Source organism: Coffea arabica, chromosome 9e, assembly GCF_036785885.1.
Source record: "Coffea arabica cultivar ET-39 chromosome 9e, Coffea Arabica ET-39 HiFi, whole genome shotgun sequence".
NCBI classification, from domain to species: domain Eukaryota; kingdom Viridiplantae; phylum Streptophyta; class Magnoliopsida; order Gentianales; family Rubiaceae; genus Coffea; species Coffea arabica.
In genome coordinates, this window is record NC_092327.1 from 38441034 (window position 1) to 38510985 (window position 69952).

Sequence of the window (69952 nt, forward strand, 5' to 3'; positions counted from 1 at the left end):
ATTGCATATTTTACTCTTTGCTAGAGATTTGTTCTAAGTTTGTTGAAAAAGATTGCATAGCTTACTCTTTTGAGATTGCATCTTTTGCACTGATAATGTCCATTTTTTCCCTAAGCTTAAAAATAAGAAAGAATTAAGATTCTTTTTCATTTGAAAAAGATTATTCATATGTAGTGTTGAATAGGGGGTATGAAATATGCTTAGAATTGCTATCTTTATTAATGGATGGTATTTATGCTGCCACTGAATGAAGTCTTATCTATCAAAAAATTTAGCAGTTTTTCATTTATTTTTGAGATTATTATTAGCATAGATGAACAAGCCCACTCAGTATTCCTATTAAGTTTCATATTATTGCAGACAAATTAGATTTTAATATTTAAAGAAGGTAAAGGTGTCTGTTTTGTGATTTAATAATTACTAACTCTTGCCTTATGAACTATGTATAGATTCATGTTCTTAGATTTATTCTCTATAATGAAAAGGCAATATTTTTTCGTTGATTCTTTCATGGATGTATGGCTACTATTGTTTTGAGTTAGTGGTTGTATTTTAATCCCTGCTTGTTATAGCCTGTCTTAAGCCATAGATATACCTATGGAGTATACATCAAATATTAGAGAAAAAATAAATAAACAGAAAAGATTGAGGGAAACGATAAAGAAAATAAACAATTGATACAGAAAAAAGACATAAGAAATGCATAAAACAAAAAAAAAAAGTCAAAAAGCTTACAATTTATATAATCGATGGAAAAAAGAGAACAAGCATACCTTGCACAAATTTCCAACCACTACAAGGAACACACAGAAAGCTGGAAGACAGAAAAAACTACATGTCAAATAGCAGTAGAAAAGAATAACTCTTATAGGAAAAAATATTTTGGCAAATTAGTTGACTAGTAAAGTCAGCATGGATAAAAATTGATCTTTTCTAGAAGAATGATTTTGAAGAAAAAAGAAGCTCACTCAATCGGAAGGTAAAATAACATTTAAATTTTGTAAAGGATAAATAGACTAAATCTAAGTAAAGAAAGGGCAACGAGTTGGCAAAAGTCCGAAGCTAATAAACAAAAACCAGATACTATTTCACTTATTAGTAACATTAACTATTAATATTCTTTCTTGCTTTTTTTTTTTTTGTTTTTATTCTTGGATTAGTATCAGGCTTTGACAAATGTGAAATGACAACTATATCAATAAAAACAATCATCAAAAAAGCGTCTAATCTCTCTAGTTCTCAAGGCCCAACTCCAACCTCTGAGGATTCAATACTAGTCTTGATTTAAAACATGTAAGACATATATTGGTAATTTTAGAGAGGATAACTTGACCAATGCACAGCGATGAAGAGCATTCCTAAAGTAAACAAATATATTATATATGGAGCAAGAATATCTAATTTGAATGATGGCCAATCAAAAAGTGATTAGAAGACATTTTTGTAGTATGGTGCAATGTTTTGTTTAATTAATGCAATAGTATTCTGAAAATACGATTTTACAAGAACCTATTCATATATAGCGTAAGATTTACAAGCTGGAAAAAAACTGACAAGGTTTAGACTTCGCTAAATAGCAAAAGACCAAAATGTTAGAAAGAGCAGGTTGTGCAAGATATCATATATAGATCTATGTTTTGAAACTCGGACCGGCCATCGACTCAATCGAGGTTAGGGGTCAACGGGATGATGTCATAAATATATTTAATTTTAAAAATTAATATATTATATAAATTTTCTAAAAACATATTAATACTAAGAAATGCAGGTTCAATGTATATTTGATATTTCTAAGATACTTTACAAGAAAATACAAATAAGGTAGTATAATTCAATAGCAATTTATGCAATTTACAATTTAGTGCATATTCAACAAGTTTAGAACCAAATTGGAGGGTTATCTGAAAAGCAATACAAGAATTTAGGGCTATAGCTATAATTACTAAAAAATTTTAGGTGTAATAATAGTTTTCTAGTACTCTAAGGGTCAAATCATAAAATTGATAAAATATTTCTAGGTGAATTTTTTATTTTCTTTTATTTTATTTTTTTAATGTTTTATCCTTTTTTTTTAACTTTGATCTTCCATTGGAGTTGTTTGAGAGAGATTTATGGTAAGATATGTAAAGAGATTTGAGAGTAATTAAAAAAAAGAATAAAAAAGGAAAACAAAAAGGGTAAAACAGGAAAAGATGAAAAAAATTAAAAAAGCTCAGAATATAACAACAGTCAACGGTCAGAAACGGCACACAAGATAGAGATGTTAATTCTTGGTGGCAATTATGTACAGCACATGCCCCATGACTTTAGTTTTTAAGTGGTCCCCACACCATCCGTCTTTACTCTTCTTTAGACCTTAGAGTCCGGTTGAAGCGGTTCTTCCGATTTTTCGGTCAAACCCGGGTTTGACTGAGTTTTTGTTTCCCGGTTTTTTAAAGCAACTCGAACCGAATGCCTACCCGGTTCTCGGTTCAATCGGTTGAACCGCTCAATCCAGTCCGAGTTTCAAAACACAGATATAGATTAAGGAACTCAGCGTGAAAAGATTAAATAAGTGACAATGATAGATTGATAACAGTGGGGCTATTCTTATCCCATATGTGTACTGCCTAATAGCTTGTGCCAAAGACAAGAAGCAAAAAGAATACAAAAACTCAATATATTTGTAGTCTTGAATATAATCGTAATCATACATGGTTTCTGCTCCATAATCAGAAAGGACAATTAAGCCAAAATAATACAGATGCAAATATATTTAAATTATTCACAGTAGATTGCAAATGCAAAACAAGCTATTATAAAAAATCTTGACTTTTCAAGTTGTCCACATCTTTGCTTTTGAATAGCACTACAGGCATAGTACGTAGTATATAAATATATAAATGTATTGTATAATATATAGCATATGCGTGTATAGATTAAATTGTCTATGTAACATAGCTTTTATTTAGAGTTACCTCAAGAGATATAGAGTTAGATGATATTATCTCCAAAGGCAGTGATTAACAAGTCAAAATACTCAAGTTTTCCATAGAAGCAGAGCAATTTTAATGTTTGTCTTACTAAGAATTGGGTCCACACAACAAAAATTACCTAAAGAGTATCTAGGATTTACTGGAAATCTGGAATGAGAAACACTTAATTTTCACTAAAAACAGAAAGGAAAAATATCAGAGCTCTGATTATAAAACATCATCAAATGGCTGATATTTCCCATTTTGTTTGCAGTGATACCTGCAGACAAAAGAGATTCTGAAGGAATGGAGTCGAGAATGTAATCTGTTTTTTTCGTAGGATCAGTTCAATTGTGTTTATAATTTTGTAAAATATGTGTATCGTTCTTTCTCAAGAGGGATTATTATGTTGTCATTTTCACCACTAGATTAGGAGTTTCCTAGTTTGAAATGCCAGACATGACTGCTAGTTTCCTAGCTTCATGTACTCAGTGTTTCTTCCCCGATTTTCATTCTGCTCTAGTCATTTGATTTTCACAGCATAACAAACTAGATGTTGACAATAAAAATGCATATACTTATGATGGTTTTCAATGTCCATGTTTTACTTTATTGTGGTTGCACTTGCCATTAAACTTCTCCCTATTTACATCACGTTTATGATACACCAGGGCCAAAGCAATTGATTCAGACGCAATTGTGCAAGAATATTGTACTTCCTACATGTTTTAGTATTTATTTACACCAAATGTTGTATGTCATTGTACAACAAAAATTTATAAAGAATACAACAACCGGACACAATTGCACCAACCCAATAAGCTACTACTCAAGAATATATTAGTGGAGAATAAGATCTCAAGCACGCATGGATCAATCATTCCTCTATGGCTAGTATGTTTTTAACATTTTGTATGTATATCCACTAGTTTTAAGAGCAGTAGGAGACCACACTCGCTGTTCAAATATGACCTATTCCTCAAATCCAATTGGTAAACCAAATGAGTACAAATATGTCTATATACACTTGCATAAGAGTAATCATCAATGGGTTTGTTAGGCTTGGATTTTATTCCACCAACTGTTATTTTGTTGGATTTGGATTTTATCTCATCAAGCCCAACAAAATAATGGTTAGTGGGATAAAACCCAAACCCAACAGGGTTGAATATAGAAACAAACACAACAACCTCAATAACAGAAATAGAACTCCATTATTTCTTAATCACTGGCACTAAAACTAAGTTGATTATGCTTCACATTTGGTCCAAAATTTTTCTGTTCTCAATCTTTCAATTTTTTCAAGTTGACTGTAAAACAGAGCACTAACATATCTTGTACACACTTTGCAGTGGCCACTGAACAAAGGCATATGAGAAATAGCAGCAGAAATAAAAACATCAATACAAGCGGAAAAACAAATACTGACTGAGACAAAACCAATAAAAACAAAGACTGAACATAATATGAAAAATGTTGTATTAACACTAGCAAATAAGAAGTAAAGGTATTATTAACGAAGAGCTCTGAAATAAATAGCAAAAGCATAGCCTTTAAAAAATTCAAAGACTATTGAAAGGCATAAAAAGAGGGCGGAAAACAAAATAGCATCTACAAAGAACTTATATTCTCTTATTTTTAAGAACACATACAAACAAATGGCATGCTTGCAAAGACAAAACAATATATATATATATATATATATATATATATATATATATATATATATATATATATATATATATATATATTGGTGGGGGTGAATTGTGGTCAAGCAATAACTAACAGAGACCATTTAGCATAACATAAAAAAACACTTTAAAGACTTTCAGAGTGAGAATGAAAGAACCTTTTGTTAGGAGGGGGCAAGGAAAGGAAAATTAAATGGCGGAAAACATACTTTAGCAGGCTAAATAGAGGCAAAGAAAGAATCATGTATAAAAGGGCATTACCGAAACAAACATACATTAAATATAAAAGCAGTGAAGGGGGTAAATTCCTATAATATCCTTGTAAAATTTTGATATAATTTCAAGTGTGCCCTCAGAGTTTTAAGGAAGTGAAAGAAGTATATGGTCCTTTAAAGTGGTTCATGAACTAATATTCTAAAAGGATATATGGGCCATAAAGTTCCATTTGAAGTAAGCTAAAAAAGGCTTTTCATTTTAACTTGTTGGTGAATATTTTTTTTGCTTAAAAAACTATAAAAAGAGTCGGTAAAAAATTTTAGTGATGCTTTTGCCCACACTAAAAATTTTTTCTGGCTCCGCCACTGTATAAAAGGGCATCACCGAAACAAACATACATTAAATATAAATCAATAAAGGGTGGTAAAATCATAGACATAATAGTAATAAAAAGCCAATCAAAAGCAGAACAAGAAACAATATGCAATATAAAAAGGAGGAAAGGAAAAATCCAATAAATTACCAGCAATATAAATAGAAAATAGAGGAATCTGATGTAGGCAAGCCACTAGAAGGACTAATAATAAAAACAAGCGAAACAGCAATAGCAAAAGGAGGAGGAAGGCTGAAGAATAATGATACCAAGAGCAACAACAAAGCTAGAGGAAGCATAAAGAAAGGACGACCAAAAAAGCACTTCAATGATTAACATATAGTCAAAAGAGAGCTTGAATTACCAATAGCTACCTCTGACACAAAAACATTTACTTCAACTAAACCAGCCATCAGCAATCAACCCAGATAGTAGGCACACAAGTAGGGAAATAGCTTGTTCTGTAAACCTGCTCTAAGTTTTATCATTACATTCGGATCAAATTACCTATATAACCCCACCCAAGGATGAATGTTGAAAAGATAACAAACAAATGAGGAAAAATTCACCATCTAGGGGTAATTGAAGGAAACCCCAATAGCCTGGATTTTGTCGTACAACCAGAACGAGAGGGACAAGGTTTGACATTGGAAAGTTGGTGGGAAAAAGATATGTACAAGAAAACTATTACCTAATAATCTGGGTGTGGTTGTCACAAAAGGAAAACTATGGGCCTGTTTGGAAGGTGAGTTTTTTGGGTGTTTATCTAAAACTTTACTGTAAATTACTGTAGAAGTTGTAAGAAAAATTTTTAGAATGAAAAACTTTTTTCTTTCTTTCTTTCTTCTTTTCTTTCCTCTCCCTTTCCCCTCCCCTGGCACCTCTGCCTCTGACCGGTAAAAACCAGCAGCCATGGAATTTTTTCCCTCTTTTTCTCTCCCCCTCTTCTCCCTCTCCCTCTCTCCCTCTCCTCCCCCATCCTCGTCGCCGTCAGCAGCCATGAGAACTTGCAGCCATGGATTTTTTCTTTTGCTTTTTCTCTCCCCACTCTTCTCCCCCTTTCCTGCCACCCTGCCCCTCCCCCCAGCCATGGATCTGGTTGCCCGACTCATGCCATGGGAAAATTTTCTAGCCCTTTCTCTTCCCCTCCTCCCTCTCCCTCTTTCCCTCTCCTCTCCCCTCCCCCTCGCACTCCGACGCCAGAGGAAGATGATCGCAATGGATTTTTATTATTTTTTTAGCTTTTTCTCTCCCCCTCCCCTCCCCTCCCCTCTTCCCTTCTCCCTTCCCCGCCACCCTCCCCCTCCCTTAGCTTCGATCTGCGACCAGGCCATAAAGGGGGAGGGGGAGGGGGAGGGGGAGGGTGGCGGGCGAGGGAGAAGGGAAGAGGGGAGGGGAGGAGAGGGGGTGAGGGAGAGGGTCAGAAAAAATTTTTTTTGAGGTGACCGGCGGCGCTGGGAGAGGTGGTGGGTTGGAACAAATTTTTTTGTGTATTAGATTTTTTGTTCAAAAAATTTTTGAGGTATTAGATTTTTAAGGTATGTAGGTTAAAAACTTTGATAAGTTTTTTGGAGTTCCTGTAGCAAAAGTTGTTAAAAAACTAGTATTATACAAACTTTCTAAAAACTTGGGGTTCCAAACAGGTCCTATGTTTTGTTTGCAATGCATCAGTTGCAAGGGCCTGAATCTGAGGATGTTTGTAGGCTAAAATAAAGCGGCGTTGCCTGTCAACGCGGCAATCTTTTAAAGCAAGAGCTAAACCATATAGTCAAAGTGCAACCAGCAAACGTCTTTATAGAATAATTGTGCTTCCTGAGTAAAGATTCAATCACGTGAGATACGCATGCAAGGGACAACGAAACTCCAAGAGGCCCAAGGCTCTTTTGTCTATATGTTAATAATAATACTAATAAAATAGTAGAAAACCCAGTTGCTGGGTGGTACTGGATGTAACATGTGGGTACACATTATTGATTGAATGCAGGTAGCTACTAACCACTGCATTATCTCACATCTGCAATTGCAAAGTTTATGTATGTCTAAAAATTGAGGCTATTTAGTGTTTGGATTTTGACAAGGGGATTGCGGGGTTGAGTGACGATGTGGGCAATGTGCAGTTGTAGGTAACGACCCAGCCAATATGGCCCTTAATTTGAATTTGGACATTAGCAAGGGTTCGTGAAAGGTTCGTGGTCTTGATTGACGAAAAAAGGGTAAAATACAGTAAATCTTCCTATGATTTGTGAAATGGTCAAGAAACCTCCCTATTATTTGAAAACACCCAAAAAACCATCTTATAGGTTGGACTAATTTGGAAAATCGACGAAAAACATCCAAATTGATGGAAAGATGTATAGTTACTATGTGAACCCTATTTCTAAACTATATTAAAAATTAGTTGAGGACAAAATTAAAATTTTAAAATTTTTCTTCAATTGTTTAAGGAAAAAATTGAGGGGCCAAACTAAAATTTCAAAACATTCTTCATCTGCTCTGGCAATAAAGCAGTTTTCATTATTTTTCTACTGCTGTCCTCACATCCATCATTGTATTTGTGGATTTACAAACAGACTTTATGAGTGAAGGTGAAAATTTTCAAAGTTGCTCTTCTTCTCTGCCTATTATTATCGTTTGCAGAGCTTGCGCCAGCGACGGTAGGGAGCAGCGCCACCAATAGCTACCATCAGTGGTGGAATTTAACAAAAATTACATCCTGAAATCCAATTTCAACGTAGATCATGATTATGATATCATATATGACCAAAATCAAGTAAAGAGTAAACAAATATAGGCATGAACAATGATAGACAAAACTATTAATTTCAATCCAAAAACAAAGCAAAACCAACAAATTACTATATAAAAACAATTCTTTGAACCAATAAAATGGTTATATGACACCAATTATACACAAAAAGCCAGATATTTGCATGGATCAAAAGAAAATTTGTGAGGTTGCTTTGGTTTGTATCTCAAATCCATCTGGGTTTCTGCCCACCTTTCATATCAGTTGGTGACCGCGATGGCAATAATGATGGCGTTAAATCTGGTTACCAAAGAATGGGTTAAGGGCAATTACTTGAGAGATTAAAAGTGTTGCTGTAAGGAGAGTTCTATTGGAGAAGAAGCCAAAGTTTGACATGAATTTTCTTAAGAATCCTCTGGTGCTGCAACAGAAGATAAATACAAGAAGAAGAAAGAGTGGTCACGGTGGTCTTGGTGGTGAGGGGCATTGGCATTTTGATGCATCTGCAATCTCTGTTTTGATTGCGGAAGGAGGAAAGAGACGAAACGAAAGAAAAGAAAAAAGGATATAAGGCAACCTTTCTGATTTTGGGAGAAAGAAAGCAAAAGAAAGTAAAAAAAGAAAGAAAAGGAAGAGGGTATAATTGGAAGAAAAAATCAGTTTTTATACAACGTGATCAATCTTACTCATGTATTAGGCGAGTGTCACTCACTCTCCGTTAATTTGGATGTTTTTCATCCAAATTCTAGATTAGTCCATAGTATAAGGAGGTTCAATAGGTGTTTTTAAATGATAAGGAGGTTTCTTAACCATTTCACAAACCACATGGAGGTTTATTATATTTTACCCAAAAAAAAAAAGTATGATTTAGTTTACGAGATACAAGTTGATTTTAATATATGCCATGTATATTAAAAAAATGTGCTACTAATTTGTATTGTTTTCGAGGTGATTTACATGTTGCTGAACCATCCCAGCCTCGAATTCCATTAATCTGGGCCATTAATGACACTAATTCAACTTTCATACTAAAACTGTTTGTATTATTATGTAACAAGAGTTGATAATTAAAGAATATTTTATAGGCAAAGTATTAAAAAAAATTTAATTCTATTTCCTTAAAAGCTTGTTGTTTTACTAAATAAAATAATTTTTTGGAATACATGATTTGTGTTTGTAAAGGATGATATAAGAAAATTGAGTCCTTTATTAATGTTTATATATTTCTAATATATCTTTCTAGATGTAATAATTAGTAATATTTAAAAGTACTTTATTTATAAGTTCTACATATATTAAGCTAACTGATATATAGTACATGTATTTATATAAATATTGTTTTAATGGCTCGCTAGTTTAACCACCAACTCGCCCATTGAACCAATGACTCAGCTGCTCAGTCCTTTTGCAATATTTCTTGCCATGCAAAGTTTAATAAATATGCTCAGTACGTCAGAAAAGCATTGGAAAGATCTTATTTTCTTCACCCGAAAAGAAAAATGGGGAAGAAAAAGGAAAAGTTGAGCTGAAGCGAAACCATAATAACCCATTGGCAGCCATTGATTCTAATGGACTAAGAAAGAAAAGATGGTTTTCCTACAAACTTTAATGGTAATAGGCTGCTAGTATGCATTGAAGTTATTTTTACTAGTATTAGAGATTTATCTCATCAGCTTTTGAAAACCGTAACAAGTGAATGTGCATGCCAAATCGTGCGGAGTAGTACATGCCATCCTTATATTCTTGTCCAAGCGACAAAAAATTGTGGAGTGGCTCAGTCCCTTGGCCCTTGTAACACGCAAGAACAGGTCCTTCTCAAATCTCTATCTTTTTTTTGGAGACTAACCAAGTTAAAACACTCTTCTCTTCCTCATTCTAAGTTTCTTAGCCCACAAAGTGATACTACAAGATTTGTTTCTCCTTTTGGAGACCCATTTAATTGCCCTTGTACAGTTCAATTTTAACATATACTATGTGTTATATACCGTGCTAATGAAATAATTAATGTAGCTGCGAACTTGCTCAAGAATTATTCCGGTCTCTTTTTCTAATTTTAAGAATGGATGACCTCTTTGAAGAAATCAATTGCAGGTCGAAGTCAGACTCAATAGTGATGAGGCTTTTGAGATCTGCTATGGATGAAGCGCATGAAAAAGTTCAGTCTCAAAATGGACCTATTGAATTTCTTCACGAGAGATCAAAATTTTATGAATTGGCAGCAATTCTAGTGGATGGTAGTCTCAACATTGTTGAAGAAGAGGAAGATATTCAAGAAACAAACCGCGAGAAAATGCTTTCTGACTTGACAGAAATCAAACACTGGCTCCAGAGACGCATTGCAGAAATGAGGATTTTGATAATTGAGAAAGACAAGGAACTAATGGAGAGGGTAGAGAATGAGTTGAAGCTTCGGCGTGCAGCGGAGTTAAATGCCAGAGAGTTGGCTTACTTACGGGAGAAACTAGAGACTGAGAGAACAAAGGGTGCAGACCTCCCGGATTATATTCCAAGCAGTGAAGAAATTGAGGATGATCGAGCCCAAGGTGGTGATATTCGTGAATTGAAGAGTTCAGTGGATCAGCAAGTTTTGAATATCAAGCAGAAATTGGAGGATGAGCGAAAAACTTTGACAAGAAGGATTAGAGGTAGAAGTTCCAGGTCTTTCGACACTGAACTTTATTCCAAACTCTTCGACGAGGATATACATACAGGTTCTGGATGGATGGAAGACAAGGTTTTCGGGCACGACCATGTTTCAGGATTCAAGTCACTGAAAAATTCAATAAACCCTGGAAAGAACAACGTGATGATTCAGCAGATGAGTTCTGACATAGATATTCTGAAAGGAACTTTGGATCTCGCCTTTGGGAGGATGCGAAACGCTGAGGTGTTTCCATTAGAGAAGCAGTGGACGTGGAGCATTGAGAAAGATGTAATTGTGATTTCAGTTAAGGGCTTCATAAATGACATTCAACAAAATTTTAAAACAGGATTTGAGAAGAGAGGCTGGTCTCTTCCTGTTGGCTTCAGCAGGGAGAAATGGACAGAATTGATCAATAATGCAAGAGCCTTGCACGATGAACTAAGTGCCTTGTGCAGTCAGGGTAGGATAGAGGAGAAAGGACTCGAAATGCATGAGCTTTCGGGTTTCCCATCATCAATCAAGCGAACAACCAGTGAGCCTTTACCTGAAGTTTTGCGTAAGGTTCCTGAGAAGGATTCAGATCCAGGAGGAAGCCGCTATGTTGCAAAGATGGTAAAGAATCATGAGTCCTTTATTCAGAAACAGCGTAAATGTGAAGAGTGGAATTGGCTAGCAAGAGAATTTCTACGAAGGAAGGGGCCCTCATCTATTAAGAGAGACAAGGATCCTGATGAACTGGAAAGCAGAATACGGAAAGTTATTGAAAGACTGGACAATCTTATGATGTGGGATGGTAATCCAGGATATAATAAAGGATTTTGTGATAAGACAGCTGTTTTGGAGACAAGTTTGACAAAGATTGATAGAACAGCTAATGAGAACATAAATGCAGGAAGTGGTGTAGACTTGAGTAATGAAATAAGGAAACTCGAGAAAGAAAGGGACGATCTGAAATTGCAGAGCTTCATCATTGACGAAATCTACTTATTAATTCTTGTAGGTTTTGCAAAAAGCTTATACCTTGAGTTGTTGAATGAAAACAGCGAGAGCCTCATTAGAGGTGATAGTCATAACCTGTCAGTGAATGATTCCGAAGATCATCATGGAGTCAAAATAGACGATCTTCGAATTCAGAAGGCAGGCGAATCTGAAGAAGAAACTGCATGTGAAATTCTGCAGCATTACCTGGAAAGCTCTATAAGGGAGAGTGTATATGCAGTCTACTTTCAGCAAACAGTTTTTGAATTGGATACGAACATTAAACAAAATGCTGATGATTACCTTGTGAAGCAAGAGCTGATGGAAGTCGTCTTTGGGGAGACATTGCAATGTATTGAGAAGAGCGGCAATTTGGTTACAAGGCAACTTCAAATAGAAATTGAAGGTTTTGAAACCTTGATTGATAACCTCCACAGCAGTGACACGGTACCAGAGACTGTAGGCAGCCTATTAAAAGAGGACATTTATATCGTGTACTTTAGAGAGCTTTTCAATAGGTTGAGGACAGAAATAGATGCTTATAACATTGAGATACTTGTTAAAGACGAGATATATCAGTTTGTCTTGGTTGAATTGGTGAAAGAATTCTTTGTTACCATTGGACAATCTGAAACATGGGACCAGGTGCAAATTTCTAAAGATTTTCCTCCTACAAAATTGGACATGCATCCAGAGCAAACCCTGATTGAAAAGCCTGACTCCTATTCTAGGGATTGCAACAAAGAGGAAATTGTGAACACGAGTAATCAGACAAAGGAACTCAGAGATCACCGTGTTGAGGTGGCTGAGGATGACAGTATGGAATTAGTATCATATGATGTTGAGAGAACTTTCGGTACAGAGAGCGAATTATTAGAAATATCATCAGATAAATTGCTTGAAAGCAAGGCATCGGTACTACATATGGAGAATAGTTCAGGCTCCATAGCTAAAGACCAAAAAGAAGATGATCATCAAGCCCTGATACATCCTACAGAGGGGGTTGACTCCGAAGGACAGTACGCCTATGAAGAAGAAAATCAACAAAATCGATCTGTTTTCTCGCCTGTCGTGGGATTTCAGCGACTAGTAGTGGATTTTGAGCAAATGGTGCACAAAAAGTTAGAATCGTATTGTTTAAGGTATCCAACTCTTATCTTCAAAATTTTCAACCAGTATCATGGTACTCTACTATTTAGAGTTATTGCAAATATTTTTGTCTTGAGGTAAATTGATTCTTCTGCTGGAAAGCATTTGTATCTTAGGATCATGAGAAAGCTTATGAGACTTTAAAAATCTGTTTCCAGGGTGGAGACGCTGAAGCGTCAAACAAATGGATTAGCTCACCTTGCGGCCTCGATAAGAAAAAAGAAGTCGCTTTACAAGAAGGCTTTCATAACTAGATCCCACAATTTGCAATTAGCTGAAACTGAGGTAGCTGAGAGCACAAGTGAATTTTTCAAAAACTAGCTGCTACTTGACTTGAAACAGAACTTCCTTCTTGTTCACTATATTGTGCTATAATCGAATATATCATTAGAATTTTAAGACAAAAACCTCAAGATTACCAGCGAATTCTTCATTTGTACAGGTTGATTTACTTGGGAATCAAGTGGACAAACTTCTATGCCTACTGGAGAACATATACCTGATACTACGCCAAAATTCAACAGTTCTGTCTCCATATTTTGGGGTGAGCAGAGTTATGTTTTACATAAATGCCGGGCTTTGCAAGATACTGAAACACTACATAAGGCTTACTTCACTCCTGCACTGCTTTCTTTTGCCTCTTTTTCGTCTCCATCAAGTTTTACTTAGCGTCTGTCGTCTAAATGACTGCACCATGCAGGTTTTGGACATGTTAAAACTGATCAAGAAAGAGTTAGCTGAAGGAGCTGCCTGATTGTCAACTGCAGTTTCATAGCTGGTGATTTTTGAAACTTACTCTGGAGCCTGTGCCCTGTTGCAAAGCGTGCAGCCCTTGCTAAAGCTGAGACATAACAGTTGATCTCTTTTTCTTTCTTTCCCTCAGAATTCTGGGGAAAGTATGGGTCTAATTGATGTCCGGACCCAAAGTTGTACCCAAAAACTATTCCGTGAATTCTTTGAAGATGAGGGTTCCAATGAATCTAATATGTCAGCTGTGATTCTGATAACCTGATTCTTGCCATGAATTCAACAATCTTTTTTGCCCTTCTCTCCACCATGGAATTCTTCAACTATTTAATCTTGTCATTATGTCAAAATGCAGACGATGGGATGGTTCCTTTCAACCAATGTGGATTAAATATTTTTATTGATTTTGAAAGAAATTGTTGCACATCAAAAATTCATGGACTAAACTTCTAGGAGATGTGTTAAAGAAATATTTTCAAAAAATCCAAAAATAAAATCACAAAAGGATAACAGTTTTTGTCATGATTTTGTGAAAAATATGTCCACATTTGATTTTTTACTATGCCTGATTATTAGTTTTTATTTGATAAGCAGGAAGTCTTTAACTCAGTTTGCAGTTTTTCACAAAAGAAATTTTTCTTATCTTCTTTATGAACACATTTGTCAATAACTTTTTTTTTATTTTATATACATTGAATAATATTACGAGTGCTTTGATAAAGATTAATATTACTTTGATAAGTAGGAAGTCTTTAATTTTTGTAGTTTTTCACAAAAGAAATCATTTTATCTTTTTTTTTACGATAATTTTTTATCTTTTTTATGAACACAATTTTTAATAACTTTTTTTTACTAACCTTACTAGCGCTTAAGTGAGTTTTTTGGCAAGCGAGTTTAGCAAGTGAGTTTTTTGAATGTTTGTTTAAAATTTTACCGTAACTTACTGTAGAAGTTATAAAAAAAATTTTTGAAACATATAAATTTTTAAATATTTTAAAATATATAATTAAAAAAATTTAAAAGTTTTTTTGGCCAAAAATTTGCTTCCCAAACAAGGCCTACATCTACTAAAATTCCAATCCTGCTAGAGTAAAAAGTCAACCCAACAATACAACAACAATGGCAAAACGCCAGTGACTCATCTTGCCTACTTGTCATGTCCCCATTCCTCTTCTGCTGGTCCCCAACCAGTTATCTTTAGCCACGTCACTCCAACGGCCCCACGTCCCACAAAATCCGCCAGCTCCACCGTTTAATCTCTTGCTGTAATAATTATAATAAATACACACACTGACACACTACCTCTGTCTCCGTTTACTTTGCACAAATGAGAAATCTCTTGTAGAGTTGTAGTACTACAATATAATTCACTGCTCCCACCCTCACAGTCACAGTCTCTCAGTCTCCGTCCCCATCAAAATTTTCAAAATTCTCCCCAACAATGGCTGTCAAATCAGCTCTGGTTTTCTCAATTCTCCTTCTTCTCTTCGTTAGCGTTCTAACAACGTCGTTTGCTTCAGAAACGGTGGAGAAAGGAAAAGGCTCTGAAGTAGAAGAAGATGAGGATCTCAGTTTTCTGGAAGAAGACGACGCCGCTTCGTCGTCCCATCACGATCCCTATGCTCAGTACCACAACTACGAGAACTACGACGATCTCGAAGACAACGATTCAGGTGCTGCCGAGGACGGCGGTTACGACGCGTACACGCCGCCTGCGGTTGACGAGGCGGACGTCGTGGTGTTAAAGGAGTCCAATTTCAGTGATTTTATAGCGAAGAATAAGTACGTCATGGTGGAGTTTTACGCGCCTTGGTGCGGTCATTGCCAGGCTCTGGCGCCGGAGTACGCAGCCGCGGCAACGGAGCTGAAGAAGGAGGAGGAGAAGGTGGTGCTGGCTAAGGTGGATGCTACGGAGGAGAGCGATTTAGGGCAGAAGTATGATATTCAGGGCTTTCCTACAGTTTACTTCTTCGTCGACGGCATTCACACACTTTACCCCGGTCAACGTACCAAGTAAGCGTCTTTCTTTGTTGAATTTCTGGAGTTTCTTAGTTAGCATTTATTCTTTGATATCCTGATGGTGAAATTATTGGAAAAGTGTCCTGTTATTAGGTTAGCAATTCTGTCGATTAAAGTGTAGCTGATAATTTGATCAATGGAAGTAGTTGGAGACTTTTGAGTTCTTGAATTATCATTTGGTTTGATGATTACCTATAGTAACAAGCATGCAGATTTAGTCAATGTAATAGCAGTCCTCATCAACCCGGCTAATGCTCTGATGGGTCCTGCTTGGGGAAGTACCTGGCTTATAGCTTCGATACTCTCCTAACGTTGATTCGGTTTTGCCTGGTCCATTCCTGGTCCCTGATGATTCTAATTGTACATGAAAATCATTGGTTTTTATCAATAATGTAGTGAAGACTAGAAAATGCAGTGTGGTGGTGTTCTTTAATTCGTTGGAATGTCTTGGTCAAGAGTGCAGAAGAACGCAAATCATTTGTAATCCCATTGTTCTTTTTGTTTATGTGAATATCCAGATGGTCTCTTACCTGAAATTTGTGATCCAGAGAAGCTATTGTGACTTGGGTGAAGAAGAAGATTGGCCCTGGTTTAAACAACATTACAACAGTCGAGGAAGCAGAACAAATCTTGGCTACTGAGTCAAAGTTGGTTTTGGGATTTTTGGATGCCTTTGTGGTAATTTCACTAGTTAGCCTTGCAAATCCTCAGTTTTTGTTTTCTAGTTTGCTTTTTTATTCACCAATTTTATTGCGTGAGTTTGCTTTTTGGAATTTGACAAGCTTTTAGTAATTTTGAGAACTTTCTTTTTCCTTTTTACGGAATATGCTACCTATCTCAATCCCTTTCTTTATGTTGGAATTTTCAAGTTGACATTTAGAATTTGAAATTTGAAGGGTTAATTTGGAAAGTCACATATTACCCATAATTAGCAAGTGAGCTTCCAACTTTACTTGTTAGTTTCAGGTTATTCATAAGCTTCTATGCTCTGATTCCTCATTTTAATTTGCAATTTTGCTTGATTTCTTAAGGTTTTGAATTTTTTAAAATTAAGGATATCAATGGCTAATTCTGGTCAATTATTCGTTATCTTATTGACAATGCCTTTGATGTAATTTTCAGGGTGCAGCCAGTGAAGAATTAGCTGCAGCTTCAAAACTTGAAGAGGATGTCAATTTCTACCAGACTACCAGCTCTGACGTAGCAAAACTTTTCCAAATTGATCCCCAAGTCAAGCGCCCAGCTTTGGTGATCATCAAGAAAGAGGATGAAAAAATAAATCACTTCAGTCAGTTTCTAGACTTTTCTTTTTTTGAAAATTAAGAGTGAGTGTGTAATTCCTTTCACTGAGTTTCTTGCTACAGGTGGTCAGTTTACTAAATCAGCAATAAGTGAATTTGTTTACAAGAATAAGTTTCCCCTGGTCACAAACTTTACTCGGGATAGTGCCCCACTGATATTTGAGAATCCAATCAAGAATCAGGTGATACATTTGCTCGTGCTAGTTTTCCATATTTGGATTTTTACTACTACGCTTTTGCTCACTTGATGTATTTTTGTTTCTAGTTGTTACTTTTTGCAACTGCAAATGATTCAGAGAAGTTCCTACCCACATTCCAAGAGGCTGCAAAAGCTTTTAAAGGAAAGGTAATTTGCTTAATAAATTTTGATGATATACCATAAGCATCTGGTGACACATAGTTTGTGAAAGTTTGGAAGTGCACTTGCCTCAGATAAAACTGTTCAATCGATGACATTGGATGTATCATTTCATCATATTTCTTTTTGTCTTAACAGCGTTGGGGCATCCCCTTCTGGTTAATTATTTAGTAAAAATGGTTTCAGATCTCAAGGCCCTTTAAAAACTGAAACTAAAATTGTAACAGCAGAGAATATATTGATCGTGTTAAATTCATTTTCATGCAAATTTTAACATCTTATGTTTGTTAGTCATTTTTTATCATGGTTTTTATGAGTAGCATTTGGGTATATTTGCAACATTTCTGATAGAGGAAAGCATCAAAATTACCATTTGGTGTGATAAACATTGAAAACTTCACACTTCAAAAAGATTTTGCTACTTGCGGCTCTACCCATTCTTGGATCTAAGCAATTTCTTTCATGTCACAAGTTCTAGGCTCGTTCTTTTCCCCATTTACATCTGATTGTATTATCACCTCATGCTTATTGATTTCCTGTTGAAAACTTGTCTTGGCAATTTTAAATGGAATGAGTACTTGCTCTGCAGCTTCTATGTGTTTACGTAGAAATGGACAACGAGGATGTTGGGAAGCCTGTTTCGGACTATTTTGGTGTGCAAGGAGATGCACCAAGAGTAAGCCTCCCTCCAGTATATTTTGGTTCCTGTCATTTCCTGACAGAATTAGTTGATCATTTTTAAAGTGAGACTTGAATACAGGTTCTCGCATACACAGGAAATGAGGATGCCAGGAAATTTTTATTGGAAGGTGATTTGACTCTAAGCAACATTAAGGTTTGTTAACTCGTTCATGAAATTCTTAAGATGAATATATTGGTTTGGCAATAAATTGTTCGATACATTAAATCCTTAATTTCAACAGATAAGCATTTGCATTCCATAGTTTATTCTTTTATGCTGTATGAGCATGCAGTTATTCGGGGAGAAGTTCTTGGAAGACGATCTTAAGCCTTTCTACAAATCAGATCCAGTTCCAGAAAAAGTAAGTTTTTTCACTCAGATTGCCATAAACTTGTATATTATTTAGAATATCTAGTTTAATCTCTCATTTTACTATTGATGCAGAATGATGGGGATGTCAAAATTGTGGTTGGCAAGAACTTTGATGAAATTGTTCTCGACGAGTCCAAAGATGTTCTTTTAGAGGTATCAATTTCCCTCTATTGTCATTTTTTTTGAGCGAAAAAAAAAAAAAAAAAAACTGTTGACCTGTTCCAAAGGTCTCTTGTGATGACTTCTATATTCAAAACTAGATATACGCTCCCTGGTGTGGGCATTGCCAAACACTCGAGCCTATCTATAACAAGCTTGGCAAACATTTGAGGGGCATTGACTCGCTTGTTATTGCCAAGATGGATGGGACTACAAATGAGCACCACAGGGCGAAGGTATCATCTTAACAAACGTCTATCCTGTCTCTATGTGGATCACTGGGATTATTTCTTTCAAACTAACTTAAAGCTTTCCAGTAACAAAAAGACTTGGCGGAACAATCCCTCAAAATTTATGAATACGTGATAATACTATGGATATTGACTGAGGTGTAGAATCATTTCATTTTTGTTCTCATTGTAGACTTTTCAAACTAATGTGTGGCTCTATGAATTCTTTTGGTTTGCTCGATTCTCTGTTCAAGCGTGACCAAACTTTCAGCTCAACAACCTCTTGTGCATTTCAGTAACCGTATGTGAAACAGTTTATAGCAGTAGGCTTTGGAGATGGGATTTGATTATTCGTTACTTGCAGGCTGATGGGTTCCCTACTCTTCTTTTCTTCCCGGCTGGCAATAAGAGCTTCGATCCAGTTAGTGCTTAGTTTAGGCTTTTGTTATGCTAATTTTAAAGTGTATTCTTTCGTTGTTTTTCTTTCAACCATACAGGCTAATAATGCTTGTATTCTACTCATGTTTTATACAGATTACAGTTGATACAGATCGTACTGTGGTGGGTTTCTACAAGTTCCTAAAGAAGCACGCAACCAATCCTTTCAAGCTTCAGAAGCCAGCCTTATCTACCCAACCTAAGGGTTCTGATGCCACCACAAGTGACGACAGTAGCAGTAAAGATCTCAAAGATGAACTTTAAGGTTTCGTACATGAGTTTGGTTTGCTGAAGAGGATACAATATCATGGCAATGTAGAGCAGAAGATTAGAGAAAGAAGATGGAAAAGGCACATGTAAGTCCTTTTATTAATGAAGACTAAAATTTTGTACCTTTTCCTAATTTTAAAAATTGTCTACAAATGTTTATTCTGTACCATAACAGACGTGATAATGTTTCCAAAGATTATACGATCTCATCTGGCTTAGGATGAGGCGAAAATCGTATCCCCGTCACAGCAGTCCCTGATTCACTTACAGGATTTTAAACCGCTCAACTGCAATGCCATCAATATTCTTGAAAGAACTAAATAAATGGTTTTAGTTGTTAACGTCCCAATGAACTGAATAACCAATTTGAAAAATCTTAATCCTATAGATGTCGAAAAAACAAGAAAATCGCTGGATTCTTTTGGATTACTTTTCCTGGACGGATGAAAGTGAAGGCATCCAAAAGTTGTGGAAAGACAAATACGTGCAGGAAAGTGTCAAGTAGTTCTCCAACCCAAGAACCTTTTTCTGGTCCATCTTTTGGGGAACGCCCAATCTGAATGACGGGTTACATTTCGCTCTCTGTGATTCTCAGATTGTTCCTCCTTTTTTTTTTTTCTCCCCGATGGGATATTCGGCAAACTTTTGAAGATTGTACAGACGCATTGCTGCTCGTACAAGATTATAGCACTAAAGAGGTTTTAAAAGTTGAGGTGCAATTTCGCTAATGCTTTCCAGATAATTCTTCCTAACATGGCGTCCAAAGGTAAATCTTGAAATTGTGTACTTTTATTTTCCCACCGGGGAGGGGAGGGTCATGAGCTGCAAACCTCACACTTTACTCTAGGTAAGGCTTGGTACTAATGGCCAGTTCTCTTTGCTCCTTGTGAGGTCTATCTGAAAAGATTTCTCGATAGATGATTCGAAGATATCTCACCCGCTGTAAAATGTTACGCGGCTTCGAAACTGGCAAACAGAAGAGCATGCTTGGCTTTGTGCTCCATCGCAGGTTCATGTGTTTACCTCCATTGCATTGCAGGCTCACGTGTCTACCTGAAAATTAAACCGGAGAGAACCTTACACCATATAACACACAAGTGCTACGAACCAACACAATGTGCATGGTGCATAAAAAGGAGAAAAATCTAACAACTATTAGTAAAACGATAAATATGAAAAACCTTAGACCCGATTGATGGTTTCAGACTCTCAACAAATGCAATATAAAAAAGGAATCAGTTGAGCTAAAACCACCACTAAATGCTCCAAGTACTCACACAGTGAAATTCATCGCTCTATTCCTGAAGGAAGGGGAGTACTGAACTTCAAACTCCCTAGACCACCATACAGGCTCATCTGACTCTACCGCTTGGCCATGATCCTTGCCCACTCAATAGTATATCTGGACAAATATCTGAAGAATATACAAGGACATATCTCCCGGGCTTCAGAGTTTCAGAAAGCTTCCTAGCCACTGCATACGCAATCCCGTTTGGCTTTATTCCCTCTTGCTGTTTCACACAGGCTGCTAATTTACCTTAAGAGCAAACCAGACAGAATCATAAACAATCTTACTCAGAGAAGATACCAGAGGAAATAACTTATAAAACTCACGAACAGATAACAAAACCTAATAACCTAACAAATTATTGCCAATTTCAACCACTCCAACATTTAATCTTTCGATCTTTTTTTTTTATTTTTTTAATGAGATATTCAGCAGTCTTTCAAGCATGTATTTGTACTAATGTTATCAGTCCAAATATCACATTATAACTTTGAATAACTTGTATTCAAGGATTATTCTTATTACTAGATGAGCAAAGTATTAAAAGTTCAAAACCATGAGACATGTCTGAACAGATTTCTCAAAAGATAACTTGAACATACTCAACAGCTATTAATTTTCTCAAAAGCTTTGAGCTCTGTCGTTGCTTCACAGGGTTGGACTGTTTACCTGAAGAAGAAAACCAGACAGAACCATAGTCCATGTTAGCTGAAGTATTATTAACCAGACAAACTATGCAATGCGTGGAAAAGAGACAAACCTAACAACCACAGGGGAGGTGGTGAAGAAAACCAAATCATTGGTGCATCCAAAATTTCCATGTTCTGCAGGCCTGCGAAGGTGCCAGATTGCCGTGTTGTTGTATCCCATAATCGTTTTCCAATAATCTATTTCAGTGATATCCTTTGCAGCATAAAACCTGCAGCTTCTACTGGATTCTCTACCATCTTCTTTTCATATCCCAAGATAAGTGCCTGATGAGTGCCTTCATCTGGACTGATACCCTGCTTGAACATCCATTCTACTAAGTTGCAGGCGTCATCAAGGTTGCCAACACTGCAAAAACCATGTATGAGTGTGTTATACAACACAAGATCTGGAACCAGCCCAATGTCGATCATTTTAGTAAAGAGAGCATTTGCTTCTGCCATCCTACGTGTCCTGCAGTACCCATTAAGGAGAGCACTGCACATTACAACATCAGGCTCCAAATTGTGCTCACTCATGTAATGCCACACAAAAAAAGCTTCTTCAAAGTTCCCTTTCTTCACATAACCGCTAGCAATGTTAGTAAAAGTTACAATATCAGGAGTAAATCCTCTTCTAGTGAGCTCATACAGTAAATCATGAGCCTCATTTACAAACCCTCTCACAGTAAGACTGTAAATGATTGTGTTATAGGTGATGTTATCAGGATAGACACCAGCAGACTTCATTATATCCAAAAGGCCAAAAACCTTGTGTAAGAGGCCCTCCTTTCCATAGCCATCCATTAGTGTGTTGTATGCAACAAGGTCAGGTGGCAAACCCTCTGTCATCATCTTCTGAAATAAGTTTTCCGCTACATGTACTTCTCCAGACCTACAGTAGTATTCAATAAGTGTTGTGTATGTGGCAACAGATGGTTCAACTCCACTCTTCACCATCTTTGCCAAAAAACTAAGGGCCATTTTCAGATCCTTCATCTTGCAGTACCCTGATATAATGGTGGTGTAAATAAAACAGTCAGGAACCAATCCCATCTCTGATATCTCGTAAAAAGTGCTAGAAGCAGCAGTCATGTTACTATCGTGACAGTACTTTGAAATAAAGCTGTTGTAGACATAAATATTAGGCGGCAGTCTAAATATCTTCAAGATATTGAAAGCTTTCTCCACTTCCCCCACCTTGCAGAGGCCATCAATGACTGAACTAACTGAAATGGAATCAAGAGATATACCAATCAAACTCAATTTAAACAACAAAGAGATTGCTTCTCTCACCAGTGACATTTTAGAAAGGGAATCAATCAATGTTGAGTATGCAACAATATCAGGACTAAATCCATGTTGCTTCACTGTTACCAATAGTTGCCAACCTCTTTCAACATTGCCTTTCACACAGTATTTATGAATAAACAAAGTGATTACAGACACATTTAAGCCTAACCCTTGACTCTGCATCTCTTCCAGGAAATTCCATGCCAATTCAAATTGGTCCATATATAACAATGCCCCAAGAAGTGAATTACAAACACCCGGTGAAGGAAAGAGTTTGATGTGTTTCATTTGACAAGCTAACTTGAGAGCCACATTTACCATATTTGCTCTGATATAACAGTCAATGAGCATGCTATATACAGTTTCTAGGACCGTTCTAATTGTATAGGTCTCGAGAAGGACTTGTAAAAGCAAGTTCGGCCACCAATCTTCCCCAGCATTCTTCCTTACAAGATAAAGTATTAAATCTACAGCTCTGTAATTCATGTTCCCAGCAACCAAGATATGTATCATCACGCATGTAGATCTAATTCCATGCTGTAAGTGCAGGTAATACTCACACCATTGAAAGAAAGCTAGAGCTAGAGCAGCATCTCCACTGCCCTCAAACAGGTCATTCAGAATACACACTATGTTATATTCAGCCAAAGGTAACCTTTGGCAACTGTCTGGAGATCCTAAAACCCATCCTCGATTCCTAAGTATGACTTTCATTCTTCCAAGTCCATAAACATCCATATCAGTATTTTGAGGATTTTCACAAACCAAGGAACTATCTTCTTGAATGCCAAGATGGTAAATGTCATCATCATCTCTGATCCCTTCAAAAGAAGAAGCAGACTTACTATTTTGTTCTATGCTGTCACTCTGCATGCATTTAGTACTTGTTGTAAGTTCCCGAGCTTCTATATCGACCAGGCTTTCCTCAGGTATGATTATTTCATCCTCAGAAGAAGAAAAATGTGTAGCGGACAAAGCTAAGTTCCAAGATGACAAAAGTCTGAATCTTTTCTCTAGACCTGATACCAACTTGATAGCAGCAGTGCCAAAGTTGACTATGGACACTGATGCTCTCATGAGCAGTCATTAAAACACCAACTTTCAGATAAAGTGTAAAACTTATCTATCATTTCAGGCTTGAAAACAATTTTACTGAAAAAGGGCAAATCCCAGGATGCTCCCCACAAATATTACTGAAAACAAGAGGATTTAAATCAAGTAGTTCTTGAAACATCCTGTCCCATTTCGGATATGAAATCAACAAACATACATGAACTACACACGCACCCCGGACGACAAATACCCGCTCCGATAATTCTTAATCGATTTTGGGATTGAAATGTCCTTAAGAAGCGAATTTATTGCAGCAATTCTTGGTCGGTAGAAATCAGAAGAGTCCAGCTTCAATGGAAGAAGAATAGAAATTTATCCCGAAACGAAAAAATAATTCCTTCCAACTTTGACAACTTTGACAGTTATAAGTTATTCTATAGAGTGCAATACCTGAGCTAAAATTAGCCGGATTATCAAGAGTATTGCTTAAGCACCAAAGCCCAAAAGCTGTTTCAGTAGCAGCAGGAGCAACGGCGACATTGGTGGATGTAGTTAAACTTGATACTGTAGTTTGAAAGAAAGAGTATGGTGGTGGTACCTATAGAATTAACCTGATAGGGAGAGGGGAGAGAGAGAAAAAACTACGTCTCAGCCAAGGACCGATTAATATAGTGTTGCTGCTGCAGAGGGTTGATCTAAGAAATCTTCAGAGAATCACTGGAGCCAGGAACAGTAGAGTTTTTTCTGGGTTTGGGAGGACTGGGGAGGAGGAGGAGGCTGGAAGGAGGGAAACGAAGGGATGCGGGAGGCGCTGGTGGAGTCTTGAATGGAAAGCAAGTGCGTAGATTTAGAATAGACTCCCTAGGAATTTCTCACTATTATATCTGTGCCCCCTACAGTTTTTCTATGTCCCAAATTTTCATCTTATTTCCTTCTTCAACGTTTTTTTTTTAAATTTTGTTTATATTTTAAATTTATTACCTCCTTTCTCTAGAGTAGTCTTTTTTTTCTTTTGTCGAAACCGTAGTTTTATATATCATCGTAAAAACTTTACAGTATCTGGACAAAGATCCAAGCAAAAGGGACAACAGTCCCACATCATCTAATCCAGATGTTAAGAGTATAAGTGCTCAGCTTAATACTATTGAATTTCCCTGTGTTAGCAAAAGAGAAAGAGCACAGATGAAATAAATTACAAATGGACTGAATATTCTCAATTAGGACTGAATATCCTCAATTAGTCTAGAGTAGTCTAAACTATGCAAACATGATGTTTAACTAATATTAGTATGCGACTTACACAAAATTTTAATGCGAAAGCTATAGAAAACATATTATTATGAAAATAAATTAGCATGAATAAATATATGAGTTTCTGTTTTTTTTTTGGGTAAGAAAGAGGAATTAATTAATTAATAAGTAGCGATTACAAAACAAGGCAAACTGAGTTCTCTGCAATCATCCTCTAGGAGTTTCGAAATACAATTAGGGGCCAAAGAAAAATCTGCCATTTTTGCCAAAAAATCTGCGTTCTATACCCAAATACAGAACCACACACGCACTCATCAAATGTAGAACAGCAGAAGACCAGAAGTCTGCAACACTAGCCTCCAAGGTAAACTAACAATAATAATAATACCCCCAAAAAAAATTTTCCTTGCTCGTCCAAGGTAAACTAAAGTAGCATTGATCACCAACACTCAACAGATCTTTTAACCTTATCGAAGAGTAAAACAGCCTCATTGACATTTCGTGAAAATTATCCTTATCATTCAGCAATGGTCAGAAAAGATACATCTGTTTCCAAATTGAGTGTCAATTGCTTCTTGCTAAATAAATCTCCTAAAACTCACACATTGGATGTAACTAGAAACTATTAAAAAGTATGTCTGGGTGAAAATCCCGTGATCTCAAGCCTTCAAGTGTGGCCCTTGAAATTTTCTTCCTCCAAATTCCCAACAGATGAGATATTACATCCCTACTCAAATAACTACATGTTTAAACATCAACATACTTCGAACTCTACTGGACATATGCTGATTCTCAAAGACTTGACGAACAACTTGGCAGCACTAGTTTTATAATGAAGATTTCCACCCAAGGTTATTACTGTCCATCTAAGGTGCCAAGAGCCTCCTTTAGAAGTCTCTGTGCTTCTTCCCTCCTCCTGAACAAGCAAAAGAAAATAAAATCAGGCAAGCACAGCACGTTCCACAGGAAGCAATCTTATCTTACACACGAACCACAAGACACCATCTGCAGCTTATGTAGATATCCTTGAACTACAAATTGGTTAGTGCACATATCGCTAAGTGAGTAGAATAACTGTACGGTACTTAAATTACAAAAGAGACCAAAAGATGTTTTAACTCATCTAACATAGTAATGCCTCCATGAGTTATCGGAAATGGGCAATGCATGAACAGAATGTGCATCATCTCAACTTAATGTACTATCAGCTAGTTTAAGCATTGTAATAAAGCTACGATGTTGCAAACTAAAAAAGGGGTACAAGTTTCCCTTTATCGCAATAGAAATCTAAACAAATCAGTGTCTGAATGTTATTTGCTGCAAAAAAAAAAGGGCTGTAAAATGAAATGACAGCTATAACATCACATAACACTTTGACTGATATTGAAAGCACAACCAAGAGGACACGAATAAAATAAATTACTGACATCTTTTTTTTTTTTTGGTTATTCTGAAAGAATTATAGGGGAAAAGAAAAGCATTCTCAAGTTCAGTAGACAACAGGGTCCCAGATGATCCCAGACACCACAGTTGATTCTCAAGTTCAGTAAAAGAAAAGCATTCTCAAGCATTTGAGCAAAAACAAGCCAAAAGACTTCATTCATTAGAAATCTTGTAAAATATTCATACTTAAAGAGACTATGCGTACCTCTTGATGTCCTCAACAGCTTGCTTACGCCGCTGTATCTGAAGTTCCAGAATATGGATCAGTGTTGCTCTGGCCTGAGAAGCAGGAAGGACCCAGCTTGCAATTAAAATCAGGAATTGGTAGACAACTGTCAAAAAAGGAACCCGAAGAAAAGGGATGAAGTATCACTAAAACATAATTTCACCTGATGGGGTCGCAGTGAATTGAGAAGGTGATGCAGGTTCTTGAATATGAGAGAGATATCTTCAACTCTCCTAGCATATTGTGATGGCCGCTCTATGAGAATATCAGCAAGCTCCAATATGTGCAGTTGGAGTTCTCTGTTAAGCGCCCTCAGTTCCTTTTTGAAGTCTGCCAGAAATCACCATCGGCTTAGATACTGAAACAACAAAAAATTGGCTGCTAAAGAATTAAAACACATCGTCCCAGACTAGGATTGTTTCCAACACATTGTACCAGACAGAACATTATTCATGCCCCCCCCCCCATAAATTGGCACCTTATGCCAGACTAGGATTGTTTCCAACACATTGTACCAGACAGAACATTATTCATGCCCCTCCCCCCCCCCCCCCAACAAAAAAAATTGTGTTTTGTAGTGCATAAATTGGCACCTTATGGTGCATCAACATGCTAATGAAAATGGAAATATGACTCCTAGATACAAATTCACCAATTAAGATCAATATCAAAGACCTTTAATCTACCAAGGAACACATTTGAATTCTTTTTCCTCCAGCTCAGTCAGTAAAGACACCCAATAAGATTCCCCTTGTTACTAAACTGGAGTCAAAACTCTCAGATCACTATGTAAAGGGACATTTGCAAAGCAATTTTCAATTTTAAGTACCTTGAAGAAGCTAAGCCACGAAATAACCTCTAATGAACCTTTTTTTAAAAATAAAAAAGGGGCACTCCGAACAGCACATTTTTCCTATTTCGATTAGAGCATTCTGATTTCAGGCACGCCAATTATTCAAAGATCCAAAGGCATCAAAAAAATATACACTATGAACAACTAAACCCAAATATGAAAAGAACAACATAAACATAAACTAAACCCAAATAAGAAATAGACATGCCATAAGAAAAAAGACAAAAAAGATTAAAAATCTGATATCTGTACAAAGTAAACATGATTAAAGCATACTTTTCAAATCATGCCATGTTAAAGTGGCAAGCAAAAGAGAAACCATATAATGAACAATGACATCCAACCTCTCTACTATTTAAAAAAAAAATGCAGATAATAAAGGAAGCAGGTCGTACCAACATTCGGCCCTTTTGGGTACAATTGACGAACACCTTGTTCCTCCAGACTAGGAAGCACGTCATCAGTCTGCAAAAATAGGGAAGGAGAACTTGAAACGTGCATTTTGCAGCTAATTTTATCCACAGAAGCACAGAATATACAACATTCAAACAAAAAATGCAGCAGGAAGGAGGAAGGAAAAGTTAGAAAGCTAGAGAGGATAGAAATTTCTGTAATTATTCAAGGAAAAGAAAAACGAAAAATAAATTGCTCACAGTATAGGTGGCTCCAAACAGTTGGTAATTGCCTTCAATAGGGGGAGGAGGCTCCGGAGCAGATTTTGAATCCTCCGAATACTTCTTGTACAGCCTGTAGAACGGCGGCGGGGGTGGATACGTCGCCGTCGCCATTTTTTCCGATTCACGACTCTTTCTAGTTTCTTCCCTCCTCTACGTTTACTTTAACTTCTTCCTTTTTTTATTTTCTTGAAGTAGTAAATTAACTAAAAACTTTTGTACTCCTATTACAATAAAAAGAAAAGAAAAATCACTGACTCCAGAGTGGCAAGCGGCAACAGGACAAACCGCCATCCCAAATCCAAACTGTTGGGGGCAAAAGAGTGTTGTTTTAGGCTAACCTAATACAATATTTTTATATTTTAATATATTCAGATCGTTTGATAATAAAAAAAATTAAATATTTAAATTAATTAAATAGTTTCTAGATAAAATTTATTTTCAAAATTAAGTGATAAATCATTCACTTATTAACGGATGTGATATGTAATCAAATATATTAAATTTAATACTTAACAATTCAATAATTTAATGGATTTAGAATTCAAATTTCAGATTTTAAACTTCAGTTTTCAGATTTTAATTTTATTAAACTTACTAATCTTAACAAAATTCTTTTGATCCTCCAATTTTACAAAGGAGCATTAAAATTAATCCTACTGTTAAAGAATGTAGTCTTAATGCTAAAAATTAGCAAGCCATGTCATAAATTTTAACACCATATAGCTAAATCAAAGTCAATTATTTTTAGGTAGATAAAAGGATTGCTTAAAATTTTCTAATTCAAGTAAATCAAAGGATTGCTTAAAATTTTCTAATTCAATTATTTTTAGGTAGATAAAAGGATTGCTTAAAATTTTCTAATTCAAGTAAAATATGAATCTTCTTGTTACTACTATGACATACAAATAATACAATTTTGTGAACTTATAAAATATTTTTGGAGAATATTCCTTAATACAATTTTTAATTATATTCTTATCTCAAATATATCACATTTCGAAAAGGATTATACTCCCATTTTAAAAAAAAATAATAATCTCAAAAAACACAATCCAGACCAACTCTTAATTTCTTTTATATGTATTTTTTTTTTTAGAATTTGATTAATCGACTCAAAAATAGCCTTATTCACTCCATCTCTTCCTAAGGAAAAGGCAATAATTTGAGCCAATACATCGATTTCTTTTTCTTTTTTTTTTTCTCTCCATAAAATTCTTTGATCTTCAAAATGTAATTCTTGAGTACGTGAGAGCTAACTAAATATTTGCCATTACTCAAGGGCCTAGCACAAAAATATCGCAAACCAAAAGTAAATGCGGTTTGGGCGGCCAAATTTTGCAGTTTTTTGGCAAGTCAGAGGAGAGGAAGGGAGAGACGTCCAAAAGCAAACAGCAAATGATGACCATAAATATAAACAACGTACTAACAAGATGGGCCTTTTCCCCTCAAATCAGGGAATAGCTTAGAGAATTTTGCTAATGCCACTGCTCAATCAAGCTTGCAGGTGTATTCGTATGCTTTCCAATGATGATTTAGATATTATCATTTCCATGTGCACTCATTACCCATCAAATGTTCTTGTGTTTTTTCGACGTTGACATGACGAATTATGTTCATTCCACATTTTTTCATGGGATCTTGTGGAATCCCATTACTTGATTTTGAGAATGCAAAGAACCCATTTTGTAGTATTTCTTCTTTGATCTGAATCTGTGGCAAACGGGCTAAGAAATTGAAGGTAATTTGAGTATCTCATTCTGTTCCAGCATATTCTTCTGACAATTGTCTTCTGGAGTCTTACGCGTTTTGATGTTGCGGATAAAGCATTTTATATTCTTGTACTTACATGTTTCTTTCTAAGTATTGCTACAACACGGTTCTTTGCAAATGATAAGTTATTTTATCATGATTTATACGTTTATTTGCGACTTATAAAGTTTGTCATTTTGGGATGACCAATTTGAATCTTTTTTCTTGAATAATAGCTCTATTGGTTGTTATTCTTACTGTAAGGCGTTTAAATTAGAAATTCTGGTGTCTAGCTTTGATTACCTCTGGACTACGCGTTACCTGGAAAGATTCCCACTTAATGTGATAATTGCATACTCTTTGTGCATCAAAATTGTTAGTTTCATCAGGTGAGCTTCATAATGATGTGTTGTAAGTATGATTAAAATTAGTCTGCACTCTGAAGGATGTGGTTTTTTTAGCTGAAATCTAGATTAGGAAGATCATAGAAGTTTGAATTTTTTTTTTCTTTTACCCTTATTTGCTCGTGTATTATTACTTAATTTGAGCTCTTTTCTATGTGCGGATTTGTCTCTCCCACCCTTAGTTATATGGAGATACAGAGAGTTTCAGAATCTATATTTTATTTTGTTATGTAGTCCTTGCATTGGAATTAAGTATCAATAGATCAAGTTATAGCTTCAGAGAATCTTTTATCTTAGGCATGACATAGGTCACAGATATTGAGTAATTATTTTGCTTTTAGCTACTAAGATCCTTTTAGCATTTGGGTCTTATCCATGTTAACATCATTATTCATTATGTTTTACAAGGATGGTATTTGTTCACAGTTTTTCCATTCATGTCGTGAAAATCTTGATGAGTTTCATTTGAATATGATATATGACATACCGTATTATTCAAGTCTTGTTAATTTTTAATGCCTTTGGATGTTTTGCATGCAGTTTGAACCATGGATCCACCTGCAAGTGATGATGAAGTCAAACCAGAAAACCTTGAAGAGGCAAAAGAGGGGGGTCCTTTGTTTCACTGTGATCTTCTTGATACCGAAATAGTTCACAAGATAGCACAAGCATTGCTTCCTGGATTAGCCTCCGCCTGTGTTGACAACACAACGGGAGGTCTCTTTAGGACCCCCGCATCAGTGGCTGTTGATATTAGAAGGGACATGGTGGACTATCTGTTTCAAAGAAGTGAAAATTTTGTGGCAGAATCTGTGGTCCTGCAAGGTGGTCCAGATGCTGAAGTGTCTGACCACCCTTACGATATTATCTCAGAATTTATTGATGATTTTGTAAGTTCAAAAAGGAACTTTTTTAGCCGGGTGTCTGGATGGTTGCTCAGTGAGAGGAGAGAAGATAGGATAGATGATTTTGTGCAAGAAATGGAACTGAATGGGTTTTGGCTGATGGGGAGGAGGGAGGCAGTTGCGCAAACGTTGGTTAAGAATGTTGATGTCAAAAACACGTTCCACTGTGATATGAAATTTAAGTCTCCAGAAGAGCTTGCTGAGCATTTTTGCAATTGCCGTTTCAGGGATATGGACTGCATGAATGAGGGGTGTAATTCCAGATTCAGTGCAGGTCAAGCAGATTACCATGACTCAGTTTGTCCTTTCAAAATACTTCCATGTGAGCAGAAGTGCTCAGCAAACATCATGAGGCGAGACATGGACCGGCACTGTATAACTGTCTGCCCAATGAAACTTGCAAAGTGTCCATTCTACACAGTAGGTTGTCAGTTCACTGTTCCTCAGTCTACAATTGATCAACATCGTTCCGATTACCTCAATTCTCATTTGTTCTACATTCTCCAACCTGTTTATAAAGAAGCATCAGTAGAGGATCTAAACAGAAGGGTGGACCAACTGGAGACGGTGAGTTTGAGGCTTATTTGATAATTAAGTGGGTTAATTTTGCTATTCTTGGTTTGTTGTTTAAACTCATTCCATGGAAATACTATTTGACAGATGCTTAACTAAACTTTGGCAGACCAAAATTCTTTTGCAGAAATACTGCATGTAATGAGCTTTTCAACCAGTCTTAAATGGTTAGAAGATATCTATTTTTATGTCTGTTAATACTAAGCCTGTGGCTGAAGATTAGTTGACGTGGAAATATCTGGAAGGAAACTAGCCAGAAAACTATGTCTGCATTGGTTTCTCTGCCAATGATCTCTCCAATGTTCATTGTGGTTTTTAAGCTCTTTGCCTCTTCCAAGACACCCATTTCAAGTGCAAGGCAGTGCCTGGATCCTTTAGGAACGAGGTCTAAAATGTTGATGACACTAGAATGCTCTTTGTCCAGCTACTTTCGCTGGTGCATGGGTTTGTTAGTGATAGGAGAAACTGAAGTCAATAGGTAAGTGCTAACAAAGTTAGCAAGTTCACATGATAGTGCATTCAGAAGATAAGCAATGACAGACTTTTGGTGCAGTGACAAGCCACTATAATTTAATTCTTTCTATCTTTTTTTTTTCATTTTGGGTGAGTCAATTCGGTCCCTTGTTGCCCTAAATTGAAATGAAATTGGCTGGTTTACATTCTAATTAGACAGTCATATCTGAGCTTGGAATGATCCCTGATTTATTTTGCATACCAGATATCATCTAGTAGGCGACTGGCAGCAGCTCGTGATCCAAGATCTTTAACATATCTAATCAGGGATCTTGAAGCAAAGCTGGGGCCTCTGCAAATTTCTTCAAAGGCCAAGGATTGTGAAGAAGGTGAAGAATTAAATGGCAAAAAGGAGGAATCCCCAAAAAAAGAGGAGTACATCAATCCACCAAAGGGAAAGGATGAGGGCTTAGAGTCACCCACTAAACATATTCAATGCATGGATCCATCACCCGAAAAAAGTGCAGCATCATCCCCCAAACACCAAGAGATTGGAAATGTGCTTGATGAAAAAGAAGAGCTGACTGGATCTTCCACACTAGAGGACAAGTCCCTAGAACCACCCATCCAAAGAGAGATCCTCAAGGAACAACCTGCTGGGAAAGAAGAAGAACAAGAAGCAACTATGCCTAAAGTAGTGCATGTGGAGTCACCGACCAAGGGCAATTGATGTATCTAATCAACTTGCCAAGTAAGAATAGTGTACAGAATCACCCAAAGAAGATCACGTAGCAATTATCTTTTGTGACAGAATGTGCAACTGGAGCTAGATGTCAGTCAGCTAAGGAGAAAAGGGACGCTGGATCTTAAGTTTGAAAATCCGCAGACTGAAACAAGTCGACAACTAATATCGGACCTAGCAATTTTTGTGTATTAATCATGAGAAATTACCTTAAAGAAATTTCAATCGTTAACGTAGATAACATGTTGGTTTGTCTCAATTTCTTCGTTCTTTGTATGCTGCTCTTTTGCGGCCTTTTACACATCCCTCTTTTTCTCTTTTTTGTTCCCAAGTCACTTCTTCTGTGCCTGGTGAAATGTTTTTGTCTTGAACAATGTTTACTTCATATGATTAATAGAGTCAAGTTCTTGCTACCTCATGTTTTCTCGGTGTTCCTGTGGATATTTGTCAGGGACTGCAGTCCCTTGAGAATCAATTTAAGCTCCTTTTTCTTTATATTTTCTGTCTTGATGAAGCAAATGATAGAATGTGGACTGAATTAAAAGATGATGCCATCACTTTGGAGAGCCTAGAAAGGTTTCAATCTTTCAATGTACATGATGTAATTGGCTAAAGAAGCAACGCAGTGAATTTCTGGAGAGGAATCTTTTGTTTGTCAACTTCTTTATGGGACAACCCCTCCTACCCACTACCCGTGTTTTGGTTTCAATGTGGGAATAATAATAATAAGAGACAGGGATACGATTTTGCGCCTTTTCCTGACTATTTGGCTGCTAGTTTTCTTTTTAGATCAATATGTCTTAGTTTGAGGGTTGGTTGACAATGTCAAATCTTTTGCCTCACTGGAGATGATCCTTAAGTATCTCAGCTATAAAATGTAGAGCAGCAGATTGGATCATGGATAATGCTTGATTAGAACGAGAAAGGGGGGGGGGGGGGGGTTGCAGTTATAGCCAAGCAAGAGATGTTTGGCGGAAGAGTTTCAAGAAATCAGTCATCTCAATTTCTTTGAAATAATTGGAAGAAAAAAGTCATGTAAAACAAGCCAATTGGAACTTCCAGACAATCATTACAATCCAAAGCTTGCAGTAAAGTTCTGCAGAAATTACAACTACTAGTTAAGGATTAACCCTGGAAGAGAATGATCAAGATTGTTATATGCTGGCAGCTTCGAGCGAGCCAAAGAGAAGCAGAAAAATTGATCATCCAGAAAATGAGGACAGAAGAATGGAGCTTTACAAAACATGGTTAACTGGGAATATAGGACCCTATAGAATGCCAAATGACTATCTAATTTTGGGATCTGGGACCGCACGCTAATATTGCAGCCTCAATCTGCCACACACGAGTGGAGGGATGCGACTTTGCTAGGTTGCAGATTGCACGGAATAATTTCGAACCATTGGACGTGCCAATGCATATTTGAACTTCAAGCATCTTCATCCATCGCTAAACACTTGTATGCATTCTACTCAAGACCTCCAAGATTTCAGTTGCAATTTTGCACAAAGGTCGATTTAAATGTCATGCAATAGCTAGCATTTTGATGACACAAAGGATAACTAGAAGTAAAACCACCTCTGGTTCTGAATTGCTATTCCTTCTGCCAAAGCTACAAAACACATAACAGCACCTTGCTAGTTGCTTACTGTCAGCTATGATCTCAAGGCCAATATCCCCGCAAGTCAGACAACTTTAAACCGGCAAATGCAGTTGTTTTATGTCTCATCTGCTTGTCTATAACCACGCATCTCTACTATTTTAATCACACTGTCGTAGCATACGATGTTTAGCTTCACAAGCCCACAAAACGTTTCCGCACATGAAATGATAACTGATCATGCTCTATATAGTTTCTGAAATTCTAATTGACAAGGGCTCTGAACTTCGTCCTGCTGTGTTGTGTTAGAATTAATTATTCCTTTGCATTCAGCATTGCTTCCATCGATGCTTTGTTAGTACCTAAATGGTTTCTCTCTACCACGCAATCACTTTGTAATGCTTCTGAAGCATCCTCACTGTATAAATGACAGACTTCAGATCATTTTTAACAAAGCAGACTTCTGCAAATCTAACAGTCACATTTAGTTAGTTTCCCCATAGAGAATCTGAATATTAGTAGTATTAGCTGGCCATGGAGGGTTTATTTAGGTTCCATCTTTTTTCTACTAGTGGTAGTAACCTTAATAGAACTTAAAGTCCATGCAGATTCTCCGCCACCTCCAATTGATCAAAATGTACCAATATCACCAGCTCCACCAAGTAACTTAACTCCCCCACCACCACCGAGTAACTTCACGCCTCCACCACCTGGTGAGTTTCCTCCTCCTCCCCCCCCCCCCCGGGGGGTTAACTTCGCCCCTCCACCACCTGGCAACTTCACTCCACCGCCATCTGTTGACTTACCTTCTCCTCCACCAGGAAACTTCAGTCCACCTCCCCCAAATAACTCTACTCCACCTCCACCAGGTGACATAAGTCCATCAGCGCCAGCACCACCAGCATCAGAAAGCTCCTCAGAAGGACTAACTGGTGGACAGAAGGCGGGAACAGTAATAGGAGTTTTTGCTGCTGTTGGTGTAATAGGGTGTGCAGCCAGGGTGTGTCGAAGTCGTCGAAGTTATACGAGGAAGTCGCGGTTTGGCTATGAAGCAAGGAGAAATCACCTCTGATCTGAGACTTAATTACGACAAACAAAAGATTTCTCATGCAAGATACTTTGCACTTAAATATATTCATGTTGAAGCTGATTTCTAAAAGTAAAATAAGAATGCTACATAGAATACCTTATCTACAAGTCATAGATGCTTTCTACTACAAGTCATTAGAGAAAAAACGACATGCATAATCTAAATAACCCAGAACCAAAATTGTTTGATTAGATGTAATGAAAATTTGTTCGATTTGCATATGAAATGTGTTTTTTCGTGGAATTTTTTGTTTTTCCAAATAAGTTTAAAAGGCAACGATTACGGCCTCTTGCATTGAGAATCAAAACTCACTTTTTGATCTCTAGAATCCTATCTATCATGATGGGACTATAAACTATTCACAGAGGAAAGTTTACAAACCTAAAGCTGTTGGAGGCACCAATTTGCGCGCTTCACCAAAGAAGTTAAAAGAAAAAAACCAATTCAATAAGGAGAGGTATTGATATAAGTTCGCTTTAAAAGAAAAAAAAAAGTGATTGAAAATCATGATCTCTAAAGATAAACATGAAAATTTTTAAAATTAAGGAGATAAATTATTAATTAGTTTCATGATTTGAGTCATCATATAAGTTAGAGTAAGATTTTGCTATTTATGTATACTTTCTTACCAACTGATAAAACTAAATTAAGGTAGATTCTATCTTAATAGAGAAGGTAAATTTTCAACATCCTGTTGAAAAATAAAAAAGAAAGAAAGAAGTAAATCTTGAATCCCTCACAATCACATTTAGTACTTAGTACATAAAACCTTTCACAAATTTGATTGGAGTTTTTATTTATGCCAAAACTTTCACAAATATGAGTGGATTTTTTTTTTTTTTTGGCACGGTAACATATTAGATAAGTTTTGTTTAATTTCGTTAATTATGATTTTTTTTATGTGTTTGCAAAGAGGAGAGATCGTTGAACTTGATTAGGGGGCCAAAATATTAGTGAAAAGAATCAAACAAACACATTAAAAATGGTCGAATAATTACATACAAACCTCGGATTTGTTAATTTTTGAAATAAGGAAGAAGTTGTCGTAATTAAGGTTGTACTTTTACTTGTCTAAGGAAACTGGTGTGTCACGTAATTGACTCTTTTACAAGGATCCACCCGACTTTTTGGAGTTCAGAACTTCCCCAAAACACATAGGACGTGCGTTCCGGAACAAAAATAAACTCAAGGGCCGTGGTCAGAGTTTAGTAGTGATAAAGTCATAATCTTTGCTACTACTGGATAGATTGATTCATTGTCCTAACTCCCCGTTTCCGCAGCAGGTAAAACAACTTCCCCCCTGCTTCTCCATTTCCATCTCCTTCTCCCTCCCAAATCTTTAACTGCTCGGCGCTTCTTCTTGCTTTCTTCCCTGCTAGATATTTTGGGTCTCTTTTTTTTTTTCCTGGACAGTAGAAGTACCTAATAGTAATTAAGATAGATCGAGATTGTTTTGCTTGGTTTATGATCTGATTCGGTAAGTTTTGGATCTGGATTAAAGGGTTCTTTAAACTTATTTGATGTAGTTGTGTGGCAAAAGAATTTAGTGTCTTGTGGCTTTGAACCTTCATTCTCCTTGATGGTTGTTTAGATAAAGAATTCCCCTTTTTTTTGGGTTCGAGTATTTTTTGAACTGATGAATTTAGGATTATGTTTGTTTGAAGTTAATGAAAAATTTTTGGACTGATGGGTTCTGCTAGAATCTCTCCATCATGTTGAATTGTTTTCTTGGTTGGTCATTTGTCAACCGGATTTGAATTTTTGCTACTGGACATGGTCTGAATACAAGTTTGGAATAGAATAGTTCATTTTGGAGATGTAAAGATGAAATCTTTTTCATGGTTGATTGATAAGTTGTGTGAACTGATCTTTGTAATGTTCTGCTGATCGTTAGGTTGGTTTACTTAATTGGATCTAGTTTACTAGTTTTCAGAAGTTTACCGTGCAAAAATCAATTTAGAGAATAAGGTATTTTACTGATCAGTGGGTTAAATATTGGTTACATCTTGTTAAAATGGTCTCTTTCTTAGATTTCCTTTCTGCTATATGCCTTTTGGCTCCTATAGGACTAGTGGCCGTAGGTTGCATGTGAAACAAAAGATCAACTAGGTCAACCTTGTCCAGATACCACTTTGATGCTGTTTAGCTGATTGGCTGGAGTATGGTAAGAATGTAGTTATCATCTCTGTGAAAAAGATAAGCTGTTTTTGATCCTGCTGATGAGCAAGTGGAAATGAGGATACATACTTGAGTACTTGAATGTTCAATGTCTTGCTTAGGCTGAATGCACTCATAGTCATAGGTGGTTGTTTGTCTACCAGATTTGCTACTGAACGTTGTCTAAATAGTTTTATTGAAGATGTAAGGATGAGATTTTTATCATTGATTTGATTGATAAGTGGCTTTAATGGACTGGTCTTTGTGATGTTGTGATTAGAAGCTTGATAAGAGTTTGATTCAGACAGCACATCTTGAAGCCGGATAATTGTATTTGGTATTTGGAACATGATATATGAACTCGCAGACATTTGTTGGATTCTATAGTGTGGTCAAATAACTGTTGCTTACCAAAAGTAAATGCTGTCTGTCTGTTAGAATCAAATACTGTGTGTACTGTGTAATTCAGCAATCAAGTGTCACAATCAATTTGTTCCGTGAAGCAATTGTATGGCTTTTGCAAGTGTCATATTTGGTCTCTTTAGTTACTTTTTCAATCAATTCAGTTGCTTTCGTCTATCTCTGCAAGTATGGATGCCAACAGAGGCCAGAATGGAATTCAACTGTTATTAGCGGCAGAACAGGAAGCTCAACACATTGTCAATGCTGCTAGAGCTGGTAATACTTTTTGCTTATATTTGAATTTTTTTAATTGTTTTTGCACCTGTAATTACGTGGTATAGACTACATTTGGGTGGTAAACTAAAGAACTTGTGCTCCTTGGGGTGGGGATCCAGTTTATAGATTGAAATAAGAGGCTGAGGAATGCTTTATTGTTCTCCAACTTTTCAATTTCTGGTTGTTTATTTTCTGTTTAGAGATATTATGTAGAGTTAGAAAGTGACGATTACTGTTCAGCTGTATGGTTGAACTGCAAGTGAAATTAATAATACTAAACAAGCATTGCGCATTATGAGGACTAGAAACCCTCTTAGTCTTAGAGTTGGATAATTTGAGGAGAATGGTTGAAAAAGGATGATCTATGATATGTGGGTTGGTAAACTATTCATAAAGAATTAATTGTGTTTGAGACTGGACTTGTCCCAATAGTTATGTAGCGTAGGTATATGAAGCTTTCTCTTTCAATTTTGACAAGGACAAGTCAAACTTAATTACCCGCTGCACATAACTCAGAATTTGGACCTCGAAATTTGATCTGGCTTAGTACATAATATTTTGCCAACAACTTATTGTCACCTTTTGATCCAACTGGTTTACTACAGACTGTGCATCCTGCAAATGACATTGGTTTCATGCTGGGGTTGGATTTTGTCCTTCTGGTTTAAAGTTCCACCCAAAGAATCAGGTTTCAGGAAATCTAGAGAATCTCATCACGTTATTTTTTTGTATCTGTATAACTAGAAGTTGTTGCTGTTGCTATCTGCCTTTGTGATTTCATGTAACTCCATGAGCTAAGAACTTCACGTTGCAAAAGATCTTGATTATTCATGGACAAATTTAGTGTTGCATATGTCAATGTTGCAGGGTCAAATTATCTGCAATTAATTAACAGGTTAGTTTTGTTGTTTTTATTGTTCAGCAAAACAGGCTAGACTAAAACAGGCCAAGGAAGAAGCTGAGAAGGAAATTGCGGAATTCCGTGCACAAATGGAAGCTGAGTTTCAGAGAAAGGTTGCACAGGTAAAAGTTGGGGGAGAAAAGGACTGTAATTGAAACTTTATAGAATGCTATGGGGGTCAAATCACATGAATGCTTAGTGGTTTAAATTATTTGCACTCTGGTTGAAATTGATATATTAACACTATACTTGTATTTCTTTTTCAAGTACTCTGACATACAAAGTAATGATCCAAGCACTTGTGAAGTCTTACTGCTAAGAAATCTTGCTTCTGTTTGAGTTCTCCCTATGATATGTTGTTTTGAAATCTATTTCTTGTTTTTCTACCTCTTAGATAAACTACTTATAAGATTCTATATTGGTGCTATCAAACAGACTAGTGGAGACTCAGGTGCTAATGTGAAACGACTTGAACAAGAAACGGAGGCAAAGATCCATCACCTAAAGAATGAATCTTCCAGAATTTCCCATGATGTTGTTCAGCTGCTTCTGAGGCACGTGACTTCTGTAAAGATTTAAGTTCTTGGTAGCTCATGGGTTTTACTGAAGGCTTTTTCGTCATTTTTTATGGATGTTGTGCTTAGTCAATCAAACGCTTGGTGTCTACTTGTACGTTAGTAATTTATTACCTGTATTTGTTGATTGTGGCCTCTTACCAAATAAAAATGTGATGTTCCTATGGCTATTTGTATCAGTATTTGTTACTTTTGAGGATATACATCAAACAATTGAGTCCAATCAGTTATTGATTTCCTCCAGATCAACTATGCAATCTCTTATTGGTGACATCCTTTGCCAGTAAATGAATAAGTTATTTGGGAGGAAAGAAGAATGATATTTCTGCTTGTTATTATTTTGAAAAAATTGAATAAACCCTTTTGAGAGAGTCAGTTGTTATATGTGTTTCTACTTTAAAGGGCGTGCTATTTTTGCTTGAAATGTTCTGTTAATACTAAATTGTTGTAGCAATGAGTGGTTGTGTGAAAAATCCATGTAGTTTTAAGATATTGACTCCTTTAAATTGACTAAAGACATTTCTGGCTTTTAGATCATGAATCACCGTTTACTATCTGGCATAATATAGCTGTTATGGTACGCCTGTATAAATCAGCATGTTTCTAATGCATTCCGTGTTTACTGGTTTCCCGTTTGTCTCATTGCCCGTCGAGTGTATATAGCAGGGCTTGCAGTTTATCACTATTGTACTGTATATAGGTTTTTTAACAGACTGGTTACAATAACCAGTTGGATCAAGATAAATGCCTCGAAGGTTGTAAGAAAGAAAAAGAAAAAGAAATCAACTAGTAAAATATGCTGTGTTGTTAGTACTGTTCTAGGATTGCAAGATTGACAGATCTTGAAATATTTGCTCTATCAATATTGCACCAGCCAATATTCCTACACAGATAAGTGTTGGCCTGAATCTGGGTCCTGCTATGTGGTCACTGCCTTCACCATTTTTGGAAAGCACGGCCCAAGCCATTGCAGGTGGAAAAACTCCATAGAGCATTGTCATGCAGTAGCCTCCCTGTTCCATATTATTAGCAACTGTTGTATCAGAAAATGATATTGTCACAGAAACAAATGTGAGGATCATACTAGGCGTAATTTGTGGGTTTTACTAACACCAGAAATCCCATCTTGAGAAATTTAGAAAGCAGTAGAAGGAAGGATAAAATGGAGCAGTGGCTTCAGCTGTGAGTTTGTAACATTGAAGACAACAGAACGGAACTTACAGCAATATCTGTTGCAGCAGAAAATGCATCTGGAACTGTTGTTGAAACAAAAAGGGATGGAACAACAACCATTGCTGTCGCCGTGAAGCTTATTTTCTTACTCGTCCACCATTCCATTAAACCAAAGTCTGAATTTGATCTCTCCTGGAGGTATAAACTATATAGCTGATTAGCTTTCAGACTTCTCTGATAAGAGAATCTGAATGGTAATAATGCTAACACAGCATATATAGTGCAGAAAGATAACTACCTTGAGTTTTCGGGTCATGGGTGAGAAGGTTAACAGGCTATTAAGCTGCTCTTTGAAAAATTCTGAAAAGCTAAGAAGGGTGCCAATAAGTGAAGTTCCAATAGCCAGAAGTGAGAAGGCCTCAAACCATAAATGACACCCCTCCCCAGCTTACTCTCTATCAAAACAGTATGTTAGTAGCTTGAGGATTCTAGACGTTCATAATCGAGTATGAAGTTGAAACTAATCCCACAAGAGTCGTGGGATTCATTTGCAAAAAAATAGGTTATAAGAGTTTGGGATAGCAGTTGTTATATCATCCTATTGGATAGTCAATGAACACGTCCAAAAATTGAATGACCTCATAAGAAGTTCAACAGGATCAGCAACTTGATCAACCTGCTCTGACAGCCCAAGTGCTATAGCATCCCAAATAAGCAAAGCTAGTAAAGGGACAATACTGCCAAGCAAAACTGAAGCCCTGATGCGTGAAAGGTCCCCTCCCAGATAAGAACAAAGAACTGCAAAAGAATCCATCCATAAACCAGGAGGCATAGCAATCAACTGTTTGCAATTCTTAGACAAGAACAGGAAACCTTTAATATGTACCAGGAGCAAGGTCATGATAAACCAACGAAAATATGATTACTGGAATGGTTGCCGGAACTTTTTCCCAGTTATCACTCCCTCCAAATCCTGACCACCCACCGAAGGCAACAGCTAAAACCTCAATTGCCACCAGCAGGCCTGATCAACTCTCACGTTGTTAGCAAGCATTCAGCTAAATACTCGGAACTTGAAATTCTCAAATCTCTTCCAGAATAAAAGATGACCCCACTAATGATAATTTAACAACTTGCAAGCTACAAAAATTTCGGCACAAAATTTACCTATCATGGCAATAGTGAGCCATTGATTCACTTGATCAGTGGCTTGTGTCCCACCCACGAAGATGAGTGTGGTGAAGAAGGCAGTGAAGAAGATGCCTGAAATTGATTCTGGAAGATCAATCAAATGGTTAAGGATCTCTCCTGACTTTGCTGTATAGGCGATCATAGAAGTATAACCCAAGAAAACATAGGTAACAGTAGCCAGAGCTCCACCCCATTCTCCCAGTGTCTCCTGAGCCATAGTCCTAATGGAGATGATCCCCCATTCATCCGCTTTTAATCTCATGCTTTTCTTCTTCAGCAGCCTCACATTGACTTCAACGAGCAATAATGCTTCTATTAATAGAAAAACCCAGCATACAGTCATAGATATTGAACTTGGAAAGAACCCCTGCAAATTGAACCACGAAATATAATCTCCTCATCTACCCAACTAATCAGTTTAACAATCTAGCATGAAACATGATTTATTTTAAAGATTCAAGCCAAAAGTAGTGAAGAGTGAAGACTAAAGAGAGAGCTTAAAAGTTACCGCAGGCGATGTTTTCTTTGGGAGGGCAAGAATTCCTGAACCAATACTGGTTCCAATAATCAGAGAAACAGCACCAGCAATACTGCCTTTTTTCTTGGAAATCTTGAGAGGCTCTTCCTGCAAATTTAAGGTGCATTTCCTCCTCCTGGTTGCTAAAAGTCTGAAACTTTGTGCTTGCCTTGCCCCTTCAAAGTGGCTGTAGAGCAGACAAAAAAATAATAATAATTAGGCACAATTTGCACCTAAGTAGGAAACACCCTTCAACCTTCATTCTGTCATTCAAAAAGAGGAAAATGATGAATCTTACATCCTGAATTTCAAGCATATTTGAGTGTTCTCTTGAGGACATATTGCCGCCCACAAGTAACCTGGTCTGCACTGAAGAATCATGGCAGCAGATAGCCAAGGATCCACCCAAGAGGGTGGCAGGAAGGACTCAGGAGGAGTATATGGACGTTGAGGACCTCAATCTGGAAAGCTAGTTCCCCAAGTATCTTGGAGAAAGAATGCCTACGTTAAAACTACTGTCACGTCACTGGAAAGCTAGGCTACGGAAGTTTTCAGCAGACACTAGTGGACCAAAGAGCTCTGGGACTATGCTAGATATTTACGTGCCACAGTTTCGATTATCAACCTGGAAGTCATTTGCAAACTCAGGCTAATTGATTAGAATATAGGTGAAAAAAAAAATATTCAGACACTTGTGGGTCTGACAGGGGTTCTGTATATATCTGTCAGCCCGGCACCTGACACCAAAAAAAAATTTTTTTTTTTTTTAAAGACACATGGGTCAGCCCGGCACCTGACAAAGACTGCAAAAGCTGGCTGCCGGGCAGAGAGTGCCCGGCAGCCAATCAAATTGTTAAAAAAAAAAAAATTCGGCCACATACTGTTTATAAGATGAATGCCGAGTAGATTAGCCATATTATTGGTTCATACCACCGTTATTGGAGCTTCTTAGAGGAAAGATGAGCTGGGTAGAGCAAAGGGTAGCTGTTAGAGCACTAGGACATTTGGCAAGCTATGAAACGACCTTCAAAGCTATAGCGCTTTATGAAGAAGAAGTGGTTAGATTAGCCATGCGTTTGGCTTCTACCTGTGTGAAAAGCTGGCTGCCGGCCTGTTTTTAAAAAAAAAATGCGGCAGAAGAATGCATTTCTGACAATATTCTTCCATTCCACGGAATTAAAGTGGAGGTAAAAATTAAACATTGGTTACATTTCTATGGTGGAAAGTTCACTTTCCTGCGCACAATAAGCAGAAGCAAAGCAGATGTAGAGATGCATAAAGAATAAAGAAGTATATTGGACACTCGAAAAATCAAATTATGCATGGATGAAAAATATTATATATATTAAAATTATAATAAAAGGCTGTTAAAAATTTATTCATTATTTAATATTCAATACTTATATTTGGTAAATTAAAATAATTAATTAAATATTCTATTATATTATAAGTAACTATATATCGTTAAGTCGATTGAATAATATGTAAGCAGTTATTTTATTTGGTATTTCAAGTAGTTGTCTATTAAGTTTTAATTGAAATAAAGATTTTATAATTATTTGAAATTATGCAATAAAAAAATCAATGTAAGATAAACATAAATGTAAGATGAACAAATAAATGTAAGATGAACAAATTGTATGATTGAAATATTTGATTTAATATGCAAGAAAGACAAGAAGAAATGGCAAGAAGTTTTTTAAAAATTAATGTGAGTTCTTTATATTGGTAATCACCTTTATTTGTTATTTTAATCATAATACCTGATTATAACCGATTATAATACCTAATACTATTTACAACTAAAGTTACTATATACTCAAACTAAAATTTTCTATTTCACTAAATTTTCTTTTATATATGATGCACGTTTCATCATTTGTTAAAACAAATTAAATGATAAAACAAATGATAAACAAATGATAAATTTTAACAAATAAATGTTTTCTGAAACCTAAACCCCAAACCCTAAAGAAGAATGCATTTCTGAAACCTAAACCCTGAAACCCTGAACCCTAAACCCTAAACCCTGAACCCTAGACTATACACAGCGTAGAAGTACAAAATAATGTAACCTTAAAGAAGGAACCCTAAAGAAGAATGCATTTCTAAAACCTAAACCCTAAAACCCTAAAAACATCCACGGAATTAAAGCGGAGAGAAGAATTAAACATAGGTTACATTTGTATGGTGGAAAGTTCACTTTTCTGCGCACAATAAGTAGGAGCAATGCAAATGTGGAGACGCACAGAGAAGTATATTGGGCACTGGAAAAAGCTGATTATGCATATATGAAAAATAGTATATATTTGAAAATTACAATAAAAGTCCTCTTAAAAATTTATTCATTATCTAATGTTCAATACTTATATTTGGTAAATTTAAATAGTTAATTAAATATTCTATTATAATATAAGTAACTATATAGCGTTAAGTCGATTGAATAATATGTAAGCAGTTATTTTTTTTGGCATTTCAAGTAGTTGTCTATTAAGTTTCACTTGAAATAAAGATTTTATAATTATTTGAAATTATGCAATAAAAAATCAACATAAGAAGAAAAAATGCATAACATGACATTGTACAATCGTGAATTTAAAAATAGCGATAAGCATTATAATAATAAAAGATTAAATTAACGCTAAATCCCCATATTCAAATATTTGAAATTGTAAAACATGCAATTGAAATGATCATATCAACGGTTGGTACGCCTTTTGCCCTTGCTTTTATCACCTGGTGTTGTAGACGGACAGCAAAATCTTTTAGGCTTTCGTCTGCAACGATCACGAAGAGCATAGGGTCCTACGTCATCCTCCTCATCCGACTCAACTGTCGTACTGCTATCACCATCGTGTTGAGAACGATACGTGACAAAATTTTCCGTTTGACCGTATGTAGTAGTAGATATCGGCTGGATCGACGCAGGTACGGTCATAGTCTGTCCAAGACTGTAATAATCGGGAAGGTCTGAAATGGAAGGAACACCACTCGTTTCGTTCAGAAAATTGAATATTGGATGTAGGTTAGCAGTAGAAGATGAGGCCGCTGCAGTGGCAACGTATCCAAATGGAGGCTCGTTTGACGAGGATGAAAAATGTCCCCCAAATACAGGCAAATATGGAGAGGGCCTGGAATATACACCAAAAGGTGGAAACTGTGGCAAAGGCGTGGCATCTAGAGCAATATGCTGTGAGTGCGGGAACGATGTCACCTGAGGGGTAAAGGCCGATATATTCTGTCCAGGTGACACACCGTGGATGTCTGTCATCGGCACAGACACAGATGTGGTGAATTGATTACTAGTCGGGTTGTAATGCGACTGAGTGCCCCCCTCGGTCATTTGAATGCCCGTCTCCTCAATGACTTCGTCTTGCAACCCATGCCTATGGCGTCGACTTCTACTAGATGATGGTCCACCTTGTGTAGGGACACGTCGCACGCGAGGTTGGATAGGAATTTCTGGTGTCACATGAGGATTATGATCGAAAGAATCATAATCACCAACAACCATGCGATCAAAGCGCTGGAGATATTGCATTGATCCATATGCTCCATCAGCAATTGTTGCAAGACGTGGATGAAATCGACTTCCAGGGTCATCAAGTTCAAGTGCATCATGTGATTGCCGACCAATGCGCTGCATAGTATTCATCTGACATATACAAAATGGGAGAAAACATGATCATCCATTGTCCAAAAGTAAATAAATTAAATTTGGGAGATAGTAGTAATTTACTAAATACTCAAATTGGCCCGAAACTCCATGCAACATTTGTCCAACTTGTGCCTGCTGCTGGATAGGAGGAGTAATATACAGAACGGTGTGATTGTGATACCACTCCAGATAATTATTGGAAGGCTTGAACGTGGTTGTAGGCACACCAGGTACTTGTGCTTCTGCACGCGTATTCCAGTATTCTATCCAATCCCGATGAAAATGAGCCCAATTTCTTCCAAGATAACCGGAAATCTCCAATTGGTGTAAACCTCGATTAGTGTCAACTTCGTCCGGAATTTCCTGCCTCATCCCAAATTGGCGCATGACACGATCTGGACAATGTATTTCGACGATATGCCAGAAAATTAGAGGGACTCTTGCCCGCCATATGCGCTCCCCTCTTCTGCAATAATCAGGTAGACTAGCCAATACGCCATCGCTATACGGCATCCAAATAAACTGCTACCATAACCATAATTTAGATACGATCCAAAATTAAAAATGAGGGACTATAAAATATAATTTATTGATATAGACGTTATACCTGATCCAACCGCAATAAGGCTAGCTGCTCCCGATAAGATGTGCTGGATCGGCTATAAGGATCAACCCCAGTTCGTTCAGCGGCCCATCTACCACCTCTAGGAAAATCCCCAATCCCAGAATATGGGAGTACATCAGGACGAATCACGGGAATTCGCTCCCACGCCCAAAGCTGTACTAACAAGTACGGACCTCCAAATGTGATTGCAGAAACACGTGATGCGTGGCACAATCGTCGGTATAAACACGCCAACGTCGCAGATCCCCATCTGTACTGGCCCATGGCAGCCAAATCACAAACATAGTCTAGGCAACTTAAACTGACGACGTTCTGACACGAATCTGCAAATAGCAATCCACCCAATAGAATTAGGATGTTCATCCGGACATACTGGCGAACCATCTCATCAGAAGCATCTGCAGGCAGTGGGGTACTCAACCGTTGGGATATGGACGATAACTTCAGACGATCGTGGTTGAGCATGTTATCTTCTGGCCAATATCCCAAAAGGTCGTTAACTAACTGTTTGCGGTCTAATGGACTAGGTTTCGTCTGTACTAATGTGACGGGTAGACCATCAACGCTTAGACCCCACAAAACCTCCACATCCTGCAGAGTCACAGTCGCCTCTCCCATAACTGGAAGGTGAAAAGTGTGTGTCTCTTGCCTCCAACGCTCCACAAGTGCATTTATAAGACCATGATCTACTGTGAGATAACCGGCTCGGCGAATGCCATAAAAGCCAGCAGCATCGATGTAGTGCGCAACCCGTTCATCTAAATGTATAAGAGGTTGAAAAAACCTCTTATCACACCGCCGAACATCTAAATCCACACCAGTGCCTTGGAAGATCGCAGTTGACCTATGTTCTGATTGTAGATATAAAACACTGTCATCCAACGGACCGGGATGAGTACGCCTTCGTATTCAAGGAGTAAATCAAATTCATGATGTCCTCATACTTGCGCGGCTGATTTGCCACACCAACAGCGTACATCAGGCTTTTAAGTCTATCAGGCAGCATAAAATATCGTCAGAATAAGTTTAATATATGTTTAATATGTTAGGATGCGGTGAAAAAATATTTAAGGGTTCGGAGACAATTTACCTCTCATTCTTGAATTTTTGTGTGAAATTGCTCCGAATATGAATCAAACAAAATCGGTGCACCCCTAATAGCTCCTGCCACTCTTCGAGTGTACGCATTGCGTTTATAATGCCATGGTGACGATCAGAAATAATACATATATTTTGCACATCACCACACACGTGAATGCGTAACAGTCTCATGAACCAAGACCAACTCCGATTATTCTCCTCAGCAACTAGGGCATATGCCAAGGGAAACATTGAATTGTCAGCATCAAACCCTATGGCGACAAGAAGTTTTCCCCGATAAGACCCTTTCAAAAAGGTACCATCCACGCATATCACCGATTTTAGATAGCGGAAAGCTTGGATGGCTGGAGCAAATGCCCAAAATATATAATCAAAAATTATTGCAGAGGGGGTACTTAATGGATGATGATCCCACACAACTACCGTCCCTGGATTCGACCGTTGTAACTCCTCAATATATGTCGGCAGTTGCGATATGGATGTCGGCCAGTCCCCATATAACATATCAATGGCACGGCGTCTAGCGTACCAAGCCTTCTTATATGACACATCGCAATGAAACTCTTGTTTCACCGATGCCTGAATTTCCTTGATTTTGTACACCGGACCATTCATAATATGGGGAATAATGTGCTCGGCAATTATGTCACTACTCAATCCACGGTGATCGTTACTATAGCAAACACGGATGCAAGTATGTGCGTCAGCAAGTATGACAATCATTCACATGTTGTGCGAGCTCCGTAAGGTTGCACGAAGCTGCCAATTACAAGGGGGGACGGAGTTACGAGCCCGACAACGAACATACCAAGTCGTTGGCGTGCTCTCACGAACTCTGAACTCCCTGTTCTCCTTGATGGACCACAACTTTACAGCTCGTTGGACATGCTCCTTTGATTCAAAAAGATGGCCCAATTCTAAATCTCTGGTGTGTTCGTTCCACATTCTTAACTTCTCCACTCGCCCAGCATCAAGGGGGTCAAAATTCAATGCAGCGTCAATACCAGCTTCATAACGCAGTTGTGGACCCTCACTATTTATCCAAGGAGCACCATGATCCATGTCATCATGGGCCATAAATGTGCCCTCTAGAAACCCTGCTTGACTATCAGTATGATGTTCGTGGTTCTCATCATCGGAACCACTAAGATTGGGCTCCGATTCGGAGTCCATGTCAACATCTACAAACTGATCGTCAGTAGATGGCTGTGCATCAAACATTGGTGCCGATTCATTATCCGCACCTCGAGAATGAATGGTTGAGGTGTGAATTATCGGTCGAGCACCTGTACATGGAGGATCATTATTCGTCCGCCGACCAGTACCCCTTCTTCGCCCTCTATGCCTTTGTTCGACATCTGCTCCAGCTAGTTGGGTCATTTGACTCTCAAAATGGCCGACTGGCTGGAATAAAGATATATGTTCGGAACTGCTACCGCCTCGCTCAAGATTACCACTTATAATTTGTAAAATATCGGTACCATGTTCTTCTAAACCCAATAGCTTCTCGACCTCCACATATATTTTGGTTGCAAGTCTACTACCAGATTGTAAGTAGTACAGACCAGCAACTCCATTGTCATTTACCAAAGGCATTGCACCAAACTTGCCATTTTGGAGACAACTCCGATATATCAAACTAATCTTATAGTTGTTCCGATCTAAACCCATACTAGTGTATATTCTGTCTACCAATTCATCATAACCCACCACCTCTGTCAGGAACAACGCATTTTTCGGTATAGGATGATCATATGAAATTGACCCCTTTTTGTATATAATTTTTCATCCCCAATATAATTGTATCACCAGGCAATTATCACTTGACATGTTATACCTATTACGGACGAGTGTTGATAACATTGTAAAATCGCATTGATAAGCTTATTTGAATAATCAATTAATTGATCGAATCAAATGTGTATAATTTATAACAAATAAATAAATAATTATGAGTCCATAATTGTAACAAATAATAACCAATAATATAACAAATAACAACAAAAAATGCATTATAATTAAATAATTCAACCATTTATAACAAATAAACGTATCATTTAATAAATAGCAAAGTAAACCTAATTAACCACCTTAATTACTACATTTAGTTATAAAAATTTTACCTTATGCTAAGTCTATCATGCACCTACATTTCATATTGGGTCAATTAAATATGAAATTCTAATCAAATATCTTACTAATATTAAAAACCCTATTTTAAAATGATTTTATGCTAATTACATTATGTTTATGCATTTAATGTATTAAATGTAGCAATTTTTCCAAATACTTGAATTATCCCCACTAAATAGCTATCATAATCAAAACTCAATACATGCCTCGACAAATAAATCTAAGTTCATTTAATCGACCTCTTAAAATTAATTAATTACAAAAGAGTGAGAGGTCCTAATTTAACTAATTAAACCACAAAACTACTTAATCTAATCAGATACTAAATAGCACAAGCTAATTATCAACTAACTTGCGCAACAAAGTGAATTGCATTAAACTAATACCCCTAATTTTGAAATAAAGCTAACCTAATTACATTACGTTTATGCATTTAATGTATTAAAAGTAGCAATTATTTCAAATACTTAAATTATCCCCACTAAATAGCTATCATAATCAAAACTCAATACATGACTCGACAAATACATCTAAATTCATTTAATCGAACCTATTAAATTTAATTCATTCAACTAATTAAAAAGCAACTAATTAATCTAATTAAATCACAAAACTAATTAAACTAATCATATACTAAATACCGTGGACTAATTATCAACTAACTTGCATAATAAAGTGAATTGCATTGAACCAATAATACTAATTTCGATATTAAGCTATGCTAATGACATCAATTTTATGTACTGCATTTATTATAGATTTACATTCATTTAATCAATCACTTTAAATACATTTATTAAACAAATTTAAACAACTAATTAATCTACTTAAACTAATTCAATCACTAAACTAATTCAACTAAGCGTGTACCGTGCTTCACTAACTAATATTAGCAAACATACGTAAACTACATTATCTGTTTACAATTGCTTCAATAATAAATTAAATATTTAATTAATAACAAATTATAACAATAACATAAAATATTTATCAACAATTCACTAACATAAAATGACAAATTATAACAACTTTTATATAATACAAATCACTAACCTCTTTTGAATCCAAAAAATCGATTGCCTCGGGAGCACCGGGAGTAATGAGCCCCGCGACCTTAACAGAAGCACCGCAATTAATCAGCACGGCGATTAACAAAAACACGACACCAAGCGCCTGATGCCAATTCTGCATAAGAATAAGGTAATTATTAGAAACACCAACGGGACCACAAGCCAATTCTACTGCCAAACAAGGTAATAATCATTTGTTAAATAAGGAGGACTAAGCCAACAAACACTCACGATTTGGACCACGGGACAGTTCTTTGCCCAACTCTTCGAAATATCGATTAGGGCCACAAGATAGTAATACGCCCAACTCTGCAAAATGTAAAGTGAGGTGCTCGTGTGAAAGTGTGAGACACTGAGAAATGTAAACTCCGACTGAGGGCTGGGAGAAAAGTGAGAAATGTAAATTCCGTATGGGAGAAAGTGAGAGGTGCGGACGATGAGGAAGTTCCTCAGTGCTTATATAGAGCATAAGGTAAAATCTAGCCGTCCGTTTGGACAGCTAGATTACAAAGTTTCTTAAAAAAAAAAAAATATTATACTACCGGTAGCACACAATTATTGTTTCACGACCTGCTAAAGTCTAATGGAGCATAGTTTTTTTGTCCAATCGTACGTAAATTTTTCTTTTAGTTCAGCTTTTTTGCTTCACGGGAGCTGCCAGACAATTTTTGTTTTGTCCACAAGCCTGCCAAAAGGGGCAAATCTGAAGCAAAAAAGTGTGAAAAATTCACGGGAGCTACTGTGTCTGAATTGCATTGAAGCCTGCCGATTTTTTTTTAACAATTTGACTGGCTGCCGGGCAGAGTGCCCGGCAGCTCTGCCCGGCAGCCAGCTTTTGCAGTCTTTGTCAGCCCGACACCCATGTGTCTTTTAAAAAAAAAAAAAAATTTTTTTGGTGTCAGGTGCCGGGCTGTCCATAGATATATACAGAACCCCTGTCAGACCCGCAAGTGTCTGAATTTTTTTTTTTTCACCTATATTCTAATCAATTAGCCGCAAACTCAAAAGTTTTCCACATTTTGAATTTCTCCTAGAAATTTATTCTTGTCCTTTATTACTCATTTAGGTAATGTGCTTCCAACATCGAATTTAATGGTTGTATTCTTGAACATCTCCATAACAAAGGTTCCAATAAATTGTTCTGCTTCTCATTCTTTTAGACTTTCACCAGTAGAAGTGGCCTTTTCTCCAATCAGCATAAAGGTTTTCATCTTGTTGAGGTAGTTGGACTTGTGGTATACGAATAAGAAACGCATTGGAATTAAGGAAGTTGAGAAAATCCTATCCAAATGTGACTTAGGTCACATTTACATCTATAGTATTTTGCTTCCTTCTTGAATATAAAATTAAAAGGGCCTAAATACGAGCTCCTACATTTTAAATCAACCCCCTTCATGCCTGGGGTTTTAATTTCTTTCTTAATATGGTTCTGATTATCCGATTCTGGGCAACTAGGTATAATATTTCATACCAACGGCTCAAGTCGTTAAAGAAGTGAAGTCAGCGCCACTTAAAGCACTCATGCAGAGTTTGATAAGAGCACCAACTAAAAGAAAAACAAGGAGGAGTTGAAAGCTGAGATGTGTTTAGGCGAGGGAAATTAGAAATAATAATAAAATCTCACGTAAAATGCTAGAAAAAGATTATATTGTCATCAAACAATTAAGTTCCACTACAAATTATCTGGTGCTCCTCGCATGTCCATTCTATTGGCTCTACACAAAGTATCTATATCAGACAAGTACTTGTATCTGCATCCTGCCCTGCACAACATCCCAGACATCCAGCCTACAATTGACTTGAAAAGGCAGCCCAAAAGAGTGCAAAGAATGTTTTGTGAAAGGGCTAGTTGCATCATCAAATGGATGTATACCACCAGTTATCTGCAATACAAAGTAGTTACAATGCTTCAAATCCAAATTCTGTCAAACTGTTAACACTCATTGACGTTTGAGAGCTGTGGATGTTTACATTTAAATGACACTTGAAAATAAGCGGTAAGTGTACGGAAAGAGAAGCTCTACCATATCATCATTTGATATTGACTGCTTCTAAATTCTTTTGATTCTTAAAATCCAGAACAGCCTGGTCAAAGGTGCTTCGAACGTGTTGACACATTAGCATCAGATCTTGGCATGAATCCTTCAGTACTTCCCTAGCCGCATCTCCTGCAATTTAGTAAATATTTGAAGACAAGCTGAGTGAGTTTCGTTAAGGACAATTAAACTTCAGAGAGATTGTCCTCATGCAAAAAGAAAACATCGCTAGATGTGTCAAAACTAGATAGAACAGTTCTCATTTTCTTTATAAGCGTTAAGAACCTCCACAATCTGTCAAGGATAACAGGACCCAACATTATCATCTTTCTGATAACTAAGGGATTGCAGGTTTTTAAAGGTATTTAACGTCATTGAATTGGAAAATAAATGGAGTTTAGAACTAACAGCAATTAGGTATGTTACAAAATGACAACTCTCTTCCTCCTAGAAAAATCTCATGAACAAAGGTCACCTGTGCTATATGAATCATGCTCCATGAATTTAAGTTGACAACCTGGTGTGAGAGACTTTTCTTGCCTTTTATTCCAAAAAAGTACTCTTTTCACATGGCATCTATATTAACAAGAAGATCTTTTTCAGACAAAACACCAGTTGCAAATATGCAGAGTGAATTCAGTGACTGAAGCACTAACATAAAATGATTGATAAAACCACATTGACAAGTCAGGGAGTGGTGGTTACAGCCACAGTCTATCATCTTTGATTGCACAGGATTGTTGATCTTTCAGAATTGCTGCCTACCAGATGCCATTATTGCTAGGAAAATTTTCAGTGATGGCCTGTGGGTAGTTCCAGGATGGGATGGATTCAAAAAGGACAAGGAAGATTGGCGTCAGGCATGATGGGTCACAACAACAATGGTTTGGTATACAGGCAGAGTGGGTCTCATACCCTATTCTATGTATGTCATATGATTCATGGTATTTTATTAGCAGTTTACATTCTTTTTCTGATTCAATAAAAATAAGACCTTTATCTTTTAAAACAAAAATGACATAAAATGGAAAGTAAGAAGAATATTATAGTGAAAACCACGGAAACAATTACAGGTAGTGTAAGAATATTACAGCAAAAATTATAGTAACAATTAGAGGAATTGCCTATCTGACACTAGTGCAAAAAGTTGGTATATCCAGATAGATAGAAAACATCAACAACTTAAGATATGAGATGATAAGTACAATCACAACAAATGCCACTTAAACTCAAAGGCAAACAATGGATTGTAGTGTTTTACCTGTTGTCTGGACTCTAATATTCACACGGGCATCAGAAGGATGTGGGATACTGTAGCCACAGAATGTTACTCTGGGACTGCACAAATTTATAAGGACAATACTTAAGAAACTACATTTAATTTTTATTAGTTTAATGGAAGTGAAATGTCACAAGAATGTGATTCCATGAAAGCAGACGCAATGATGTAACTTTAAAATAGTTAAAACATATATACGGTAATAGCAATGACTTGACTACAAAGTACGATGGGGAACTCCAAGACACATAAAGAGAGAAAAAAATTAGTGAAACGAATTAAAAGAATTTCACCTTCAGCATACATAATTCTAGGAAATACTAGGGTGAACAAATTCATTTGTTATCTACAAAGAAAGCAGAGAAGTATTTTGCTTAGGTAGAGAATGAATATTTACAATAATCTACCAGAAGAATAAAAGATTGATTCTAAACAAGTGGTTTTGGAAGTTTAAAAGCTAGAAGTTCTTGTTCTCAACTATTCATAAAGTTCATTTCTGACTACAATCACATGCAAGTACATGATTCTGAATGTTTGGATGCATTGGTGTTGGAAAAATTACAAAGTCCCATAACTATTTGTAGACAGGGAAAGGGAGACCACTAACTCTTGATTTAGAGTAAATCTAAGAGAATTAGCAAGGGTATGATCCTCATCCGCCAATGAAAAAGTCGCCTTTGATTGATCGTGGTACGACCCGTGCTCCATTAAGTACTGCAATACATTAACAAAGCAGTAGGAATAGAAACTTTAGAAGCCTCAAAAATCAATAAAACAATGATAAACTCGCCACTCAATTAAGATATAAAAAGCAACCAATCTCTCTCTCTCTCTCTCTACGCCCTCCTATTCTGCTCTAGTACAACCGTCCTACTAAAACCACATCCAATGAAAGAGTATATTATTTTCATTCGCAGAGTTTCATCATCTATACAAGCAGGAGGCAAAAGGGAAAATGCCTTACTAGATTTAACGATATAAAATTGCAAAATACAATGTATTAGAGCATGTTATTTTCCTTAATGGATGTATACGCAGAAAAAACCTTTTTTTTACAGCATCATCTAAGATGCAGACTTTCTATCTAAATTAGCACTGTCACTTGCTCAAGCATTTTATCAACATAATAAGAATTTCAAAACTGGACACCTCAGCTTCAAAACACACTTAAATCGCTAGTCTGCTTCAGTAACTGATTAATCCTCACATAATCCTACACCCCAATTGCAAAAACCATTTTTTTCTTTCCAATGCCTCCAAATCATAGCCTGGTTAAAGTCTTACTATTTTATTAGACATAGGGCAAACAAACCAAAAAGAAAAAGACTAGTTCTTTAGCATCATTTACCTCTAGTGCAGCCCATCTAAAAAACTTCAAGAAGAAGAATAGTATTTAAAAGAAAGGGGTTAAAGGGCAGGGCAGTCATCAACAGCGAAAAGATATAGAACTGATCAACAGGAAAATCACCACCGCTGATAAAATTGGATAAAAGGGGTATGAGAAAAAATGGAACCCAGAGAAAACGATTAAAGGGTTGGAGAAAGTGAAGGATGCAGGAAGGAGGGAGAAGCATACCTGCGCGCTGCTGCTGCTTCTTGCCAGCTGCTGCTGAAAATTATTTAAACAGCTGAAGCGTGGAGGCCCAAAAGTGCAGCGGGCTATATATGGCGTCTACAATTGTTGAGGCTCCATAGTCCAACCCAGTCAATTTATTGAAGTTGTACCTACAAGTGACGAAAAGGACAACTAGGTCTAGCCCAATAACCACTAGCCAATAGCCCTAGTTGAACTCTGGTTTTTTTTCCCTTTTTTTTCAAGCTAGGAAAGTTCAACTCTCGTGTCTTCCTGCCCATGAACCTTAATTTTGGTTGTTGAAATTTGCCAAAGCTACAATTTTAATACGATCACAATTTTTCACCCAAGAAATGAATTTTACGTACGTTGTGACTTTGAAAGTTAATTAATTTTAGTCACTGAGTTTGTTTGGATAGGAGTTTATTTGGATGATTTATTTGAAATAATTACTGTAGTACTTTTTTGTGATGTGATGTATGTGAGATAAAAAAGTGATTGAAATTTGTGAAGCAAATTATTTTATCTCAAATCATCTCAATCCAAAACTGATTTTATAAATTTATCATTGTTCTGTTTTCTTATTCTTAAAAGATTTTCTACCACGTTTGTAAATTTAAAATTACAATAATGTTTGTGATGCTACTAGAATCATTTTCATAAAATAACAATTTTAGTATTATCAAGATTCTCCTTACGACCATGACAAGTCAATTTTACTCTAAGAATAGTAAGGTTCACACAAAGCATAATTTTGGAAACTACTGTCTAATTTGCTGTGACATTAAAATTTTAGGGTCCCTTAAAAAAATTTTCCTTTAAGTACCTTAATTGATCATGTAGTATTATATTTTTTTTGGGGGGGGGGGGGGGGGGGAGGGGGGCAGAGTTTCATTCAGTGTTAAACTGGGGGGCAAAACCGTCCAACTGTGCCATACAAGTTCATTTAGATAATATTTGAATTCAAGCACGGCCATTGTATAAAAAATAAACACAATTTACACCATAAATTGTCCTCTAATGTTGAATTTGCTAATGAAAGATTATTTGTCCGTCTTGCAAGTCCTTTATTTATGCGGCTAAAGGACCACGTAGTGTATGTGTAATTCATAAATACTTTTTTACGAATTAATTTTGCATAAAATTTTTATTATTAAAGCAAATTACAGTATTTTAATATTTTTTTCTCATCAAATGATGGTTGCTTCGGTAGTTACAATGCATGGAGGGAATCATTTTGTCAAGATGCATTTAGATTAATTCTAGTTAAAAATAGCTAGTGGTAATTATTTTAGCAATTTGTGTTTAGGTAATAAAATAATAAGCGACTTTTATAAGTATAAAGTTTTTTAAAATTTTTTTTTTATTTTTAGTACAAGTACAAGATTTCAAATCCAAGATCTCTCGCTTACATCATTTCTTCCTGTATCACTCAATTCATCGTTCCCCACAGATTCCCTCCTTCCTCTTTATATATAGTATAGATATCTTTTGGACAATCATAGTAGTGCTTTTTACTTTGTCCATTGCCCTCTGTGACAGCCAAATATGTGATAAATTGAACCATGGACAAGTAAGCAACTAGAGGCATCACTACTTGCTTCCAAATAAAAACTTTAAGCCAACATAATCTGTTTCTTAGTACATAAACCGAAGATTAGGTGCTTGTTATCCAATTAAAACCTAAATGGCATCAAACTAATGTGTACAAGATTTACCTAACTCTTTCTTTACATCCACTTTGTTCATTGCATAGAGTCTACCCAAAAGCACCGACACTATACATTTAGGCAGGAAATGTATTGTCAATCACAAAGGTATGGACAATCATTTTCAATTTCATGCTTTAGTGGATAGTTTTTTTTTTTTTTTTTTTTTTTTGAAAAGATGCATGATGGATAGTTAGAAGATGGAATGCTTGGAATATGACGAAATTGTAATGGTTACTACTAAACAAAGAAAAATACTCATCGTGATCATTACGACGTATGCCAAACTTATTCAAGAATATGATAAGGCACCACCTAGAGAAGCAATTGTACAAAGTAGTGAGTGATATATGTCATGTCTCGTCCCGTAACAATTGTTTGGTTCTCATTATTGTCATTGTATATCTTTTTCCTTCCTGTTTCTTGAAAAGAACGGAATGCAGCCAATGAAAGATAGACTCCTACAAGCACATCATCACAAGACTTAAACAAATTGACAAAGGAAGATGCCTCTTACAGTTTGTAGAGGGAGGAAAGAAAATGAAAAAGAATACATCGTCCCGTGAGTTGCCAATTGGAATGAAAACTAAACGCTGTGTTTGGATGGGATATTACTTGAAATATTCTTTGAAATAATTATTATAGATCTTTTAGTAATGTGATATGTATAAGATAAAAAAATAATTAAGAATATAAAAATGTGAATTGGAAGACGTGTTTATGATATAAGCAAATAATATTTGAAACAATTGTGTATCCAAACTGCAGCATTTACTGCTCTAATTTAGTCTAACATTCTATCCAGTGATTGTCCACGTCGAGGGTTGTTTGGTAAGCACGCATGAGACGTAAGATTGAGTATCGAAATAAATGTCACACGTACCTATTGTTTGGTAAATAAGTATCAAAATTACATAATGGAAATAAGAATGCTAAATTTTGTCCTTATCATTTCATATTTTTAATATGATTTTAAATTGAATGAAGGGTCTGTGTAACGAGTGCTTATCAAAGGCTCGTTAAGATTCAATTCAAGTGTTAATTTTTGGAAAAAATAAAGTTAATTGGGAAAAGCGTACACATGCAATAGGAAGTATCAATTGTTGATGTGTGCATTTAGTAATAAATTGAATGTGGTCTATTAACGAGCGCCTATTTGGAACCTGTTATAAAAACTCTGGATGAAATTTACTCCCAAGCCAAGTGCGTTAGAATGAATGATCAAAGATTCTGAGTACTAACCAAACACCTCTGAGATTTTTATTTATTTATTTATTTTTGACTGTTTCCACCGAATTAACCGTTGGGAATCTTGTGACTTGGACCATACCCGGAGACGGCAGACAAAAACCGCCCAACCCAGTCCACACACCTAAATCCGCAGCCCGTTCTCCGTTTCCAACAGATGTCTGACCCACGTTGGACTCGTCAGCACTATCAATCCTCTTAGCAGGTGGGCCCCCTTCTCCAAGCCCAAAGTAATCAAAGACCTGTCCAGGCTCCAGTCCCGTCACGTATACACGAATTGCCTTCCTCTCAATTATCTGCCCCCCCCCCCCCAAAAAAAAGAAAACTAATTTCCACATCAGCATAATAAGCGTGCGTCTCCATTTTATTGCCGACGACTACGTCTCTGGACCCTACTCCCCGACGGACTTGACCCCACACGTTAACCTGCGCATTCCATAAAAAATTTATAAAATTAGAAAAATCAGAATTAAGCAGTTGATTACGGAGAAAAGCAGTTGTTGTCAATCAATTTAAGCCGTTTGATTCCCAAAGGGATGGATTAGTCCACCGTCGGTGACCTACGTTTGCCCTCGCGGCGGTGAAATACATACTACTCCTTCGTCCCGTTTTATTAGTCTTGGTTTTTTTTTCACACAGATTAAGAAAGTGTAATTAATTTGGTTGGAAACATAAATTTAGATTAATAATTTCCTAAAATACCCTTATGCTAATCACGAAGAGTGCCAATTAATATCAGTTGCAACTAATGGTGCCAATAAATATCAGTTACCGCCAATAGTGCACCATGATTGTTTCAATTACCGCCAATAGTGCCAATAAATAACAAAGATAGACTTTTCATTTATCTATGTATTGGAAAAGCTCAATATATTCAATGTAGTGGGTTAGTATTTAATAACAATGTATTAATAACGAGATATTTAATAAGGGTATTTTAGACAATTTGAAAGATTATTACATTTCTTAATGGGAAAGTGGACTACAATTTGTGACAGATGAAAAAGGAAAACAAGACTAACAAAACGGGACGGAGGGAGTACTATTAGTCCACGTAAAATTCACCCCTCAACCATGCTAAATAAAATGGAAGAGAATATAGCACTTTCTTTTGGTTTTTTTTTCCTAATTGATGTGCCTATACATCATGAATATCCTCAAAAAACATGAGTGTAGAGTAGAACTTGATGAATGTAGAGGGAAAGGAAAGAAGGGAAAATAAAAATTGATGACATAGAACTTGAACTCTAATGACATATATCCAGTCTATCTCAATATTTAGATTATTACAAAAAATATTTGAAATTATGATTATTGTTTCATTTTGGGAAGAAAATAATTTGAGCCATTATTTGCGCAACGGATCTTCTGTCTCACATCCTGTGTCATTCTCTGTTACATTTTTTATTATATTACTATTTCTCCTTCATAAACATCATGTTTTAATTATTTTTTGTTTCCTTAAGATCCAATAACTACAAAATCAGTAAAAAAAATAAATACAACAGCTTGAAAAAAAATATATATAATAGAAAATTAAAAAATGCAGCAGAAATTTCATAAAAAATCTCATTTTTTATGCATTTTGATTTTTTGAGTTTGTTAAATTTTGTGTATTACTAAATTAATAGGTATTGGATCTTAAGGAAATAAAAAAGAACTAAAACATGATATTTATGAATGAGAAATAGTAATATAATAAAAAGTGGGACAGATAATGGCACAGAATATGGGACAGAAGATCCGTTGCTGAACCTCTGAAGTCCAAATGTTAACTCTAGGCATGAACAATTGGAATTTGAACATTGTATGTCAATACGATTTGGCCACCAGAGATATGCTTAAAGCTCACCTTGCTGGCATTCTTATCGAAACTTTCCTTAAATATAGGTTGCGAGATCAAATTCCTCCGTCGCTTTTCTTGGATGTCTCTGTACTTGCATTTTTACCAAGACTTTCTTAAAAATTTAACCAATAGATTCACAGAAACCCGGATAATCAGTGACATCGAGATCCACCCGTTTTCCTTAGTATAGAGTACACTAACTCCTCATTTGTACCAAAAAAAAAGGTTACTGGTTCATTTATGTATCCTCATTTGTAACCAAAAAAAGTTTTACTAATTCATTTGTATCTTAAAAAAGAAAAGATATGAAATATCAGATATCTCCTTTGATTGTGAGAGTCATAGAAATGTAGAAGAATTTGAATTGATAGCTTGCAAGTTTTATATCTTAGAAGAGTGGGTAAATATTTATGTTAAAGGCTGTTTTTTTTTTATGCCATTAGTTTAGAGCACGTAAAATCATAGGGGCGGGTCACTATAAATTTTAAATATTATTATTTACCTTCTAAATTGAGAAGATTCTAGTAAATAACTATGAAGTAATCTTCTATACATACACTGACAGTATACACGCTTTCATCATTAGATACATGACACATGATTCGAATATAAATTTAAAACTCAAATTTTACATATGTGTCGTATATCTAATTATGATAGTGCATACACAGCCAGTGCATATAAGATTTAATCAATAACTAAATAGTGAGATAATTTCTTAGTATGTGCCTTAACGTCACACAATAAAAAAGAACCCTTTTATAACATAATATAGGAACGGTGCATGCCAAAAATCTGGGAATAATGTAGAATTACCAGCAGAGAATTGTTTTAGCAACAGTTAAAAAATCACATATTTTCCAAATGGAGCATCAAAACTCAAAAGCATGATCCAAGCGCAGAAAACATAATGGGATACGCCCAAGTGCCTAATGACAGGACCCCTAAGGTCAATGTCCAAGTATAATGGCCATGGGTAGACATCACTAAGGTCTAAATTTTGGGTAACAAAAAAATTCTTTTTTTTTTTTTGCTTCATTTAAAGGGAAAAAAACAAATGGATTTCTTATAGTAATTGCGAGGTGAGGCTGGTATTTAAGGCCAACAACACAGACATGCTGAGCAGTCGCGTTGGTTCATGGTTTCCTACCGGCTTTTCCTCCTCCTCCTCCTCCTCCTCGCGTCTCTTCGTTCGTTGATTCGTCTGCATTCTCCTCTTCCCTCTCCTTTACCTTCTACCTTGAAATCTTCCCTCTATTCTCTTTGTATTTAATGGAATATCATATGTGATCGAAATATAAAGTGTATTGTAGAGGGGAAGTAAAAGGATTCGTAAAGCTAACAATTACTTTTCTAGTAAATTTCTTTTTCATCTTCCTTCATTCCTTAAAATCTCAAAAAGATCACACCAATCCTATACATATCCATTCACCTTTCGCTATTGCAAGTAAGGTGGGTGCTACAGGCATGCCATATATGCATACACACATGTTCTATATCTCTATATAAGGCTTTTCATTGGGAGGATGGGTTTTATTTTATCGTTGTAATTCTAAGCTTAGAATGTAATAAATTTGAGAGGTTGAGAAAAATATCGAGGGACTTCTTCTTCTGCTGTGGGGTTGATTGTTAAATTAAAATTTCTTTTTTTTTGTTTAGCTCCTGGGAAGAGGAAATGGCTTTTAATCTTCGGTCTGAAACGCAAGAGCCCAGCATCGATACCGATAAGCTCAGCTATGAAATCTTTTCCATCCTGGAGAGCAAGTTTTTGTTTGGCTACGATGATCAGAAGCTTTGGATTCCTAAACAGATTTCTCCCGCCGCCGCCGCCACCGTCGTTGAAGAGAATAATAAAAACGAGGTCGTTTCGACGTCGCCCCGAGGAGAAATGGTCGACGGAAACGGCGTTCAGGCGATAAAGAATCAGAGGGGGAAGATATGCATCCTCAGCATCGACGGTGGTGGAATGCGGGGCATCGTAGCTGGAAAAGCCTTGGCTTATTTGGAAAATGCGTTGAAGCTAAAATCGGGCAATCCTGACGCTAGAATCGCTGATTATTTCGACGTCGCCACGGGCTCCGGCGTCGGAGGTATCTTTACCGCCATGCTCTTTGCCACCAAGGAGCGAGGACGCCCGATTTTCCACGCGGATGATACGTGGAAATTCTTGGCCGAGCAGGGTAAGAAATTCTACCGCTCCTCGAGTTCGAGCTCCAGCGGAGGCGGCAGCTTTCTCAGGCGTGCTTTCCGAGGCGGAGGAGGCGGCAGCGCCACGGCCGCTTCATCAGCGGCCTTGGAGAAGTCGATGATAGAGGCGTTTGCGGACAAAACGGGGCGGAGCTTAACGTTGAAGGATACGTTAAAACCCGTACTGATTCCCTGCTACGATTTGTCCAGCACGGCGCCGTTCGTGTTCTCACGAGCCGACGCGCTGGAGACAGACAGCTTCGACTTCCGGCTCTGGGAGGTCTGCCGAGCGACGTCGGCGGAACCGGCGGCGTTCGAACCGGTATGCCTGAAGTCCGTAGACGGACAGAGTCGTTGCGTGGGGGTGGACGGGGGATTGGCCATGACCAATCCAACGGCGGCGGCTATAACCCACGTGCTTCACAACAAACAAGAGTTCCCGTTCGTGCGGGGGGTGGAGGACATTTTGGTACTTTCACTAGGTACCGGCCAGCTCCTGGAAGGCAGCTTCGGGTACGAGCAAGTGAAGAGCTGGAAGGCCAAGGACTGGGCTCGTCCTCTGGCTCGCATATCCGGAGACGGCTCGGCTGACTTAGTCGACCACGCCGTCGCCATGGCTTTCGGCCAGAGTCGCAGCAGTAATTACGTCCGTATCCAGGTAATCCTCCAAGTAGCGCCTCTTTCTACCGTGCACCGGGGGTTGTTTTGTTTGTTGCATCATCTTTTGAATTTTATATGCATGGGTCAAATTTATGTTCCGGGTCTTTTCCGTTTAAAGTCGTACGGGCCCCCGCCTTCAGTTACTATTCAAATTCTGTTTTTCTTTCTTTCTTTTTTTTTTTTAAAAAAAGAATTGTATTCTACATATTCTTTTTTTTTTTCTGTCTTGTTCATTTTGGGTTTTTCTTTTTTCTTTTTTTTTTTTTAAGGAGAAAGAAAGTGGGGTTGGCGTTGGGGTTGGGGTTGGGGATGCAATTAAATTTTTCTGGGGAGAGGTCAGTGGAGGGAAAGGGGGGCCGGGCAGTGACTGCGAGTGACTCAACTGGGAGTAATTTGTTGTAAGCTGGGCTGGCAAAAAAATGTGTTGGCAACAAAACGTGGCAGCTTTGGGTAGTGGGACAATGAATATTGAATATTGAATATGATATGATGACGTTCAAACATTGGTTGGGGAGAGTGAGACAGTAGTGTAGTATGGGACTCAGTTTCTTTTTTTTTTTTTTGGGTTTTTCTTGTTCCCTGTTTCCACATACTCTATGTGACATTTTTCGTGGTTATTTAGTGATACTTTGGATTTTGCAAAATATGTTGGCTGCTGCTTGATTGTGGTTTGGTGCTTCGGAAGACAGTTCTTGTTTTTTTTTTTTTTATAGGCTCTCCCTGGAAGCATAACTAGATGCCGGTTTGTTTTTGGGTGCATTAAGTTTCAGTAGCATGTTTCATTCGTTGACCCATTGTCTAGCCGGATAGTGTTTTGATGTGTAGTTACTTTACTTGCTCTCCTCAAATGGTCAAATTCCCAGGCCTCCTTAAAAAAGAGTTTCCATCGTCGTACTTGTCTGTTTAATCCATCCGTGTTTTTGGGCTTTTGACTCGGTCCTCCTATTTGATTGAGCTCAAAAAGCAGTTAAAGCTGGAAATGAATCCTGGAAAGGTTGATTTCAGTTTCAGGGTAGTGGGTAAAGCATGTTGTTGCTAATGTTCTATTCAAAGACATCATGATTCATGTAGTCTACAACTTTTTCACCTGCAGCAAGAAGCCCGACTGACTGACTGACTGGTGGAGGTGGTAGACTGGTAGTGGATGAAAATTTTGATTGCTAACCAAACCGAAAGTTGGTAAAGCCTATACTAATTGTAGAGAATTTGACTTTGTGTAAAAATATGAAGAAGACTGGTTTGTTTCACTCGTTTGTAACTTTCCATAATTGGGCTACATGTACCCGTCTGCAATTACCATGGCCGGTGCTGGAAATGGTCCCAGGCTGTGTGGTCTAGGAGGATTTTACCCTGCTTACTATGTTTCATTCACCTAATTCATCTGGAAGATTAAAAATTTTATACCAGTACAAATTTTCACTAGTAGGGTTGATTGCTCTGTTTAGACATATCTGGTCCTACCTCTGACGGTACGCAGAATAGTCATATGACTCGCTCCACCATACAGGGCTCAGGCCCTGAGTCCCTCTTGCCCTCTTCTTTGATTCTTTACTAGGAAGCCTCTTACCTCATTTTATACTACTAGTAATTTCTAGACCACCTCAGCAAGGACTATACAAACTCCATCCGTTTGCTCCGTGAGCTGGGATTGGGATGGATTAAGATGAAACAATAACTACTACTAGTACTATTTCTTGGTACCATGTTATGAGTTTTTTGTTCATCAAGGATATTTTCAAAGATTGGTCGTCCATGATTGCGGGGGAAAAAAAAAACAATTCTTGGTCAAGGGATGAAGAAAACCATCCTGTTTACTATCTCTCTGTTTTTTTGATTATCAGTCGTGCTAGTGCGTGTCAATGCATTCTTAATAAATTGTCAAATTTTTTGAATGGCACAGGCAACCGGATCCAGCTTTGGGCGATGTGGGGCGAATACAGACTCCGACCCGAGTCCCGACAACGTAAAATTGCTGGTGAAAGTAGCAGATGAAATGCTGAAGCAAAAGAATGTAGAGTCGGTGCTCTTCAATGGCAAGAGGATTGGAGAGCAGAGCAATTTGGAGAAACTGGACTGGTTCGCCAGTGAACTTGTGCTAGAGCATCAGAGGAGGAGCTGCAGAATAGCTCCCACTGTTGCTTTCAAACAAGCTACATTAGCAGACCAGGATGGCCCCAAACAGTAGATAAAAAGTACTACTTAACTGGTGAGAACTCTCTTTCATTACTACACATTGCCCTTCAGCAGCTTATACTACTGCTACCCACTAGTAGAAGAATACTTGTCAAATTACTACACATTATCTTTATCGCTGTGATTGACTTGACTGAATATGCCTAATCATTTCTAGAATAGGACAGGACCCATTGTGCTCATAATTGGAACATGATGCTAAGGAAAAAAAAAAAAAGGGAACCCAAAATGTCTTTTTACCCTTTCTTTGCTCGAATCAGCAAAGTTAAGTAGTATAATTATTTAGAGGGGTCACGAGAGGATAGTCGTTTCGGCTGTTTCTGTGCTCCCCGTGGGCTCGGTCGCGTCATTGTCTTTCTGATTCCGAAAATCAAAGGTTATAACAACCGGTGGTTGTTCAATGTTGATTGCCACCCCCACCCCCACCCCCACCCCGTCTTTTTCTGATTTTTGGCAGCAAATCTTGGGGATGAAAATTAGCGGAATGATCTTTGGGGAAGGGAGGTCGTTCACCAGAGCGCACAGCTGGGCGACTGTGAGCTGTGTCGGCCTACCGACAGTTTTAAAGAAGAGGAGAATGAGGGCATACCTGTTATTATGAATTTACCTGAGTAAGAACTAGGAATAGTCGTCGAACCTGAACCTGAACCTGGTAGGTGTGGGTGCTGGGGTCTGTGCTGTGGGGGGGGGGGGGGGGGGGGGGGGTCCCTGAGACTAAGGAGAGAACAAGAATCGTACCAGGGGCAGGGGATATGGGTTAAGCCTTTATTAGGGACACGTCCGTGATACGGAATGAATGACTGATGTAGGGACTCTTCTTCGTCTCCTCGCCTTTTACACCAGATTCCATGTCCAACAATTTTTGATGATTTGTTGCCCTCCTGAATCTACTCCCCACATTCAACGAATTCAATCCCTATCGTTAAAATACGGCTATTCCTCTCCTCTCGGTAAACCCAAATTCTTCATTTTTCCTTTTAGTATCATTTCCTAACCTTGCTGGCGATTTTATTGGCTAGTCAAGCACATTTATTATTTATTTTATTATTTTTTGGAAAATTCGTGTAATGATATTTTATACCAAGAGGGGCATAGTCAGCGTTCAGTGGTGGTTGATAAGTTCTTCTTTTTTGTATAGTCTATTGTTGCATTTGGCTTTTTCGTGAGCCTGATGTTGGCATTTCAACATACTGTGCCCTTTTATCTTCTAAGTACTTTTCACATTTAGTAAGACAAGAAAATGAGATCAACATTAAATTGACAGGGGGCTTGAAGCCAAATCTATTCAAAATCTGGTCTGCCGTATTTTCCTATATATTCAACTTTGTTGATATTTTGTTTCTAATCAACTACAGCTCTCTCTCGCTCTCTTCACATCAGTGCACAATTTCTTGATGCCGGACAAGATCCGTTCCAAGGCTAATGCTCAGACCTAAGTACACAAATACTAGAGAGTATCAACTCTTGTCATCAGGAATATTCTTGACATGAAAACCGTTATTTTGTTTTCATTTTTGGTGTACAGACTGATGGGGCTGCCCTCCATTAACTTGGTTCGTCTAAGAAATGGCACCATCAGCAGCCATATCAGCGATCAATACCAAATGATTAGGGAAGGATGGGACCATAAAGACTGTTTTGCTAAGGGTTCCCCCTCCCCCCCAACCTGACCTTTTACCTAAATTTAACTTGGCGAATTAAACAGTGTTACTTTTTGGGACAGCATGAGAAGAAATGCTAGGATCTAACTTTATTGTGCCGCTCCTTTCTGCATAATTTGATTTAGCCCTTGAATGTGATAACGTTTCCCAATCCATAATTGGTAGTTTTGGAGGAGAAAAATATTTTACTTTACTTTAGCACTTTCTCAAACTGAGTGTAGGCTAGATAAAGGTGATTCAGAATCAATAAAAGAATATTACAATTTTTGACAAAATTGGTCAGAATGGGCATAAAATGGCAAAACGAAAGATTTGCTTCTTTTAAAAACCCACAATTTAGGATCACTGCTAGACGCCTGATTTTGAATGATTGGCACCCCTCAGCGGCTAAAAGCTTAGGACCCAAATGGAGAGTTGCTATGAGTGGCCAACGTACTTTGATTTTAAATGCTACTTACTACTAAAGAATATAGAGGGGTCAAAAAGGATGGTCTCCTATAAAAAAAGAAGAGAAAGTAGACAGACCATCATGCTGCCGTTCGACATCATTTTGAATTTGTATCTAAAGGATGGAAGAGTTTTCACCTTAAATTTGGCAATTCTGCAAGTTTCATTAGCAGTACTGTTTAACAAAGTGTTGTGTAATTGTAATTGCAGTATGTAAACGTGTGTGAAGTCGGGAAAGGAACGGAAGAAGGAAGGCAGTGAAAGCAGGTTTCACTTTTGAAAGAGAAGACAGAAAGGCAAGGTGGGGGGTCAAAAGGATTTGAGAACTCTCGAGTATCAACTACTACTAGTAATAAGTAGTGGATGATCTTGGTGGGATTCTTTTGCCTGCCCAAGGACAGGCATTTGATGGCAATTGGACAAACTCCAAAATGCTTATTTGCTTAGGGTCAAAGAAGATTGAAATACTCTTGTATTACACTTTATGTTTTGTGTCCTTGTAGTTCAAGTGAGGTTTTGCGGGGGCCAGGAAACTTGTTTTCCTGGGATTTCTTTTCACTTTCCCCTCTTTCTTTTCCTTTTCCTTTTCCTTTTTATCTTTTCGTTTCTGGTTTTCTCTCTGTTTTGGGGTTTACAAATATTTTGTCTTCTCGTCCTAGTGCTGGTGGTGGACACTGGTGCCAAAGGAGCAACATACATATACACTCCTGCATGGGACTTGCTGCCAAAGTTCTGTGTCTAATCTTTGGCCCTTTTTTCCATTTGATCTGAATCTTTAATCTACTGTAAATTTAGTGGTGGAGAACTGATTGGCAGTGGGTATCAATCTCCTTCTCCTTCATTACAAGTTTACAACCAACCATTTGCATATATATATATATATATATATATGCACGTACAGAGTAGTAGTAGTAGTAGTTGCATTTATAAATGGAGTGGGGTTCTGGACCCTCTTTGTTGAAGGTTCAAATTGTTGAAGATGTTGGATTCGTTTTATAAGCTCCTTCTCCCAAACTGGCACCTTAGAGTTCTTTTACGGTTTAGTATTTTTGGCAAAAGGAAGTTTTTGTTCTTTTTTAGCCTCATGATATTATCCATGGTTTATGTTATAAATAAAAATCAGGGTGGTTGGCTTGGCTGTCTACACCCCTTTTTCTGGTTTTCATTTTATTCTTCAGTTAATTATTTTCCCTTCCCTACTTTTGTGCTACAACTATAATATTTTAGCTGGATCATGAGATGATTTATTTTTTCACCAAGTTAACTAGTTTTTCTTAAACTGTTAAAAAAAAATCAAAACTATCAAAGTGGGACGAAGAAAGTATACGAGTAAACTAAAAGATTTGTAAGTACGTGTGTGAAGTACTCGTACCACATCGTTGGAGTTGATAATTTTAGCATAATGTAGTAGTGTCTAATGCATGACACACCACAACTATGTGATACAAAACATAGATAGATGAGCGCATTCGAACATCTTTAAAAGAAGTATTAGCCATTAAGATTACCAATTCGCAGACCTATCTTTTTCAGACCATCACTAACTGTCCATATCAGATGATTCCTATCAGTTGTGATGGCGGGCATTAACGTTTGGTTTTACTAGTTGTTTGAAGCCCGCCCTTTAAATAATTGAGAAGAGAATATACACATGGAAACAAAGGCTACATAGAATCAAACTGGATAATACAATTCAAATGACAATTGGATTGCTATTATTA

General features: G+C 37.0%; 7 protein-coding genes and 1 pseudogene across 18 annotated transcripts; 4 read left to right on the forward strand and 4 right to left on the reverse strand.

The window, feature by feature from the left end:
* Positions 1-14803: 14803 nt before the first annotated feature.
* Positions 14804-19573, forward strand: LOC113710159 (protein disulfide isomerase-like 1-3). The gene is made up of 12 exons (XM_027233002.2): positions 14804-15511; positions 16066-16195; positions 16640-16805; positions 16882-17000; positions 17084-17164; positions 17766-17852; positions 17937-18011; positions 18151-18219; positions 18303-18383; positions 18491-18625; positions 18984-19040; positions 19154-19573. The coding sequence occupies exons 1-12, from the start codon at positions 14940-14942 to the stop codon at positions 19319-19321; spliced, it is 1740 nt and encodes a 579-aa protein (XP_027088803.1). The 5' UTR covers positions 14804-14939; the 3' UTR covers positions 19322-19573.
* A 151-nt stretch (positions 19574-19724) lies between these two features.
* On the reverse strand, positions 19725-24501 carry LOC113710158 (uncharacterized). 2 transcript variants are annotated; one of them, XM_027232999.2, is made up of 5 exons: positions 24098-24501; positions 21376-23995; positions 21218-21284; positions 20605-20864; positions 19725-20380 (listed from the first exon to the last, which is right to left on the reverse strand). In XM_027232999.2, the coding sequence occupies exon 2, from the start codon at positions 23669-23671 to the stop codon at positions 21503-21505; it is 2169 nt and encodes a 722-aa protein (XP_027088800.1). In that variant the 5' UTR covers positions 23672-23995; positions 24098-24501; the 3' UTR covers positions 19725-20380; positions 20605-20864; positions 21218-21284; positions 21376-21502. The 2 variants fall into 2 exon arrangements, with proteins under 2 accessions (XP_027088800.1, XP_027088802.1); XM_027233001.2 differs by having other exon boundaries at positions 19725-20376; positions 21376-24501.
* Positions 24502-25395: 894 nt separating this feature from the next.
* LOC113709526 (mediator of RNA polymerase II transcription subunit 7a-like) lies at positions 25396-28396 on the reverse strand. The gene is made up of 5 exons (XM_027232310.2): positions 28074-28396; positions 27816-27885; positions 26731-26897; positions 26547-26620; positions 25396-25814 (listed from the first exon to the last, which is right to left on the reverse strand). Exons 1-5 carry the CDS (start codon positions 28206-28208, stop codon positions 25754-25756), a joined length of 507 nt encoding a protein of 168 aa, XP_027088111.1. The 5' UTR covers positions 28209-28396; the 3' UTR covers positions 25396-25753.
* An 877-nt stretch (positions 28397-29273) lies between these two features.
* Positions 29274-33336, forward strand: LOC113710449 (uncharacterized). Of its 3 annotated transcripts, none has more exons than XM_072066269.1 (3): positions 29274-30235; positions 30791-31722; positions 32447-33336. In XM_072066269.1, the coding sequence occupies exons 2-3, from the start codon at positions 30799-30801 to the stop codon at positions 32909-32911; spliced, it is 1389 nt and encodes a 462-aa protein (XP_071922370.1). In that variant the 5' UTR covers positions 29274-30235; positions 30791-30798; the 3' UTR covers positions 32912-33336. The 3 variants fall into 3 exon arrangements, with proteins under 3 accessions (XP_071922370.1, XP_027089262.2, XP_027089264.2); XM_027233461.2 differs by having other exon boundaries at positions 29275-29835; XM_027233463.2 differs by having other exon boundaries at positions 29275-29601.
* A 3405-nt stretch (positions 33337-36741) lies between these two features.
* On the forward strand, positions 36742-40167 carry LOC113710362 (V-type proton ATPase subunit G 1-like). Of its 4 annotated transcripts, none has more exons than XM_027233317.2 (4): positions 36742-36896; positions 38337-38448; positions 39371-39471; positions 39785-40167. In XM_027233317.2, exons 2-4 carry the CDS (start codon positions 38361-38363, stop codon positions 39926-39928), a joined length of 333 nt encoding a protein of 110 aa, XP_027089118.1. In that variant the 5' UTR covers positions 36742-36896; positions 38337-38360; the 3' UTR covers positions 39929-40167. The 4 variants fall into 4 exon arrangements, with proteins under 4 accessions (XP_027089118.1, XP_027089121.1, XP_071922056.1 ...); XM_027233320.2 differs by having other exon boundaries at positions 36754-36896; positions 38360-38448; XM_072065955.1 differs by lacking the exon at positions 36742-36896 and adding an exon at positions 36911-37090 and having other exon boundaries at positions 38360-38448.
* A 375-nt stretch (positions 40168-40542) lies between these two features.
* Positions 40543-43358, reverse strand: LOC113710363 (uncharacterized; annotated as a pseudogene).
* Positions 43359-53022: 9664 nt separating this feature from the next.
* Positions 53023-56375, reverse strand: LOC113709436 (uncharacterized). Of its 4 annotated transcripts, none has more exons than XM_072066330.1 (5): positions 56284-56375; positions 55270-55421; positions 54690-54766; positions 53417-53560; positions 53023-53275 (listed from the first exon to the last, which is right to left on the reverse strand). In XM_072066330.1, exons 2-4 carry the CDS (start codon positions 55413-55415, stop codon positions 53424-53426), a joined length of 360 nt encoding a protein of 119 aa, XP_071922431.1. In that variant the 5' UTR covers positions 55416-55421; positions 56284-56375; the 3' UTR covers positions 53023-53275; positions 53417-53423. The 4 variants fall into 4 exon arrangements, with proteins under 4 accessions (XP_071922431.1, XP_027088000.2, XP_027088001.2 ...); XM_027232199.2 differs by having other exon boundaries at positions 55315-55421; positions 56284-56318; XM_027232200.2 differs by lacking the exon at positions 56284-56375 and adding an exon at positions 56056-56277 and having other exon boundaries at positions 55315-55421.
* A 5797-nt stretch (positions 56376-62172) lies between these two features.
* LOC113710164 (patatin-like protein 6) lies at positions 62173-69396 on the forward strand. 3 transcript variants are annotated; one of them, XM_072065590.1, is made up of 4 exons: positions 62173-62285; positions 62743-63928; positions 65831-66136; positions 68442-69396. In XM_072065590.1, exons 2-3 carry the CDS (start codon positions 62759-62761, stop codon positions 66113-66115), a joined length of 1455 nt encoding a protein of 484 aa, XP_071921691.1. In that variant the 5' UTR covers positions 62173-62285; positions 62743-62758; the 3' UTR covers positions 66116-66136; positions 68442-69396. The 3 variants fall into 3 exon arrangements, with proteins under 3 accessions (XP_071921691.1, XP_027088811.1, XP_027088810.1); XM_027233009.2 differs by having other exon boundaries at positions 62190-62535; XM_027233010.2 differs by having other exon boundaries at positions 62189-63928; positions 67479-68494.
* Positions 69397-69952: the final 556 nt, after the last annotated feature.

Excerpts from the sequence above, each read along its gene's own strand:
- LOC113710362 (XM_027233317.2), top strand. The coding sequence starts at position 38,361 with ATGGATGCCAACAGAGGCCAGAATGGAATTCAACTGTTATTAGCGGCA. Across the intron at positions 38,449-39,370 it reads TGTCAATGCTGCTAGAGCTG|CAAAACAGGCTAGACTAAAA; the intron begins GTAATACTTTTT and ends TTTATTGTTCAG. Across the intron at positions 39,472-39,784 it reads TTCAGAGAAAGGTTGCACAG|ACTAGTGGAGACTCAGGTGC; the intron begins GTAAAAGTTGGG and ends GCTATCAAACAG.
- LOC113710158 (XM_027232999.2), bottom strand. The coding sequence starts at position 23,671 with ATGAGAGCATCAGTGTCCATAGTCAACTTTGGCACTGCTGCTATCAAG.
- LOC113710164 (XM_072065590.1), top strand. The coding sequence starts at position 62,759 with ATGGCTTTTAATCTTCGGTCTGAAACGCAAGAGCCCAGCATCGATACC. Across the intron at positions 63,929-65,830 it reads GTAATTACGTCCGTATCCAG|GCAACCGGATCCAGCTTTGG; the intron begins GTAATCCTCCAA and ends TGAATGGCACAG.
- LOC113709526 (XM_027232310.2), bottom strand. The coding sequence starts at position 28,208 with ATGGCGACGGCGACGTATCCACCCCCGCCGCCGTTCTACAGGCTGTAC. Across the intron at positions 27,886-28,073 it reads TGTTTGGAGCCACCTATACT|ACTGATGACGTGCTTCCTAG; the intron begins GTGAGCAATTTA and ends CTATTTTTGCAG. Across the intron at positions 25,815-26,546 it reads GCTGTTGAGGACATCAAGAG|GAGGAGGGAAGAAGCACAGA; the intron begins GTACGCATAGTC and ends TTGCTTGTTCAG.
- LOC113710449 (XM_072066269.1), top strand. The coding sequence starts at position 30,799 with ATGGATCCACCTGCAAGTGATGATGAAGTCAAACCAGAAAACCTTGAA. Across the intron at positions 31,723-32,446 it reads GGGTGGACCAACTGGAGACG|ATATCATCTAGTAGGCGACT; the intron begins GTGAGTTTGAGG and ends TTTGCATACCAG.
- LOC113710159 (XM_027233002.2), top strand. The coding sequence starts at position 14,940 with ATGGCTGTCAAATCAGCTCTGGTTTTCTCAATTCTCCTTCTTCTCTTC. Across the intron at positions 16,806-16,881 it reads TGAAAAAATAAATCACTTCA|GTGGTCAGTTTACTAAATCA; the intron begins GTCAGTTTCTAG and ends TTCTTGCTACAG. Across the intron at positions 17,853-17,936 it reads TGCAAGGAGATGCACCAAGA|GTTCTCGCATACACAGGAAA; the intron begins GTAAGCCTCCCT and ends ACTTGAATACAG.
- LOC113709436 (XM_072066330.1), bottom strand. The coding sequence starts at position 55,415 with ATGGAGCACGGGTCGTACCACGATCAATCAAAGGCGACTTTTTCATTG. Across the intron at positions 54,767-55,269 it reads ACAAATAGTTATGGGACTTT|TCCCAGAGTAACATTCTGTG; the intron begins GTAATTTTTCCA and ends AAATTTGTGCAG. Across the intron at positions 53,561-54,689 it reads TATTAGAGTCCAGACAACAG|GAGATGCGGCTAGGGAAGTA; the intron begins GTAAAACACTAC and ends ACTAAATTGCAG.